We start from the raw sequence: 65,539 nt of genomic DNA, 5'->3' as shown, positions 1-65,539 counted from the left end.
AGCAAGTCCCCTGGAGGAAGGGGGCAAGAGGCCAGGTGAGGAGTTTTCCATCTGCCCCAAACCAACAACTTCCATTTGTACAAGCAAAAGGCAACTTCTGTCTCCTATTGCCAGCCTGATCTTGAAAAAAAGATGTGGAGAATCTGTGGTGCAAAGAGGAGCAACCTACCTTTTCACCTCAGGCCTTCCACATCCTGCTGCGCCTGTCTCTTGAGGGAAGAGGAAAGTTGGTGGGGAATGGGACTTCTGACTCTTCTTATAGTGCAAATGACTTTCCTTCTTGCTGTACCCTTTTCCTGCCTAATCTCCGCCCTTCAGGGGGAAGAGGGCCAGGGAAGCAGGGTTTCCCATGTGACCATCTGAATGTATGCCTCCCATCTCATACTGTACTTCCTCTAGCCCTGTCTCCAGCCTCCATTTGGAAGAGGTAGGGTGCCCTCCACTCAATGATGTATATTCTCACACCTGGTCATACCCTTCTCATCTCAGTGATTCTGAACTCCTCATTACCTATCCCATTCCCCTCAACACTCTTACCACCCAACTCTTCCACTGTGTCTTGTAGAATACCCATTCAATAGGCAATAAATTTTCCTTCATCCTAAATTATTTCCTCTCCCACTTCTTCCATATATAGGTATTACCAAAACTTGGTTACTTCTAGATGATACCCTCCCTGGTCACCCTTTCCAGTACTGGCTGCACCTTCTCTCATTCTCAGCTCACTGGTCAAGGTAGAGTTAAAATATTCTTTGATCCCCATTGTAACTTCTAGATTCCCCTCCTACCTCCATCACTCAGCAACCTCTCTTCCCTTGAGGTTTATGTTATTCATATCTACCACCCAACCAATTTCCTGGTAGGTTTCATCTACAGACTCCCAGGTCATTCTCCTTTCATTGTTAATCAGGTTGGTACATGGCTCACAATTATTCTTTCCTCTTCAACTCCTGCCCTCATCCTAAGGGACTTCAACATAAATATTGACTCTCCCTTTATCACCCTAACCACTCAGTTCCTCAACCTACTCACCTTCTACTCTACTGAACCTCAGCTACACACACACATGGTCATACTCTTGATCTTACCATCTGTCACAAATGTAACACTCCCAAGTTTAACAATTCTGAAATTGTCTTGTCCAACCACAATCTATTGGTTTTTCACCTCTCCATCTCCCTTTGCTTACAGAATTTTGCTCTTTGTCCATACCATTATCTCCAAACCTTTAACTCCTCAGTTCTCTTCTGGGCCACCACTCCTAAACTAGCCACTTCCTGCCCCCCACACATCTTGACCACTTTTTGAACCAATTAAACTCTATACTGTCTTCTACTCTTGAATTTCTAGACTTCTTATATTGCTGAATATGTCCTACTCAAGTCTCAGCCTTGGAATACTCACACAAAGGATTGTCTTACCTCCTCCACATGTGCTACCAAATGAAGGTGGAGAAAAATCATACTACAATTCTGACTCAGTCATGAAGTTACACAACCTCAACTGGGCCTTCTCTGCTGTGAGGCAATCCTATTGCGGCTCCTATCAAATCACTATCCCACCCTCCATGGCAGGTCTTCCCAATCTTTTCAGCTTTCCTCAAATCTCTCATGGCATCCTCTTCCACCACATTCTCAGCTGAGATCCCTCTTCCTCATCTGTGATCACTCAGATTCCTTCTGCCACTATCTCCTCCTTCACTCTTCTCTCATGATTAGGTGGCTTTATTCCTTATCAAGATTAATGACCCCTTTACTTGTACTAGCAATGTCATTCCATCCCATGTCTTCCAACAGACTGCCCTGTCATTCTTACTCTATCACTTGTTTTCAATCTCACCCTATTTACTGCCTACAAATAAGCCCATGTCTCCATCCTCAAAAAACTCTCACTTGACCTTTTCATCTTCACTATTGTCTAAATCTCTTCTGGATCTTGTAGCTAAATTTCTTGAAAAGGCCCTCTACTATAAATGCCTCTGTTTTCTCTCCTCTCACTCTCTTCTTGACCCTTTATATTTTGGTTTCCAAAATTATCATTCCACTGAAGCTGTTTTCTCCAAAGTTACTAATGATCTCTTAATTGCAAAATTCTTTGGCCTTTTCTCAATCCTTATCCTTCACTACTCTACAGCCTTTGACACTGGTGATCTCTCTCTTCTCCTGGATACTCTCTTCTCCCTAGGTTTTTCAGACCCCATTCTCTCCTGATTCCCCTCCTACTAATTTGACCACTCCTTCTTAGTATCCTTTCCTGGATCTTCTTCCAGATCACAACCTCTAACCATAGGGATCCCTCAGGGTTTTAACCTGGACCCTCTTTTCTTCTCCCTTTGGATTTAATTGCCATCCCTATGCTGATGATTCTAAAATTTACCTTTCTGCTCAAAAACTCTGCTGACCTCCAATCTTGCATCTCCATTTGTCTTTCAGACATCTTGAACTGGATGTCCTGTAGATATTTTAAATTTAATATGTCCAAAACAGAACTCTTTATTTTCTCTGCAAAACCATGCCCCTTCCTCCTACTTTCCCTATTTATTGTAGGAGGCAACATCATCCTCCCAGTTCCTCAGGCTCCCAACCTAGGAGACACGTTTGACCCTTCACTATCTCTCACTCTTCATATCCAATCTGTTGCCAAGGCCTGTCGACTTCACCTCTGTAATACCTCTTGAATATGCCCCCTTCTCTTCCCTGATGCTGCTACCACTCTGGTGTAGGTCCTCATCACACCGCCCCCACCCCTTCTCCCCACCCCCTCCTCTGCCGTGCCTTTGACTACTGCAGTAGCATGCTGGTGTGTCTACTATTTCTCCACTCAAATCCATCCTCCATTCATCCACTAAAGTGATTTTTCAAAAGAGTAGGTCCTATCATGTCACTGCCCAAGCCCCAACTCTCCCCATAATTCCCACTGGCTCCCTATTGCCTTCAGAAGCAAATAACAAATGTTCTGTTTAGCATTCAAAGCCTTTCATATCCTAGCCACCTTTACTTTTCCATCTTCTTATACCTTACTCCCCACCATATACTCTTTGATCTAGTCACACCGGTCTCCTAAATGTTCCACAAATAGGATAAGACATCTGTTGGCATTTTCTCTGGCCACCTTTCATGACAGGACATCCTCAACTCTACCTACTGACTTTTCTGGCTAGCTTTTGGTTTCAACTAAAATCCCATCTTTTACAGGAAGACTTTCCCAGCCCCTCTTAATTTTAGTGCCTTCAGTCTTAGTATTTATTTTATATACAGTTTATTTTTGTTTTCCATGTTGTCTCCCCTATTAGATTGTAAGCTCCATGAGGGCGAGGATTGTCTTTTGCCTCTTATTGTATCCCCAGTGCTTAGCACAGTGCTTGGCATACAGTAGGTGCATAATGTTGATGGACTTATAGCAGACTGCCTATATGTATATACTCTGGATGATACTGTTTTCCTCTTTTCAAACATTTTATTTACTTTCAAGGACTGTATCCATATAACTTCATTGCAACCTGAAAATTTGGCTGTCTGGGCAAGATTCTCAGGCACTGAAGGAGTGGTGAATGAACTCCCTGTGGGTATTCATGGCCACCTTTTAGCAGGTGAATGACCCTGACTTTCTTGTAAGTCTCCATTCCACAACTCCACCAACCAATGGCTTGGGAAGTAAAGAGCTTTGAAGAAATTGGAGGCTTGGAATTGTAAATTAGAAAATGGGTAGTGAGTGCTCTGAAAACATCCTGTCTGGATCTCCACTGGCTAAAAACGGTGATATATGGTGTGACATTTTTATATGGGAAGTTCTGTATGTTGCAGTCTATCTTAAGAGATTAATATCTTTATGTCATGTGTGGAATGTTTCTATTCATGAAATTCCTATGTATGGAAAGTCAGATTTACAGTGGGTAGAGGAAGGTTCATTTGAAGTAGGTAAGTTAGCATACTTAGTGGGATTTTGAGAAACACTGTATCCAAAGCAAATAGATTACTGGTATCTTTGAAGTGGCTATGTTACCTCTAACAAACTTAAGAAGGAATTGGATAGTCAGAAAGAAAATAGTGGAAGAAAATGGAAAAAGAAGTAAGATAGTTAAAAAGCTCTCTCACTCTCTCCAAACCTAATGTACAAATAGAACCTTTAATTGAGTATCATGCTTTTTTGCTATCACTTGCTTTGCCCGTTGATCTAATGGGAAGAGACCACCTGTGTAAATTATGACATTTATTCTGTATATTCTGTACTCCAGAGTGGGTGTTTTTGGAACTTCAGTAGGCTGATTTAAGTACTATGTGACTTCAGGTCAGGAAGAGGATGAGGGAAAGTGGCAGTTTCACCCCAGGCTGGAAAAGCACTCTGAAATGAAGGAAACTTAGTTTGTATTGTGGGCCTGGTCTAGTAATGATTCTGGATTGATAAAAGGAATTGAACCCCTTACAATCAGTTATTCCAAGGATAAGCCACAGCCATGCATTAATCAATACCCTCTGTCTAAAATTCCAATTGAAGGAATCCAGTCACTAACTGAAGACTCAGAGGAATAAGAACTTACTAAAAACTGGCAGTGCCCATGTAGTACCCAATTTTACTGGTAACAAAAGAAGGAAAATTAAATAAAGTTAATTTGTATATTGGTTTTATCTAAATTTAAGTATTCCTCTGAATCACCTACTATCTTTTGAAGGAAATTTAAAGTTGTTTATTCCACCAAAGGGTCCACCTTAATTCATTATGCCTTTCCAGCCTCCAGCCTGTATTTGGGTCCTCAATAATTGTGGCTTCTGTGCTTTTCACACTTGAGACTCAAGCATCCTCTTGGCTCACATGAGGGAAATGCTGATTTGTACCTTCTAAAGGGATAAGAGTATAGATGAATTTGTTTACAAACTAAATCATAAATCTCTCTGTTTGGAATGACTTTAATAGAAATATAAACAAAAAGAACAATAAGGAACTGAACAAATTGTTAAGATACTAGACCAGAAAGACTTCTGGCATCTTCTAAATGGGACTGGAAAAGAGAATACACATTTCACAGCAGCACAATTAACTTTACAAAAATTGACCATGTAAATTTAGGGCACAGAGATATTGTAAACAAACGTACAAACACAGTAATAGTTAATAAATTCTTTACAAACCATATTTTTTTTCTGATCATAACACAGTTTTGACTTTATTAGAAGCATATGACACAACCATTAAATAATTTCTCCCCTAACATAAGCACAGAGATAAACAAGATGATTTAATTGTTTAGAGAAGAACCAACTAAAGATCATTTGAGCTACAATACTTAACTTTCTGTACTGGGGCAATAGGGTGTGGCATTATCCCCAATAAGTTATTTGTTACTGGGAAAGGAACCTCTCTGTATCACAGGTTCTCTTTCATTTTCCAAACAATGCTACAAGATCCAATATATAAGCTCCTACTTAATATTTCTGCTTAGTTTTTGTAGCAAATATAAAAGGTGGATTCATTCAGCGATGAATGGGCATTTTATCTGTTGCCCTACAACTACGCTTTTGAGGGGGCACCTAAAATAATGGCAAATTGAGCAGACAATTTTGTGGAGATTAAAAGTCAGAAAATATATGGGTATGAATGTGGTCTCACCAAGTCTAGACAGAGCAATTGCCAAAGATGAACCCCAAAAGGTGAGCTAAGTAGGCAGAGAAACAGGGCAGCACACAGGCAGCAATACCAGTTGCCTATTAAGCTGGAAACTGATTCTCAACCAGGTTAATGAGCCTGCCCATAGTCAATCAATTAGTCAACACGTATTTATTAAGTGCCTACTATATTCTAGGCACTGTGCTAAGTGCTGGGGACACAAAAGAAGGCAAAAGACAGTCTCTGCTCTCAAGTAGCTCATGTTCTAAAGGGGAAGACAATATACAAACAACTATGCACAAACAAGACACATACAAGATAAATTGGAGATAATCCACAGAGGAAAGTCACTAGTAGCAAGGGGATTTGGGAGGGGCTTCATATAGAAGGTGAGATTTTAGGTGGGACTTGAAAGAAGTCAGGGAAGCTGGTCACTGGAAATGTGGAGGAAAAGAATTCTAGTCATGGTGGACATCCAGTGAAAATGCACAATCTGGAGAGATGGAGTTTCTCGTGCAAGGAATATCAAGGAGGCTAGTATCACTGAATCACAGAGCACATAGTGGGGGGAGTAAAGGGAGGGGCAAGGTTATGAAGAGCTTTGAATGCCAGAGTCTTTTCTATTTGATACTGAAGGTGACGGAATGTCACTGAACTTTATTGAAGACAGAAATATCTTTCCACACTATATTAAATTTGCCAGAGCCCCAAGGATGGATAGTTTCTTTCTGAAATGAAGGATACATGTAAGTATTTGGTGACTGATTTTCTTCAAGATGTCTTCCAATCTTTGTAACGTTCCTGGCTACCATTCCAGTCAGAACAGAACTCTGACAAGTTCTGAGGCCATCAACAGCTTACCACAAATAATATGAATGGACCTAAGGGTCAGTCATCATTTTGTGCAAGTGGTACAATGGAAGATTCCTTAACTCCAGCATCCCGGGTGACAGTAAAATGGAAACAGGCAGGAAAACTTTGGGATCTCACTAGAGAAACTTTTGCATTCTTACTAGGCTCTCAGTTTGTCTAATAAAAACTAAAACTCCAATAAATTAGACAGGTTAGCACATAGCAGTTCATCTCACTCACTCTTAAGCAAACTGACTTCTTCTCAAGTTCTTTTATTTTTCTCTAAATGTTGCCTACACACACATATATTTTAATGACTGCTTTGTTTCTTTTCCACAGAAACAACCTTTGCAAGCCCAGCTCTAGAGGCATCCTTGAACTCAGCACTCTTACTCAATGCCTTTAGCCTTCAGTTCCAGCTTGACTCGTTGCAGGTAGCTGGGATCAGGGTAACCAAAGTTTTCTGGCCCACCAAACTGGAGAGTTTTGTGGTGAATATCATTCCAAGTGATCACATTCTTGACTCCTGATGTCCGGGACTGTCCTACTGTGAAAATCAACCTTTGTTCAAAAGCTCTTCTGAGAAGAAGCAAAACCTGCCGTCCTTCTTCATTATTTGGTAAGTATGCCACCCGCCTTGTTCCTTCATAACGTTTTCCTGGGTTGGGATGCTCTTCTGTCTGTATGCCTCCCCGCATGTCATAATGAATCACAATAGTGCCATAGGAATTATAACCCGGAAGTGAAGATGTTCTGTAAGAGGTTGTCATTGTTCCATCTGGCTGATTCCCTTTCACGATGCCATAGGAAGTCTGGCACACAGGGCACACTGGCTTATGTTTCATGGCCTCTCTGATACAAGGGCCACAGAATCCATGCTTGCACTTTGGGAGGACTTCTTTGTTGTGAATGACTTCCATACAGATGACACACTCCTCGTCCTCCTCATCCTCCTCACCCTCCTCGCCCTCCTCTTCATCCTCCTCCTCTTTTCTTAAATCCCGATAGTCAGACAATCCCTTAAAGACAGGTAAAGCCATCTTGAAATCATCACCAATGTTGTCCAATGGGGATCTGGGGTCTGCATTCCAATTCCATCCAAAGGAAAAAGATGGCCCTTGTCTCTGCTGGGCAGGATCTTCCATACTAAAATATCTCTTAACATATCTCCTTGCTTCTACAATGTACTTGGGCAAACCAGTCAATGTCACTTCTTGTACATTCCACTCCAAGTTTACATGGGGGTGCCTTCTTTCAAAATCTTCAAAGAATGTCTTTTCTGGCCAACAATTTCTATCTTGGTCTAATGGTTTCAGGATAACTACCTCTTTGACAATCTGAGGTAAGAGCATCTGAAAGACCTCAATGAAATCTTCATAAGCAAATGCAGAGAGGTCTAAGCCTTTGTCCTTTGGTTTAAATGCAACGAGGGTTTTCTGAGTTTGGGGTATATTCACCAACTCCACTGCAATGTCATATTTTTTCTCTATTTCTCTGATTTCTTGGCGTAGAAGACGCAAATGAGCGGTATCAACCTCAATTTCATTCTTCATCATGTTTTGGGAATCCATTAATTCCAGAGGTTGTTTGCGAGAGAAGTTTGATTCAATGAAATGTTGAGCTCCTAAGATATCCTGTGGGTTACCCCAGAGGATTAAGACTTTTCCCTCAGCTTTAATATGTAGGTTTTGAAACATATTGGTCAGTGTTTTTTGGACATCAAGTGCCAGCTTATTATCTGTGAAATGAACATCGTGCCGAGTCACATTCTGTATTTCCTTCTGAAATGCTCTGATAAAAGCTTCTTGAGCTGCTTTCCTGTCCCCTGAATTACTTGTCTCGAAGTCTAAACACACGTTGCCCGTAGGATATGCCAAAGTACTTTGGATACGTACTTGATGCTCACTTTCTATTCTGTCCAGAGTTCCAGCAAAGAAATATTTGAAATATTCATACAAATGTGAAGGAACTGAGATAAGGTCTGACTCTTCTTCTATGTGTTTGGGATTTGAGTGAAGAATAGGATTGTCACAGTCATTTGCCATAATTTGCTCAATTTCTCTTGCTGAGGCTGAGTGGGAAAAATCCTCTTTCTGGTCATTTCCCAGGACGGTGTCACTTAAGAATCGATGAGCTTTTTCAATATCCTCTCGTAGTCACCAATCACTCTCTCAGGTCCATCATAGCCTCCGTCTATTTTGAGATTTGGGCAGAGGTTAATAATTTTCTCCCTTTGCTCTTCAGAAAGATTGAAGTTCAGCTGGGCCTGCACACGGACAAATATCTTTTGAATGAAGGAATTAGAGGAGCTAGCAGCACCTCCTTCATCTGTGTGATTCTCATCTGGAGATTCCTTTGGAAGTGACTGAGTCTGAGAGGAAAGCTGGCTTATCTCCAATGTGTTGTTCTCTTCTGGGTTTTCATTTGTTTCTATGTAGATATTCACATATGCTGTATCACTGACTGCCACAGAGTGATCTCTCCTTGCTATCACACCTTCTTGGGCTTGTCTTTTATAAAACTCTACCCAGAAAGTGCCTTCGGTGGGACCAATTTTGACCTTGCACTTGCCTCCCCCAGACCTCCACGGGTTCTGGAAATACTTTTGCAGCTTCCTTTCCATTCTTGGGTGGATCTCAGACACTCGGACTAGGACCCGGTATACAGGGCTGTGGGAAGTGATGCCAGTGGCCATCAGGGCAGGGTAGGGACTTGGGAGTTGAAAATCCATGGCTGTGATGTTTTTTCACTGAGCCCTGTAGAAGAAAACTGGGAAGCAAAGAGAGGAGATGAAAGGGTGCTGTCAGCTCCCTATCCCCACTTCTCTGCCCAGACCATAACTTAATAAAAGTAGTAATTAGTTCAGACAGCACAAACATAAGACAGAGAATGAAATGGCATTTTAAAAATTAAATCCTAAATAATGATAAATTCAAAGAATAATTTTTTTAAATGCAAGTAATTATTTGAAAGAATGATGATGATGATGATGATGATGATGATGATGATGATGATGAAACAATATACATAAATACCAGGGTGCAGATAGAGCGGTCTTAAGGAGGGGAAAAAAATGTATCCTTACAAACATGTATTAACAACATAGAAAAATAAGAGGAAAAATGAACTAAATATTCATTGAAAAAATTAGAATACCAACAAACAAACAAGCTTAATAAGCACAAAGTTATTAAAAATAGGAGAAACAGGTAAATTGAAGGAAGAAATACTCCAAAGACATTATATCCAAAACCAAAGGCTGGTTCTTTGAAAAAAAACTAACGAAACTAATAAGCCTTTACCTAATCTGATTAAAAAGAGGGAAGAAAATCATATCAATAAAACAGCAAATGAGTAAAGTGAAATATCAATAATACCAGAAAGAATAATCAGTACACTGTATATAACATTACTCAAAAACAACATCTGAAGTCCATGAGACATGCCTTGCAACTGCATTTATTAAAGAGAAAGGCACATGTATATGGAAAGTCCCTATATGAAGGAGCGTAGAAATGTAGGGAAAGCCTTTATATTTCAGTTACAGGGAAAAAGGGAAGTAATATGGGAGGAGAAAAGGACTAATCCCTTCCCAAAGGGAAGAAAAAGAGAGATCATTAATAAGTGAAATGTCAAAAGCAGCATTATTTTCCCTTAGAAACTGCTAGACTGTGAAGATATGATGGTTTACTTATTTACAATGGTCCCAGCTGCAGAAACAGTTTCTCAGTCTGGTGCAGACTGGATGGTGCCTGTCTCGACTCCCAAAGACACACCGGGAGTCCAGCTTGGAGTGCAAGCAATTAATTGTGTCAGCTAAGGGTAAACTTTATTCTTGATACATTCGGGGCCTCTTGCACACTCCAGATCCAGTGTTTTTGTGAAATACGGCAATTCAAAAAGGTGAGTTCAGGGGACCCCTTAACATTCCTCCTCCTGCCTCAATAGGTCAAAGGCAACCCTGGGTTTGCCAAAGACCACAGAGAGTGCATTTGGTAAAACATTCCAATGGATACTAAAAAGGGTCTCTGAAGGCAAGAGAAAAAAATACTTCACAAGGAAAATGGTCAATAGACATAAAGCTAACTAGAAACCTTGGATACTTTTATGTCTTGTGGCCAATACAGGATAGTTCCATTTAGAAAGTGAGAGTAGTACCATAAATGAAGCACAGTACAAGCCATAGTAAGAATGCTCAAAATTAAGGATTAATCCAGAGAGGAAAATCATACAACATGAAGAAAGCTGAGAAAACTTAGTAAACAGATGGAGAAAATAAAAGCCAAAGAGGTACAATAATGGATATCAATATTAAAAAAAAGTCACTCTGCAATTTAGTAACTATTCCTAATATCCATTCAATCAACACATTTTATCTTGAATCTCAGCCATCCCATGCAGTTGTCCTATCCCTGGCACATTTCTTCTTCAGGCAGTCTGGAAAATATCATGTCTTCAGGGGAACCACTTCAGTGGACTTCCTTTCTGGTTCCAACTTAATTCAAAAGACTCCTTAGACATTTTTGCTAAAATTTTTGACAAAACAGATCTCAATACAAGATTTCCATACTAGTGACAAAGTTTACTTCTCTAATAAGTAGTACATGTGGTAGAAACCAGCTGAAGTCTTGTGATTCTGATACAATCTATAATAGAAGAACATCAAATTAGAAGCCCATAATTCACCTGAAACTTCAAAGGATTTAGCTTATAAATATTCCATGTCATTTCTATCTTTATCTAAACTGTGTACCTGACATAAACGTTGTTAACAATAAGCTAAAGGGTTACTGTTAAATTAATAAAAGTAAAACATTCAATATTAAATATTTTAAATACCACAGAAGGCAGAACTCTTAAAACCTTCCAAATTACATATATATTCATTTGATCTTGTTTTCCAAACATTTTTACTCATTTTTTTTACTTTTCAATTTTTATTTTAACTGTTAATTTTTTTTAGAACCCCAAATTTAAATACAACTTAATTTAATTCCAAATCAATTCAATTAAATTATTCAGTCCCCCCCCCCCCAGGAGGATCAAAGCCAGATAAAGATCTAATCTTCAGGTAAAATATATATTAAAGAATACTTTTTATAAGAAGATAACTTATGATACACAAATGAATTTACATAAAAGTTACCAAGTTAACTTCAATTATACCAAAAAACTTAGGATGGCATGTGGAGATATACTTAAGTAATTAGTTTCAACACAATGCATATCAAGTAAGTTGTTGATAATAAAACACGTTTATACCACAGGCAACAACAAGTGTTATTTCCACATTTAATATGAATCTTAAATTAAATTGACTTTTCCACTGGTATGATGCAAATTTTTCCTTAAGTTACTCTCCTCTAAGAGAACTGATCACAATAAAATACATTTCTTCAAACCAAATTGAAGATGTTTTTAATTTTTTTTAATTATTAATAGAATAACAGCATGATCCCATAAATTGTTGCATCAACATCCAATTATTTTTACCACATTTGGAAACATTTAAAGACTTTATTATATACGGAAATATGTATCCAGTAACAGGCAGATGACTAAGCCAAATACTCATGAAGTTGTTCAGGATATAGAAAGGACTATAATTCTAGGCTTAATAGCTCAGATCTTACACACATGCGTTTTATTACAGTAGCAAATATGTGTTCCAGCCTTAGTTTATGAGATAATGATTTAACATTGTGTTTGTGTCTTTGTTTAACAAGCTTTTTTTTTTAACCTTTGTGTAATTATTATCATCACTGTCAGAAAGAGCAAGCTATTCCAGGGACTTAATCTTACACATGGCAATGTAAGTACTAGCAGGCAGATGATAAGCCCAAGTACTAAGTTACTTAGTTCTTTGGGATATGGGATTACTACACATTATAGTGAAAACAGTAAGATCTTATATACTTGCATTGTGCTATCTTCTACAGACCACTTGCTCTGATTATAGAAATTTGCTATAAAACAAAACAAAACAAAAAAACAGGGACATTATCCTAACAGCACTGCAAGTGGTCCTTAATGACTCAATACATATGTGACAGAATAAAGCATCCTTAGCTCTGTTTGACATTAGGTAAGAGTCAGAATTGATCAAATTTGTCCTCAGACACATAACACACATAACATTTACTAGCTATGTGACCCTGGGCAAGTCACTTAACCCCACTACTTAACAAAAAAAAAAGAATTAAAAAAAACAGTCAGAGTTGATAACCAATCATGCAGTAACAATTCCACCTTATAACCAGACTCAGGAATATTGAGGTGAGAAACATTCTTGCTCAAAACGAAGTTACACAATGGGGAAACTAAGCCAGAAGGATCCTACCTTAGACTATGCCAACCTTGTCCTCTCCACTTTTTTCCAGATACAGACCTCCACCTATAAAAAGTTCAAGATCACATCATTTCCTCTGAATAGCTTGTGGCATTTCTCTTAAATGCTGGATGACTGACTTAATGACCCATCAATTATACCTAAATTCAAAACTCAAAACAATATAAGTTACAGTCTCAAGAGCTTTTTTTCTCAAATGACAAGTCTCACTAATCACAGATTAGGGCTAGATACACTTATTTTTACTCTCATGAAGTTGTAATAGGCAAAAAAAATTACCGGGACTCACCATACATGAGAGATTTCATTTAACATCCTTCATTTTTTTTCTTTTTCTTTTCTTCTTCTTGAGCTTACATGCATGCTAGTGTAAGGATCAATCATTAGAAATCACTTCTATATTATACATAAAATTATATATTCTCAGTAAGCCAATTTCATTGGAACTCCATAACCAATAATAAGCTCTTTTCCCAAGGCTGATGACCTTGTCCACACAGATGGTTTGCAGGAGCACAGCAAGTTTACAATATAAAAGGAGTCTATAAGGTCTTTTCTTTGTGCCATTTCCCACACAATAATCAATTACCAATTTTCTCTATTAAAATACCTATGTACATCCTTGATAGGTTTTAACATTGTGACAATAATCCCAAATAACAATCTTAAAATTTTCTTAAGTGATAGCCAAGTAGTTTTAGCTATAACTTCCTCTTAACTATAGGCAAAGCTGGAAATTTCCAGTTTCCGAACTTGCAGGGACAAAATATTACAAAACAGGGTGCTTTCAAACAATTTTTCTACTTTCTTTTAGTTGTCCAGTTCATATTCTAATAACATCTTAGTTATGAAAAAATTGTTCTTCTAATGACATAATTGATACAACAGGTTACCAATTTCACAATACAAGAACATTTAGAAACATGGCAATGCCATCAACAATAAAATGTTTGAGACTCGAAACAAACCCATTAAAAAATCAGGTGACCTCAATTCAGTAGCATGCATTTCCTAGTTATCTTACATAGAAAATTATTTTATCACCATTGGCACTATATGCTGATCACATTTAAAACCTGTATAAAGTCATCATGTATGAAGCAATTCCATCTAACTAAAGCAATAATAACAATAATAGTTAACATTCATACATTGTTTGCCCTATGCTAGGCATTGTGTTAAATGCTTTACAATAATGTGATCCTCAAAACAATCCTGGGAAGTGGGTGCTGTTATTATCCCCTTACAGATCAGTAAACTGAGGTAAACAGATATGAGATAACTTTCTTAAGGTCACTCAATTAACAAAATTTCAAATTCATGCATTTTCCCCATTTGTCTTCATGTCAAATAGTATAATAAATTCCAATGCATCGTAAACATATTAGAAGAGACATGTTTCACTTAAAATAAGAACAGAATAAATTCAATTACACCTGGATCTATTTTCCAAATGGTAATGAATCTCAATTCATAATTTTCCAAGCATGTCACATTATGGGGTCCACTATTTCTAGCTAATCCACTGTTAAAGACTGTAAAAGCGGCAGTGTGATATTAGGTTTTAATCTACCCCAATTATCACAATTAAGAGCACATTTTAATTTAGTTCAAATCTGGGTTCTACAATCTCAAAAAGGACACACTGCTTATAAATTTACTCCTAGCTCTCTATAACTGTTTCTCTATATACTTCCAGATCAAATAGCAACTGTGTATTAGTATAGTTCCCAATAAGATAAGCATATGAAGTTTCACACAACTTTCCCACTTAAAGCCAAAACTTTTTCCAACCCTTTTCTGTCAACATATTTAGACCTTGTTAATATGCTTAAACCTTCTGAAGCTGGTACAAGGGCCCAGAGCAACTGTCCAGGGGCAGGATTTGTCCCCAGACTTTCTTTTCTACCTTCCATATTTTCCCTCCAGCCTTTATTTCTCTTTCCAAATCTTCCAAAGCAATTAGTCAGACTATCCAACTTTCCTTTACTAAAATCCTACATTTCAACCATATTCCAAACTATATTCACTCCACTGAATATTTCCTTCTATAATTTTAACACATATTGTTGTTAAACAAACTCAATGACTTATTAAAACATTACTTTCCCAGCTGTATAGCTGTAGAGGTGGGTGGAAAGAACTTGGCCACAGTTCATAAATGTGAAGGAAGAAACAGAATCTTGCTAAAAACCTAGATTAGCTAACATGATCCAGAGAGAGAGCTTTGCCAGCAAAGTTTTTCCTTCTAAGCTCTGTGAACACAATTACAGACTTTGAGAGACACATAAACACAGACACAGGAAATACAAACAGACAGGTACAAAATGTTACTTCTTGTCTGCCTTGCTATGTGTCTCCACAGGGGCCATGTTATTTATCATATGCAAAAATAAAGTCTTAAGAAATTATTACCTTTTTAAAATTGTACCTGTCTTCTTGCATATTCTGACCTGAAATATCCTTTATCAATCATATCCCAAATACTTTTAGCTTTGCTGAGTTTTTCCTCCTCTGCCTCTCTCTTGTCCCCTGATGTGCGCAGTCCAAAAGGGAGGGAGGGAGAGAGAAAGAATAACTTTCTCTTTTCTTTATCCTATGTTACAGAGGGCAATTGCCATTCTGAGGTCTCACTTAATAGCACTGAAAGTTCTCATCTTTGCTAGGCTATAAATTTACAAATTAAATTTAAAATGTGCATTTGTCTAGAATTCTAGATAATTTAAACTTTTTGCCAACCACCTGCAGGTTTTCAGGTATATCATTTGGCCTATGGCAGTCCCTTTCAGGGAAGGGATAAAGCCATCTTTGGACACTTTATTATCCATGGGGAAGAGACACAGACAAATACAACAACAAAAAGCCAAAAATTTATATTCTTAATTCATACCTATATATTCTATTTATTATTTTTCAGTCAATTAATAAAAAAACACCAGGAGCTAGGGAAGCTAGGTGGTACAGTAGATAGAGCACCAGCCCTGAAGTCAGGAGGACCTGAGTTCAAATCCAGCCTCAGATACTTGACACTTACTAGCTGTGTGACCCTGGGCAAGTCACTTAACCCCATTGCCTAGCCAAAAACAAAACAAAAACAAAAAAATAAAAAACAAAAAACACCAGGAGCCCTCTTTTACTGTACCTTGGCTGGGCCACCCAGAACTGGTCTCACCCCGAGCCCTCCTTAGTCACTTCTTAGGCCAGCAATACCTGGAAACAGAGACAGAGAGCTCTTTTCAGTCAAATCTTCCAGCTATCAACAACCAAAATCTAGAGTGCAGTAGCTCACTCCTGTCCTAGCTAAAATTACCATTATTATCAGCCAGTCAAATTATCAAGATTGGACTTTCAAATCTGCTTCAGTCAGAATACCTTTTAAAAAACAAAAGACCTTACCTTTCACCCCTTAATCATGGACAACCTGATTTCTCTTGTAATAGGGAACTCAACTGAAAGAGACAGGAGTCTAAGATATGAGTGGAGAAGTAAAACTCCCAAAACCAGAAATCTGATACAGGTAGGGCACAAAAGGGCCCAATATTGGAACCTAGCCCTGCATCTGAAGCCTCTGGTCAGTCTGAGCCACTTTCTCTCATCATATCCCATCACTGCACCATTTACTGTCAACCAAAAACAATATCACAAGTCCATGACACATGCATTGCAACTGGATTTATTACAACAGAAAAGGTACATGAATTGTGGAATCTAAGGCAATTCTGAAGAACCTATGATGGAAAATGCTATCTATCTCCAGAGAAAGAACTGATGGAATCTGAATGCAGATTGAAGCATATTTTTTTTACTATCTTTTTTTTGTGGGTTTTTCTTTTTGGTTTGTGTTTTCTTTCATAACATGACTAATACAGAAATATGTTTTACATGACTGCATATGTATAACCTTTATCAAATTACTTGCTTACTCAATGATGTGGCAGGTGAAAGGTAGGAGAAAATTTGGAATGCAAAATTGTAAAAATATAAAGGTTAAAATTGTTTTTACATGTAATTGAGAAAAAATAAAATATTAAAATTTTGAAAAAAACTATATTGCCCCTTAAATTATAACTAACAGTTTCTTAAAGGGGAAAAATGCCATAAGATAATTTAAATTCATTTAAAGGATCAGTCAATTCTTTCTGAAATACCAATAGTCTGTTTTGGTTTTTAATCTGCTAAGGCTATTTTTAAATCTTTCAGCTAATGATAATTCAAATCACCAGCTAATTTTTTTTCTGTTTTAAACCAGATATTGCAAAACCTATTTGTGTGTGTGTGTGTGTGTGTGTGTGTGTGTGTGTGTATGTGTGTGTCATTCTTGCCTCAGTTGGGACTTCTCCCTTATCCCATGCTTTGAGGTGCTTCTCCCCAAACGAGTTTCCTTTGGCATATTATTCTCTCTCTTTCTCTTTCCCTCTGCATGTCTCCCTCTCCCCCACTCTCTCTCTCTCTCTCTCTCCATATACATATATGTATATATGTATATGTATGTATGTATACATAGATATGTGTGTATATATATATGTATGTATATAATTTCTCCTTATTGGGTAAAGTGCTTGTTCTGGTTGAAGAAGTTAAAAAGATTTTTTTTTACTAGCCCAATTTGAAATCTAGGGGGGATATTAGTAGAGATGCTCTTCAAAAATGCCCTGGCTAAGGTTTTAATTATTTCAAGAAACCTACACAGCTTTGCCGAACAGCCTTGCCACAGGTGTGGTGTTCTGTTTATGAATCTAATGAGGGTTCTCTAGCAGGAATATGAATTATTCTTAAGCCCAAAAAGCCTTCTTGGAAGAGCTCAAAGATGATTTTAAAAATCAAATAAGAGAGGTAGAAGAAAAATTGAAAAAAAGAAATGAGAGGTATGCAAGAAAGAGTGAATCAACAGGTAGAGAAGGAAGGACAAAAATTCACTAAAGAAAACAATTCTTTAAAAAATACAATTGGCCAAATGGAAAAAAAAGATTCACTGAGGAAAACAACTCCTTCAAAAGTAAAATTGACCAAATGGAAGAGGTACAAAAGCTAATTGAAGAAAAAAATTTCTTAAAAATTAGAATTGGTTAAGTGGAAGCTAATGACTCTGTGAGACATCAAGAATCAGTCAAACAAAATAAACACAGACACAGTAACAACAACATTGTGCGATGATCTACTATGACAGACTTAGCTCTCATCAGTAATACAATGATCCAAGACAGTTACAAAAGACTCATGATGGAAAATCTATCCACATCCAGAGAAAGAAATATGGATTCTGAACGCAGATTGTACCATACCATTTTTTGCCTTTTTGTTATTTTGTTATTTTTTCCTTTCTAGTAGTTTTTCCTTTGGTTCTTACTCTTCTTTTACAACATGACTAATGCGTAAATATGTTTAATATTTAATATTAATTAATTGATTATATCACATTGCTTGCTGTCTTAGAAAGAGGTGAGGGAGGGAGGGAGAAAAATTTGTAACTCGAAATCTTATAAAAGTGAATGTTAAAAATTATCTTTACATGTAATTGGAAAAAAATATATTTATTAAGTGGGGAGAAAAAGAGAATCCAAAACAACAATAACAAAAAAATACAGTATTAATTCCAACAGAGTTCTTACCTCCTTACCTGGAGAAGATCTTGGGTTTTTAGGGGAAGAGTCAGTTCAGAGACACAAATCCTTAGCAGAAAACTCTCCCTTCCTGGAAAATTCTACCAAGGCCCAAAGAAGGGAGGAGTTCTGCTAAGGATTCTGGGAGACCTGGCCTTTACACCCAACCCCTGGATAAGCCCCTACAACCACAGTGAGTGAAATTGCAACAAGGGCTTGCTGAGACATAGTTTTCTCCAGAGCAAGATAACATTTTATTAACAGTAACACATAAACTCACATCTCAGCCAAAAAGCCAGGGACTAGATATGGAGGTTCCCAAACTTACTTGGCCTACTGGCCCCTTTAAAAAAGTTACTTAGCACTGGCCTAGAAACCTACTTTCTGCCTCCTTATTTTTATTCAGTGTCCTCCAATTGCACCAGAGGCTACTGCTGCCCCCCCCCCCCGGTCATTCCAGCACCCTCAAGGAGTGGTATTGCCCACTCTGGGAACCTCTGGATTAGAGTATGATTAATTCATTAGTTAGGCTAGGAACAACCAATAATTTGGATCAATGGCTTCTCTCAGTGACCAAAGACTCCAAGTGAGGGCCCACAGGACCTTTTAAACCTAGGTGTGTTTTCCTTCTGATTGGCCTGACAGTGCATCATTTGGACCTCCCCTGACAAAGGTAAGACAATCCAGACTGGTAACCACTTTAATAAGAAGTAGGTTAAGAGTTACCTCAGCTCCTACCTATTGCTTCGTCATTGGGAGACTGGAGTAATGCTGAGGTGACAGGATTAGTCTGCAGCTGGGGAAAATGGGTTATCAGGTATGGCTGATCATGCCCCTCTCTGGCAATTAGAAGATGATGATTACTTGATGGGCATCAGTTTGCCTACAGTAATTTTGGCTAGAAAAACATAACCATGCAAATCATGGTCCACCATCCCCAGATTACTGTCCCCCCCACCCCACCAAGGAGGTGCCCATCCCAAGCTAGTTTTTGTTTATCTGTGAATAAAAGCAAGGGTCCCAGGTTAGCAAAGAAGAGCTCCTAGGGACTAGGAGTTATTATTCAACCACACCTGAAGTTCAGAATGAGAAAGAATGTCTTTTGAGGTAGAAGGTTTAACAAAATGGGGATTAGGATGGATTACTTAGTAATACTGAGTTGTGTTTTGTTGTTGTTGTTTTTGAGAGTGTGAGCCAGTGAGAGTCACACTACACTCATAGTAACCTAGTCTTCATTTGTTTCAATTTCATTCTTTTCCTCTCTTTGTGCAGAACAGTATTTCCCAAACTTCTGTTTACCAGGCTATAGGAATAGGCCTTCCATGAAAAATGGTTAATGATGGCCATGTTTTCCCCTCCATCTTATAAAATATTAAAGATGAAATTATATATGAACCAAAAATGTTTATTTTCTGTAGCTGTCTTTTCTTTTTTTACCTCTTTTTATTTTTAAAACATTTTAAAAGTTTTAAATTCCAAATTCTATCACTCCTTCCCCTGGTAAGCAATCAGATATAGGTTATACGGCGCAATTATGTAAAACATTTCCATATTAGTTATTTTGCACAAGAAGACTTGAATAAAAGAAAAAATGAAAGAAAGAAAGAAAGTGAAAAATAGCATACTTCAGTCTGTATTCAGTTAATATCAGTTCTTTCTCTGGAGGCAGATAGTATGCTTCATCACTAGTCCTTTGGAATTGTCTTGGATCATTGTATTGCTGAGAACAGCCAAATCATTCACAGTTCTTCATCAAACAATATTGCTGTTACTGTGTACAACATTCTCCTGGTTCTGTTCATTTCATTATGTATTAGTGCATGTCAGTCTTTCCAGGTTTTTCTGAAATCATCTTGCTTGCAAAATAATATTCAGTTACAATCATATACTACAGTGTTTTTTTTAGCTATTCCCCAATTGATGGGCATCCCTTTGATTTCCAGTTCTCAGCCATCACAGAAAGAGCTAATATAAATATTTTTGTACAAATAGATCTTTTTCTCTTTTTTGGATGTCTTTGAGATATAGATCTAGCAGTGGTATTGCTGGATCAAAGGTATACAGTTTTATAGCCTTTGGGGCATAGTTCCAAATTGCTCTCCAGAATGACTGGATCAGTTCACAACTCCACCAACAGTGCATTAGTGTCCCAGTTTTCCCACATCCCTTCCAACATCTACCATTTTCCTTTTCTGTCATATTAGCCACCCTAATATATGTGAGGCGAGGCCTCAGAGCTGTTTTAATTTGCATTTCTCTGATCAATAGTGATTTAGAGCATTTTTTCACTTGACTATAGATAGCTCTGATTTCTTTGTCTGAAAACTGCCTGTTCATATCCTTTGATCATCAATTGTGGAATGACTTGTATTTTTATAAATTTGATGCAGCTTTCTATATATTTGAGAAATGAGGCTTTTATCAGGGATACTTGTTGCAAAAAATTTCCCTCCAGTTTTCTGCCTTCCTTATAATTTTTGTTGCATTGGTTTTGTTTGTGTGAAAACTTTTTTAATTTTATATAATCAAAATTACCTATTTTACATTTTGTAATGCTCTCTAAGTGTTCTTTGGTCCTAAATTATTCCCTTATCTATAAATCTGACAGATAAACTATTCCATGCTCTCTTAATTTACTTATGGTATCACCTTCATGGTAATATTGGATATTAAATAATATAGCATAATATTAATTTTCCTCATCCTTGAGTCTAAACCAAGCAGGACAAATACTACAAAATAGAGAACTGGAAATTGAGCCCTCTAAGAATGGAGGCTTTAAAAGAAGTTTTGTTTTTGTTTCTTTGTTTTGCTCCAATTCTGATTAACAACTGAGAAAGAAAGAGGCAACTTAGAGCACTTAAAATTTGTTGAGTAGCTAAGCTGATGAAATCTCCAGGGGTCTGAGATTTCTGATCCTTATTTTTTCCTGGAAGAAGCATGATATGACTGAAGTGAAAACTAATTACTAATTTGATAAGCTAAGCCCCCACCCCCTTTTTTGTATGTTTAATAATATTTCATTTCCCCCCCCATTACATGTAAAAACAATTTTTCACATTTAAACTGAGTTCCAAATTCTCTCCCTTTCTCTCTCATGAGTTTATCCTGGGGGCAGTAGGGATGTTTTTAAAGTCCAAACAAAACAACAACTGGTGGAAAAAGAAGAGCTAGAAATTCTGAGTCTGCTATAAAGCAAGGCTTTAGAACAAGTTTTTAAAAGCTAAAACCAAGGATTTTTTTTTAACAGGTAAGGCAGACAAACTTTATTATCTTTTTCAGCTACAGAAACAGTATAAAGCAAATTCTTTAAAACATGTTTTCACAAGGCATATGTTTCTGTGATTATTTTTTAAGAAACTGAGATTCAATAACATCACTCAAACTAGTACTTTGATCATTGTAGCCCAATCTTCAAGTGCAAGAAAAACAGCATCAAAGTAACAGTTATGAGATAAATTTTGATATACCAAAAGAGGTACACTTCTGCATTTAAACTGAACTTATCTTTTTCTAATATTCATCTTAAGTTTTTTAAACTGTTCTTGTTATATAGCTAAAATACAAACATGCAAATATCACCACCTTATGCACCATTAATATTTACCATATTATTACTCAGCCTTTCTTCAAAAATTCAATGTTATTAGTTTCACTCTATAGATTTAATCAGCCTTAAAAGACAAGTTGCATTTATAACCTTATTTTTTTGCGTAGACAGCAGATTGACTTCACATTCAGTAGCCTAGCTGCGTGTATATTAAGTTTAAGTCTTTACTTCTCAATATATTTTTCTACATTTCATAAGCCCTGAGTTATTACATAACCTGCTAACGAATGTACACTTCACATTTATAACTTACTCTTTATATTTTAAACATCATATAGGTGATTTACAAATGTCAGTTAATAATCAGAACAATAAATACAACTTACTAGTTATAAAACTAAAAACAAAATTAAATGTGCACATTTATTCTTTCTTTAAATATTTCCCTAAGTCATGTCTACAATGGTAAATAAAATCTACTCATAGTAAGAACTTGATTTAGCAAACTTCTGCATGGCTTCTGCTCATTTTATTTTTCTCTTTAAAATTAATTAAATGCCATTGTCTTATATGCTCTAAATTGCAGACCAAATGCTTTTATTTCCATGTCCACAACCCAAATTATAAATACTACAGTTTCCAAACCAGGAGGAAGGAACCAGCAACGTGGCAACTAAACAGGATGCTGTACATAGTGAGTGATCAACAAATATTTGTTGAACATAGAATGAACGATTTGAAAGACAATTATTATTGAATCAATATATCTGTTATTATTCTACAGTGAACTTTATTGGGCTAGAGAAATCAATCCACCAATACTGTTCAATTGTCAACTTGGAATTTTGAAATAAAAAGCAACAAATCCTTAAATAATTACTTTTAAAAAGTAAATACTAGTTACTATATAATAGTACTTGATAAAAAGAAAAGAAAAATATATAATACTTATAGTATCTTGCATGTATAACCAAATGAGGCACTGATAATTACTGAACTAAGAACTTGAGTTAATTTATACAGACTTAATGCAGGTAGAATTCTGTTTTTCGAACTCAAGAGAACTTTATTATCCCAAAATTAATTCCGCCATCTCCCTGTATACATAATGTTAATGGAAGGCTGGTGCAAATATAAATACAGTATTTAGACAGTTTAATGTCTTATTTTTCTGGGCTTAATTTTTCCAGCTATGCAAATGTTTATTTAAAGTGTGTTTTAAGCACTAAGATTAATTAGTTTCAATGTCCAGTTTTTACTATTCTGAAGCCAAGTGCACATTTTCACTTCTAATGCAATAAGATAATCAAATAATACTATGAGTTGTTTCATTCAAGAACATTTTGATAATTTCTTACATTAAAAGCATTGGTATAACATTCCATTTAGTTACAGGATAACAGCAATGACAAAAACATTGACAATACAGTTAATAGTTTTGATTCTCCAGTCTTATGGTACAGGTTCCATCAGATGTGGTACCCCAAAACACAAGCTAACTGTATGTAAACCAGATCCACTCTTCTTCATCACTGTACAAGTAACTAACAAAGTAATGTTTGATTTCATACGTATGAAATCTATATATTTATGTCTTCCCTAACTCTACCAACGGATTAAAAATTCTTCTGCTATAGCTGCAGTCGATTGGTTGCCATTATTCTGATTATAATCTACATCGCCCAATATAGCATCTATACACTCTTTCACAATATTGTGTACTTCATCAGTATTGAAGCCAATCTCTTCGAGTTGGGGCTGATATTCCTCCATGGTGACGGCTGCTCTCTAACAATGTGTTTTTTTTTTTAGTTGTTAAAAAAAAAACAAGTTTTTAGCTTTAAAAAATTAAGCTAAAAAAGTTGAAGAGATATTATTTTGTGTTTACAGTAGAAGTGGGGGGAAATCATAACTTAAGAATGATAGATTTGATAAGAAAACAAAATTCCAAAATCTGTGCCTAACAAAAAACAAAATTTAAAAAACAAAGATATACATGGAATAAAAATGGGGTCACAGGAAACACTCGTATTATGCACCAAATAAATTCAAAAATACAAAAGTATCAACCATGACGTTGGACAATACAAAAACAAACACGCAAAAAATAAAAAAGTATGAACAAGGAAACTATATTTTGCTGAAAGGAACCATAGGCAAGAAACCAAAATAAATAATACAGTTATATGTTTAATTGCCTTAGCATTCAAATTCATAAGGGAAAGATTAGCTGAGCTACAAGAAAACACAGACAGTGACACAATAGAGACAGGATAAATGAATGTCCCTCTCCTACTTTTCTAAAAACAAAAGAAAAATTAAGGAACTGAACAAATTGCTAGGGAAACCAGAGCAATAAGACTTATAACATCTTCTAAATGTGACTGCAAAAGAATTGAAACATTTTCCAGAACCATGTAGAATTTTTATAAAAAATGACCAAGTGTTAGGGAAAAGAGATATTGTAAACAAATGTAAAAATGAAGAAATAGTTAATATATCTTTTACAGACCATACATAACAAAAACAGTGACCGCTTTAGGAAGCAGAAACAAAAGCACAGAACCAAATGGAAACGAAATCATGAAATCCTAAACAATGAGTGTGTTGATAAAAGAAAAGCATAGAAATAAATAAATCTGTAAAAAATGATAATGATTAAAATAACATATGATAATTTCTAGTATGCATCTAAAGCAGTCCTGGTAGGGGGGAAAAAACATGTCCCTATAAATACAGATTAACAAAATAGAAAAAGAGAGGATTAATGAAATGAATATGCATTTAAAAAGTTATAAAGACAACAAACAAACCTAAAATAAGCAAAAATGAGGAGATATCAAAAACTAGAGGAGAAATAGACAAAGTAGAAACAAAAAAAACCTTTAGAAATGATAAATTAAACTGAAAACTGGTTCTTTGAAATGGCTAAGAAAATTAAACAAATTTAATAAAAATTAATAAATCTTCATCAATTAACTTTTAGGCATCAAATCAAACCAACAAATTAGGAAAGAAGAAGAGAATGCACAACAAAATCATATGAAATTTAAAGATCAAAACCTATTATGCACATTTATGTTAACAAAACAGAAGAAAAAAGAAACAGAGGAACACTTAAAAATATTTAGTACTCATCTATCAGAAGATCAAATAGAGATCTTAAAAAATCAAATCTCTGAAAAGTAAATAAAACTAGCTCTAAAGGAACTACCAAAGGTAGGGAGGGGGAACAATTCCTGGTCCTTAGTGATTCACAGGAGAATTCTAGCAAAACTTTCAAAGAACAATTAGTGCCCAAACCATACAAATTATTCTCACAAATTGGGGAAGAAAGCACCCTACATCAGAATCCTTTTGTGAGAAAAATATGCCCCAAATACCTAACCTGGAAAAGAATAAAACACAGGCCATCTACAGACAAATGTTGTTAATGAATATTGATTGAAAAAATTTTAGACAAAAACTTGTCAAACTATGGCAAGGTATCCAAGAAATTATTCAGTATGACTAAGTTGGATTTATATCAGCAAATCAAGTTTGATTCAACATTAGAAAAAATCAACATAATCATATTAAAAACAAAAACATTCAAAACCACGCAATTATCTCAAGAGATTTGGGAAAAGTCTGACAAAGTGCAATACTCATTGATATTAAAAACCATACAAAGTATAGGCTTAGAGAGCTTTTTTAATGTCTTAAACAGTATCTATCTAAACTAAAAGCAAATATTATATATAAAGAGATACCCTAGAACATTTTCTGTAATGGCACGAGTAAAACAAGGATGCTCACTTTCCTCCTATTATTTCATAGAGTGAAACAACTTCAGCAAGGTTTTAGAATATAAAATAAAATCACATAGATTAACTTCATTTATATATTTTGCACCCCCAAAAATAGAATAGTGGAAAGAGCTAGAAAGAAAACTTCCATTTAAAATAACAATTCAAAAAAAAAAACTGAAAAGCATAGGAATTATTGGAGATTGCCTTAAAATGATAAAAAGTGGAGGGGCAGCTAGATGGTGTAGTGGATAGAGCACTGGCCCTGAATTCAGGAGGACCTGAGTTCAAATCTGGCCTCAGACCAAACACTTGATACTAGCTGTGTGACCCTGGGCAAGTCACTTAACCCCAACTGCCTTAAAAAAATACAGCCCTGTCCATGTGGCATCGTTTACATTGTGTAGCATTTTAAAAAGAATCTGAGGTGTCATCCACTATGGCCAAGAGCACATATTAAAGATTATGGAGAAATTGGAAGAAGAGGAAAAATTTACCTTTCACATCTATAGATAAGGGAAGAAGTTGCGAGCAAACAAGGTATATAGATTATCAGAGAAAAAAATGAACAATCTCCCACCCCCCCCCCCCACTTCTCAGCTTTCTTCTGTATGTTAACTTCCTCCATTAGATTGTAAACTCCTTGAGGGGGCAGCTAGGTGGCTCAGTGGATACAGCACTGGCCCTGGAGTCAGGAGGACTTGAGTTCAGATCTGGCCTCAGACACACAATACTAGCTGTGTGACCCTGGGCAAGTCACTTAACCCCATTGCTTAACCAAAAAAAAAAAAAAGATCGTAAACCCCTTGAGATAGGGACTTTTTTTTTTTTGGTATGTGAATCCCTTGTGCTTAGCACAGTGGCTAGCACATAGCAGGAGTTTAATAAATGTTTATCGACTATTAATAAACAAAATGACAAATGTTACAGAGGCTGTAGGAAAACAGGCACACAGAAATCATTGGTACTAGAGATAAAAATTGGTCCAGACATACTGAGAAGCAAGTTATAATTGCACCCCCAAAGTTACTAAATTGTGGCCTAACTGTACCACAATGGGCTTAGACCACATAGGGAACAAAGGAGAAGGACCTATATATACAAAAATATTTATAGGAGTGCTTTTTGAAGTAGCCCCAAAGTGGAAACTAAGGGGGTTTCCACCTATGGTTGAAATAGCTAAATAAATTGTGGTCTATGAATGTAATGGCAGCATAATATTTTATTGTGCCATAAGAAATGGACAGTTTCAGAGGAAACTGGGAAAAACTCTTAAGATCTGATATAGATTGAAGTGAGCAGGACTAGACAACTTACACAATGACAACATTATAGAGAGAAAAAAGAAACTTTTAAAAGCTTTTAGAACCCCAATTAATGCAGTCCAGAGGACTGTTGGTGAATCATACTACACACCTCCTGCCAGAGAGGTGATGGACTGAAAATCCAGAATGACACCTGTCTATTTGGACATAGTCAAGATAGGAACCGGTTTTGCTAGAACATACATATTTACTGAGAGGGTTTTGTCATTGTTATTTTTGTAGGGGTGGGGGGTGCCACTGGGAGGAAGTGATAATAAGTGCTTTGTAAAAATAAATTTAAAAAAACCCTTTAAAATAAGAAAATTATTCTTCTCAGCCCAACTAAATTGGTTAAATGTCCTATATAGAAACCATCCTTTTGTGCATTTTTAAGTACTTAAAATGGGGAGGTGCCCATGCCTGGCTTGCCTCACAAAGCCGTATTAGCTCTGCATCCAGTTCAGTGAGCCTAAAAACGGTGGGTTTTGCCCTTGTGAAAGGCTTCAGAACTCCGATCAGTGCAATGACCAATTACGATCCTAAGACTGATGATGAAATATGGGACCCACCTCTTGTTAAGTGAGGAAATCTAGATGCAGAATAAGACATTTTCAGACACAGAGATTTGTTTTGCTTGACTATGCAGATTTGTTACAAAGGCTTATATTTTTTTTTCTTTTTTCTCTTTTAAAAGAGGTGGGGTGTGGAAGGCACAGAAGATAGAGGTGGAGGAAAAGGGGGGGGAAAAGACTGCCACTAAGGCATCTTAAAAATAAATAAATAAATAAATAAATAAATAAATAAGCAATCGAGAACAGAAGGAAGGCCAGAAAGAAACATTGGGACCTTTGAAAAATACAGATTGAATTTATTAAATACTTTTTAAAATCTAAGCTATAGATAACAAAAATCAACAGGTGCATGGGCAACCCTCTTTTTCTGTTGTATGATTTACATGGAAATGTTTATTTGATCGGGCATTTGGGGAATCCAGAATAATGAATGAATGAATGAATGAATGAATGAATGAATGAATGAATGAATGAAAACAAAAAGGTACACAATAAGAGGTATTTCGTAGACCAGCTTTTCTTTCTCCACCACCACCCACCAGTTCCACATTCTGGGCCGCGCTCCACAGAGGGGCTGGGGGGCTGGGGGACGGGGCGGGGCACGGTGGAGCGATGTTGGGGAGGGGGCCGCCGAAGATGGGAAGGGGTGCACAGGATGCGTTCCCCGGGGACATCCATCCCTCCCAACAGACAGAGGCCTGGGCACATCCGTAAGTAACGCCCAAAAGGCCCTGAACGAAGGTCTTAAGAGTGTGGGCAGCCGTCACATCCACGCCCCCCTCCCACCAGGGCTTCTGGGGAGGGAAGGGAGGGAGTAAAGGGGCTCCCCACGGGGCCTTACTTACCTCTCACACACAGGGGGACTCCCACGGGCGATCAGGCAGGCCTGGGGTCCGGGGGCAGCGGGGCAGACAGAGCTGTCTGCTCTCCGCAGCCCCTTTTCACAGAATGCGCAACACCCCAGCCCAGGTGAAAACCGCAGAAAGGAGGAGTCCTGTGACGTCACATTGGAAGGCGGGGATTGGTTCAGCCTATGGAACCCGGGTCTTGAAGGGCGGGTAAGGAGTGGGGGTGGGGGTGCCGCCTCTGCAGAACTAATCATTCAGGCAGTCAATCAGTGTCTGGTGAGCACCTACTGCTCCTTCCACACTGGACAAGAGCTGTAAATCAGAAAGGACATAACACAAACCAGAAAAAAAAGAGATCATCTCATCGAATAAACTGATAAAACGACACAACATACCGAAACTTTCAGGATTCAGATAAAGCGAGCCTTGTGTACAATTTGTCTTTCCAAATATATTCAGGAATAAAAGAAAAAACCTGGAAAAGAAATAAATAGGAAAAAAAAACAACATAAAGAAAAATTCTAGAAATAAAAAAAAGTGAATAATATTTAGGCAAAACAAACAGCTAATTGATTGCTTTTTAAAGGACAACCAAATTGCCAGGATTTTCTTTTTAGTGGAAAAAAAGGATGAAGATCAGTCAGCCAATTAACATTTAATAAGTGCCTGCTATTTGCCAGGTACTCTGCTAAGCAGTGGGGATAGAAAAAGAGGCAAAAGACGGTCCCTGCCCTAACGAGCTACCTACAGGTAGGAAATAATGAACACAGTGAAGGCATTAGAATTCAGAAGGGTTGGGAAAAGCTTCCTGTAAAATATGGGATGAAGGAAGCCAGGGAAGCCAAGAAGCAGAGGTGAGGGGGAGATCGTTCCAGGCAGGGAGGAGAGTCAGAGAAACTGCCCAAAGCCAGAGATGGAGTGTCCCGGTGGTGGAACAGCCAGGCCAGTGTCAGTGGATTGAAGAACCTGTGGAAGAGGGAGTAAGGTGTAAGAAGACTGGGAAGGTAGGTGGGGTGATTAAGGAAGGTCATTGAATGCTGAGGATTCTGTGCTTGATACTGAAGCACTGGGAAGCCAATGGAATTTGAGAGAGAGAGAGAGAGAGAGAGAGAGAGAGAGAGAGAGAGAGAGAGAGAGAGAGTGTGTGTGGTGTGTGTGTGTAGGGGGAGGGTGTGAGGCAGGGGTGGTATAATCAGACCTATATTTTAGGATAATCACTTTGGTGGCTGAATGGAGGATGGATTACAGTGGGGAGAGACCTGAGACAGACGAAATAAAGGAAGTTATTAGAAACTCTTTTGCCATTTTTTATGCCAACAAAACTGACAAATGGATGACTATTTACAAAAACATAAAGCACCCTGATTAACAGAACAAAATAAATCAAACGAACCATAAATGAACTTGCAAAGGCTGAGGGAGGGAGAGAAGGAACCCAAGGAGCAAATGGATTTACAAGGCAGTTCTAGCAAATTTAAAAAAAAAACTAACTTGGATTTTATACAAATTGTCTCTTAACATAAAGAATCTCCTGTGACAAAAATATGGTTTTAAATATCAAAAACTAGGGCAAGAAAAGTGAATGAAAGAATATGATAGACCATTCTCTCAGATGAATATCAATACAAAAATACTGAATACAATATTGACAAAGAAGCTACCAGAATATATTACAAAGATTTTACTGTAGCCTGATTGTGTTTATACTAAGAATGCCAGACTGGGTCAGTATTAAGAAAAATTACAAATACAAAAATCACATTACTAACAAAAACAAGAAAAATATATAATTATATAAATAGATATTGTACCATCTTGATTTTAGATAAATACTGTTTTTAATAGTATTTCATTTTTTCCAATTACATATAAAGACAATTTTTGCCATTCAGTTTTTTAGATAAAATTTTGAATTCCAAATTTTCTCTCTCCCTCCCTTTCCTCCCTCCTTTCTAGACATAAGCAATTTGATATAGTTTACATATGTGCAGTCATGTAAAACATATTTCCCTATTAGGCATGTTGTGAAAGAAAAAATAAAACAAAATGAAAAAAACACACACAAAAATGAAAATACTATGCTGCAATCTGCATTCACACTCCATAGTTCTTTCTCTAGTGTTGGATAGAATTTTATATCAAGAGTCTTTTGGAATTGTCTTGGATTATTGTATTGCTAAGAGCTAAGTTTGTCAAAGTTGGTCATGGCACAATGTTGCTGTTACTATGTACAATGTTCTCTTGGTTCTGCTCACTTCACTCAGCATCAATTCATGTAAGTCTTTCCAGGTGTTTTGAAACCCACTTGCTCATTATTTCTTATGGCACAATAGTATTCTATTACATTCTTATACTATAACTTGTTCAGCCATTCTCCAATTGATGGGCATCCCCTCAATTTCCAATTCTTTGCCACCACAAAAAGAGTTGCTTTAAATATTTTTTGTACATGCAGGTCCTTTCCCTTTTTTTATGAATCTCATTGAGATACAGACCTAGAATTGGTATTGCTGGACCAAAGGGTATCACAGTTTGATTGCTTTTTGGGCATAGTTCCAAATTGCTCTCCAGAATATTTGGATCAGTTCACCACTCAGCCAGCAGTGCATTAGTGCCCCAATTTTCTCACATCTTCTCCAACATTTGTTATTTTTCCTTTTTGTTGTATTAGCCAATCTGATAATTGTAAAGTAGTATTTCAGAGCTGTTTTAATTTGCATTTCTCTAAACAATAGTGACTTAGAGCATTTTTTCATATGGATATAGATAGCTTTGATTTCTTCATCTGAAAACTGCCTTTGACCTTTTTATCCTTTGACCATTTATCAGTTGGGGAATGAGTTGTATTCTTACAAATTTGATTTAGTTATCTATATATTTAAGAAATGAGGCCCTTATCAGAGACACTTGATGTAAAAATTGTTTCCCAGCTTTCTGCTATCCTTCAATCTTGGTTTCATTGGTTTTGTTTGTGCCAAAACTTTTAAATTTAATGTCATCAAAACTATCTATTTTATATCTTATAATGCTTACTATCTCTTGTTTGATCATAAATTCTTCCCTTCTCCATAAATCTGACAGGTAAATTATTCCTTGCTCTATTAATTTTTCTTAAGTTATCACCTTTTATGTCTAGATCACGAACCTGTTTTGACCTTAACTTGTTACACAATGTAAGTTGTTGATCTATGCCTAGTTTCTGCCATACTGTTTTTTAGTTTTCTTTTTGTTTTTGTTTTGTTTTTAGGCAATGGGGTTAAGTGACTTGCCCAGGGTCACACAGCTAGTAACTGTTATGTGTCTGAGGCCCGATTTGAACTCAAGTCCTCCTAACTCCAAGGCCAGTGCTCTATCCACTGTGCCACCTAGCTGCCCCTGCCATACTGTTTCTGAGATTTCCCAGTAGGTTTTGTCAAACAGTGAGTTCTTATCCCAGAAGGGGGAGTCTTTGGGTTTATCAAAAAGTAGATTACTGTAGGCATTGACTATTGTGTCTTGTGTACCTAACCTATTCCACTGATCCACCACTCTATTTCTCAGTGAGTACTAAATAGTTTTTTTCTTCTTTCTTCTTTTTTAAAAAAATTCATTTATTTACTTAATTTTGGTTTTCAACATTCACATCCATAAGATTTTGAGTTCCAAATTTTCTCCTCATCTTGTCCCTCCCCCAACCCCAAGACAATGTGCATTTGGAATACCCTTTCCCCTAATCTGCCCTCCCTTCTATCTCCCCCACCTTCTCTTATCCTCTTTCTCTTCTATTTTCCTATAGGGTAGGATAGATTTCTATACCCCATTGCCTGTATATCTTATTTCCCAGTTGCATGTGAAAACAATTTTTTAACATTTGTTTTTAAATCTTTGGGTTCCAAATTTTCTCCCTTCTTCCCTTCCAACCCACCCTCATTGAGAAGGCAAGCAACAACACAGGTTATACTTGTGTAGTCATGCAAAACACTTACATAGTAGTCATGTTGTGAAAAACTAACTATATTTCCCTTCATCCTATCCTGCCTCCCATTTATTCTATTCTCTCTTTTGACCCTGTCCCTCTTCAGAAGTGTTTGCTTCTGTTCATCCCCTCCACCAATCTGCCCTGCCCTCTATCATCTCCCTGCTCTCTTGTCCCCTTCCCCCTATTTTCCTGTAGGGTAAGATAGATTACCATACCCAATTGAGTGTGTATGTTATTCCCTCTTTAAGCCAAATCCAATGAGAATAATATTTATTCATTCCCTCTCACCTTCCCCCACTTCCCCTCCACCGAAGAAGACTTTTCTTGTCTGTTTTATGTGAGACAGTTTACCCTATTCTACCTCTCCTTTTCTCCTTCTTTTATAATCCTCTCTCACCTCTTAATGAATAAGATTTATTCATTCCCTCTCACCTTCCCCCACTTCCCCTCCACTGAAGAAGACTTTTCTTCTCTGTTTTATGTGAGATAGTTTACCCCATTCTACCTCTCCTTTTCTTCTCCTTGTATAATCCTCTCTCACCTCTTAATTTTATTCTCCAGATATCACCCCTTCATCTTTAACTCACCCTGTGCCATCTATCTATCTATCTATCTATCTATCTATCTATCTATCTATCTACCTATACATATAATTTTTCCCTCCCACTACCCTAATACTGACAAAGGTCTCATGAGTTACAAATATCATCTTTCCACAGGAATGTAAACAGTTCAACCTTAATAAGTCTCTTATGATTTCTCTTTCCTGTTTACCTCTTCCATGTTTCACTTGAGTCTTGTATTTGAAAGTCAAATTGTATATTCAGCTCGTCTTTTCATTAAGAATGCTCAAAAGTCCTCTATTTCACTGACTGACAATTTTTTACCCTGAAGGATTATACTCAGTTTTGCTAGGTAGGTGACTCTTGGCTGTAATCCTATCTCCCTTGCCTTCTGGAATATCATATTCCAAGCCCTCCAGTCCCTTGACGTGGAAGTTGCTAAATCCTGCATTATCCTGATTATGTTTCCACAGTACTTGAATTGTTTCTTTCTGGATGCTTGCAATATTTTCTCCTTGATCTGGGAACTCTGGAATTTGGCTACAATATTCCTAGGAGTTTTCCTTTGAGAATCTCTCTCAGGAGGTGATTGATGGAGTCTTTCCATTTCTACTTTACTCTCTAGTTCTAGAATATCAGGGCAGTTTTCCTTGATAATTTCTTGAAAGATGATATCTAGGCTCTTTTTTTCATCATGGCTTTCTGATAATCTGACAGTTTCTAAATTATCTCTCCTGGATCTATTTTCCAGGTCAGTTGTTTTTCCAATGAGATATTTCACATTGTCTTCTAGTTTTTCATTCTTTTGCAATGTCTTGATTTCTCATAAAATCTCTAGCTTCCAATTGCTCCATTCTAATTTTTAAGGAAATATTTCCTTCAGTGAGCTTTTGGACTTCCTTTTCTGTTTGGCCACTTCTGTTTTTTAAGGCATTCTTTTCCTCATTGGCTTTTTGGACCTCTTTTGCTATTTGGGTTAGGCTATTTAAAAAAAAAATTTTTTTTAGGCTATTTTTCAAGCTGTTATTTTCTTCAGTATTTTTTTAGGTCTCCTTTAGCAAGCTGTTGACTAGTTTTTCATGATTTTCTTGCATCACTTTCATTTTTCTTCCTAGTTTTCCTCTACTTCTCTTACTTGCTTCTCAAAATCCTTTTTGAGCTTTTCCATGGCCTGTGACCGACTCATATTTTTCTTGAAGGCTTTGGATGTAGGAGCTTTAACTTTGTTGTCTTCTTCTAGTTGTATGTTTTGATCTTGTTTGTTACCAAAGTAAGATGCTATGGTCTGACTTTTTCATGCAGTTTGCTCATAATCCCAGCCAATTACTTCAGTTTTAAACTCTCTTAAGGTAGGGGTCTGCTTCCAGTGTGGAGAATGTACTGTCCCAAACTTCAGGGGTTTTGTGCAGGTGTTTTCAGAGATACTTCTAGGGACCTGTAAGTTTTCAGTTCTTCCAAGGTGGTATAATCAAGGGTGAGGTGTTTACTCCTTTCCTGGCCTGTGCTCTGGTCTATGAGTGACCACAAGCACTCTTTTCTGCCTTGGAACTGTGAGGGAGATTCTCTCTGCACCACCACTATAAGCTCCACCAAGCCAGCACGCCTTCTCACCCCAGGATCGCCACCCAGAACTGCAACCCAGATCCAAGCACAGGCAAAGCAAGAGATCCCTGCAATCCACCTCTGATCAGCCACTGAATTCCCCCTTAGTCTGTGGTCTGGAAGCCCTGGAAGTAGCCACCACCCTGGGGCTTCTCCAGGACTGGGGCTAGGACTGAGCTTCTGTCTCACCGTGTTCACAGACTTTTCCTTTGGCATTTTTTAGGTTGAGAAGTCTAGAAACCACCACAGCTGCCTGTGATTCAGTCCTCTGAAGGCTGCTTCAGGTTCACTGAGGCCTGGTCTTTGAACTGCTTTTCTCTCCCAGGCCAGTGCAATAGACCTTTCTTTTTCTTTTTCTTTTTCTTTTTTTGATGGTCAATGTCCATTCCCTTTATTTGTGGCTCTGTATTGTAATAATTACAGTTTACGTTGACTTCCATGGATTGTACAAGCAATAAAAGGCAGCCAGCTATGCTTTACATCATTGTTTCACACAAAGCAAATACAGAAATATCATATTACCTAATTTTCTATTTTAAAAAATTTCTGTAGGCACAAAGCAGAATGCTGGAAAATCACTGAGGAAAGAATATGCATAAATAAAGAAGTATTTCTTACATCAAAAAAGTCTAAGAATAACAAAGTCTGCAGAAGCTTGGTTAATCAAATACTGCAGTACTGATTTAATCAACATAAAATTGAAAGAGCTTTAGTTCTGTAATAAAAATTCAAATTTGGGATAGGGCAAACTTTAAACAGCAGTCAGTAAAGAAGGGAAGGGAAAGGTAGTGGGACAGGTGAACAGGAACATTGGAAGTGTGGGGACATGTAAATTGACCACTGTCAAACCAGTGTAAGTTTCTTGGTTTCTCATGGAAAACATTTTATCCACCTATTTTTTCCTTCCAAACTTAAGTCCATCAAAGTCCAACACATTGTTTCTCAATTTTTTTTTTGCTTGGTTTTCTTGGTGACAGTACAACAGAATAGTAAGTTTACTACTTTTCCTGCCCACTGTGGAAAAATTAGATGATTTCAAATACTTTCTTCAGCTCCACAAAAAGTTGCCAGTCACTCTTCTGCATTTCATCTCTGAACCAATCCTTCAATGCATCAGTGGACTGTCGACTGATCTTGCTAACAAGATGAAGTCCCAGTTCTCAAAGATGAGCTGATTCACGAATTAAAACAGACACCAAATGCTATCAAATTAGAAGAAAAAGGTGTCTATGTGCAGGCTTCCACATTGGGCTCTTTAGAGGCATTACTTGAATTTTTTAAAACTTCAGAAGTACCATATGCGGGAATTAAGATAGGCCCTGTTCATAAAAAAGATGTTATGAAGGCTTCAGTGATGTTGGAACATGATCCTCAATATGTAGCAATTTTGGCTTTTGATGTGAGGATTGAACGTGATGCTCAGGAAATGGCTGATAGTTTAGGAGTCCAGATTTTTAGTGCAGAAATTATGTACCATTTGTTTGATGCTTTTACAAAATATAGGCTATACTATAAGAAACAGAAACAAGAAGAATTCAAACATATTGCAGTATTTCCCTGTAAAATGAAAATACTCCCCCAATTTATTTTCAATTCATGAGATCCAATAGTGATGGGTGTAATTGTTGAAGCAGGTCAAGTGAAACAAGGCACACCCATGTGTGTACCTAGTAAAAATTTTGTTGAGATTGGAATAGTTACAACTATTGAAGTAAACCATAAGCAAGTGGATATTGCAAAAAAGGGCCAAGAAGTCTGTGTCAAAATAGAACCTATTCCTGGAGAATCTCCCAAAATGTATGGAAGACATTTTGAAGCTGCAATAGACCTTTCTAATCTACCACCCAGGTTGTCTTGGGCTGGAAATTTGTTTCACTCTGTCTTTTTGTGGGTTCTACTGCTCTAGAATTTGTTTAGAGCCATTTTTACAGGGATTTGGAGGGGTTTGGGGGAGAGCTCAATGAAGCCCCTACTTTTACTCTGCCATCTTGGCTCTGCCCCTCAGTACCAAATAATTTGGATGATTACTGCTTTGTAATATAATTTTAAATCTGTTATGGCTAGGCCACATTCCTTTTCATTTTTTCATTAATTCCCTTGACATTCTTGACCTTTTGTTCTTCCAGATGAATTTTGTTATTATTTTTTCTAGCTCTACAAAATAATTTTTGGTACTCTGATTGGTATGGCCCCGAATTAAATAAATTAATTTAGGTAGAACTGTGATTTTATTATATTGGTTCAGCCTATGCATGAGCAAATAATGTCTCTAGTTATTTAGATCTGACTTTATTTGTGTGAAAAGTGTTTTACAATTGTGTTCATATAATTCCTGGGTTTGTCTTGGCAGGTAGACTCCCAAGTATTTTGTATTGTCTATAGTTATTTTAAATGGAATTTCTCTTTCTATCTCTTGCTGCTGGACTTTTTTGGTAATATATAGAAACATGATGATTTATATGGCTTTATTTTGTATCCTGCAATTTTGATAAAGTTGTTAATTATACTAAGTAGTTTTTTAGTTGATTCTCTAAGATTCTCTGAATATACCATGATACCATCTGCAAAGAGTGTTTCCTCATTGCCTGTACTAATTCCTTCAATTTATTTTTCTTCTCTTATTGCTAAAGCTAGCATTTCTAAAACAATATTGAATGATAGAGGTGATAGTTGGCATCCTTCTTCACCCTTGATCTTAAGGGGAAGGCTTCTAGCTTATCCCCACTATAGATAATGCTTGCTGATGGTTTTAGATAGATACTATCTATTATCATTTTAGATAGATACTATTATCTATTATCATTTTAAGGACAGCTCCCTTTATTTCTATGCTCTCTTTTTTAAAAATAAAAATGAGTTCTGTATTTTGTGAAAAGCTTTTTCTGCATCTATTAAGATACTGTTAGTTTTGTTTTTGATATGGTTAATTATGCTGATAGTTTTCTTAATACTGAACCAGCTCTGCATTCCTGATATAAATCCCACCTGGTCATAGTGCATGATTCTAGTGATATATTGCTGTAATCTCTTTACTAGTATTTTATTTAAAATTTTTGCATCAATATTCATGAGGGAAATTGGTCTATAGTTTTCTTTCTCTGTTTTAGCTCTTCGTGGTTTAGATAGAAATACTATATTTCTGTTATAAAAGGAATTTAGTAGGACTTCATCACCTATTTTTCCAAATACTTCATATTATGTTGGAATGAATAGTTCTTTAAATGTTTGGTAGAATTCATTTGTATATTAATCTGGGCCTGAGGATTTTTTCTAAAGAGTTCATTGATAACTTCATCAATTTATTTTTCTAAAACTGTGTTACTTAAATATTCTGTTTCCCCTTCTGTTAATCTGGGCAGTTTGTAGTTTTGTAAACATTCATCCATTTCACTTAGATTGTCAGATTTCTTGGAACACAATTGGGCAAAATAACTACCAATTATTGCTTTAATTTTCTCTTCATTGGTAGTAAATTTTCTTTTTTCATTTTTGATACTGGTAATTTGATCTTTTTTTTTTTAAACCAAATTAACCAAAGGTATAATTTTCAGTTCTTCCAAGGTGCTATGATCTAGGGTGAGGTGTGTTTACTGCTCTCCTGGCCTGTGCTCTGGTCTGTGAGTGACCGTAAGCACTCTTGTCTCCCATGGAATTGTAAGGAGAATCCACCTCCACTTTGGCCACAAGCTCTGCTATGCTGGTGTTCCTCCTTTCCCTGGCACTGCCACCCAGGACTGTGACCTAGATCCAAATATGGGCAAAGCAATGAGTCCTGCCTCAGTGCTAGCAAAAAGACCCCTGCAATCTCCCTCTGACCAGTTGTTTGACTCTTTTCCATCTGTAGGCAGAGAGCTTCAGAAGCAGCCACTGATGCTTCTCCTGCTGATTCAGTCACTCCCAAGGTCTGCTCCTGGTTTGCTGTGGCCTGGGCTGTGATGACATGGCCTGCACTACACTGTGCTCCACTCTCACCCAGGTGTGGCAGACCTTTCCTGCTACCCTAAGTTGTCTTTAGTGTCTGTGGGCTGAGAGTTCTGGAAACTGCCACTGCTGCCAGTGATTCAGTCATTCTGAGGTTGCTCTAGGTTTTCTGAGTCCTGGTCTACTCTGGTGTAGCCTGCACTGAACTGCACTCCTTTCTCACCTTGGTGCAACAGACATTTCCTGCCAACCTTACAAGTTGGAAATTTGTTTCACTCCATCTGTTTGTGGGTTCTTCTGCTCTAAAATTTGTTTAGAGTTTTTAAAGGTATTTGAAAGGGTTAGGAGGAGAGCTCAGGACTCTGCCATCTTAGCTCTGCATCCCCCTTTTTATGCTTCTCTTGAGTCTTGCATTAGAAAATCAGATTTTCTCTTCAGTTCTGGTCTTTTCATTAGGAATGTTTGAAAGTCCCCAATTTCATTGAATATCCATTTTTCCCCCTGAAAGATTATGCTCTGTTTTTTTCTGGGTAGTAGATTTTTGGTTGTAATCCAAGCTCCTTTGCCTTCTGAAGTGTCATATTCCAGGCTTTCCTATTCTTTAATGTAGAAGCTGCTAAATCCTGTGTAATCCTGACTGTGACTCCTTGATGTTTGAATTGTTTCTTTCTGGCTGGTTGCAATATTTTCTCCTTGACCTGAGAATTCTGGAATTTGGCTATAATATTCCTGGAAGTTTTCATTTTGGGATCTCTTTCAGGAGGTGATCAGTGAATTCTTTCAGTTACTATTTTGCCCTCTAGTTCTACTATACTGGAGCAATTTCCCCTGATAATTTCTTGAAAGATGCTCTCCAGGCTCTTTTTTATCAAGGCTTCCAGGTAGCCCAATAATTCTTAAATTACTTCCCCTGGACCTATGTTCCAGTTCAGTTTTTTTTTCTAATGAGGTAGAGTGGTGTTTTTTTAATTTTTTTTAGGCAATTGGGGTTAAGTGACTTGCCCAAGGTCACACAGCTAGTAAGTGTCAAGTGTTTTGTCTGAGGCTGGATTTGAACTCAGGTCCTCCTGACTTCAGGGCCATGCTCTATACACTGCGCCACCTAGCTGCCCCTAATAAGGTAGTTTTTAAGGCATGATTTTCTTCAATTAGCTTTTGTACTTCCTTTTCCATCTGGCCTATACTATTTTTAAAGGAGCTATGATCTTCAGTGAATTTTTGTACATCTTTTCCCATCTTTTGTGCTTCCTTTACTAAGCTCTTCCCTCTTTTTTTTAAATGATTCTCTTGCATGACTTTCATTTTTTTTTTCCCATTTTTTCTTCTACCTCTCTATTTGATTTTTGTAAGTACTTTTTAAGCTCTTCCAGGAGGACTTTTTGGGCCTGAGACCAATTCATATTTCACTTTGAGGTACTGCATTTAGATGTTTTGACATTGTTGTCCTCATCTCAGTTTGTGTTTTGACCTTCCCTGTCATCATAGTAGCTTTATACGGTCAAGGCTTTTTTTGTTTGTTTGTTTCTTTGTTTGTTTTGCTCATTTTCCATCCTACTTCCTGAATTTTAAAGTTGAACTCTGCTCCTTGGTACAGGAGGCACTGTCCCAGTCATCTTACACCAGAAGAAAGGGGACAGGTCACTGGCTAGCTGTACCAAGGCTTCTGGAGCTGGCAACTTGTCTGTTGCATGCATGGGATCAAGGGACAGTAAAATACTGTTGACTCTGTTAATGAAAGGGATTCAGCCTTTATTCCTATAATTTATTTTTTATACAAAAAGATGGTATATTTTCTCAAAAACTTTATCTATCATGAGGAAACACAAAAGGCCTTTCCAATAAGACTTAGGGTAAAACAAGGATATTTATTCATAACACTATTATTTAATACAGTAATAGAAATGACATATGTAGTGATTAGACAAGAGAAAAAAAGAAGGAATGACCATATTTGAAGAAGAAACAATATTATCACTTTTTGCAGTTGATGTGATATTTTAGGGAACCCCAGAGTCAACTAAAATAGTAAAAGAAATAAATAAAAATTTCAGTAAAGTAGCAGGATAAAAAAAACACAAAATAGTTAACTTTTCTGTATATTAACAACAAATTACAGAAGAGATGGAACAAGCCATTTAAAGCAACCACAGAATTTATTAAAAATGTGTGAGTCTCCCTACAAAACCATACTCAGGAATTCTATGAATACAATCTCAAAACCTGCTCTACAAAAGTAAAGGATGACTCAAATAATTTTAGACAAATCAATTGTTCAGGGTTGGGATATGCTTCAGATAAACTAGAGATTGGACCTGTGATTTCATTGTTATAGGGAAATCCTCAAGGAGGAAGCTCCTTCTGGGTCTAGTTCTTCTTCGCAACTTAAACTCTTAGTGAGTTGCCTAGGGCACTGAAAATTTCAGTGACTTGCTCAGGATCGTACAGCCAATGTGTGTTGGAGGAAAGACTTGAACCTGGCTAGGTCTTCAGAGCTGTAAAGCTAGCTCTTTATTCACTAAGCCATACGGCTTCTCATTAGCCAAGCACATCTAATAAAAAAAAATGACATCAATACATTAAATAAATTGCAGATTGCCATACTAATCAAAGTATCAAAGGTCTACTAAAGTTCATTTGGAGGTACACATGATCAAAAATCTCTAGAGAAAGCATGAACAAATTGAAAGAAAGTGGGGTAGCCCTATCAGATCTCAAATCATATTACAAGGCAATAATTATCAAAAGAATTTGGTATTAGTTTTAAAAAGTTGATCAGTGTAACAGATTAAGTATACAACATCCAAAAGTCACTGAATATAATAGCACTGGATTTGAGAAACCCAAGAATACCAAGTACTGGGATGAGGGCTAGATATGTAAAAACATATCATGGTGTTAGAAAAATTGGAAAACAACACAGGAGAAATTAAGCTTAAGACGAATAGCTCACGTGACATAAAACACTAAGGTTTCAATGGTTGTGCCCCAGATTGAAAGATCAGATCGTTAAGAAAACAAAGGAACAAAATAGATGCCTTTCCAGCTATTGCTATAGAAAGTTTTTTTTTTACCAAACAGGTGATAAGTTTAGATATGATAGGCAGCTTTAATTACATGAAATTGAAAAACTTTTGTACAAACAAGATCAAAGAGGTCAGATATAAAAGTAAAATACTGAGGTATCTAGGTGGTACAGTGGATAGAGCACTGGCCCTGGAGTCAGGAGGACCTGAGTTCAAATCCGAACTTAGACACATAACACTTACTAGCTGTGTGACCCTGGGCAAGTCACTTAACCCCAATTGCCTCACCAAAAATAAAATAAAATAAAATAAAAGTAAAATAGTAAACTGGGAGGTAGAAGGAGTATCCAACATATGTAGGTAAATATGATATAAATATATGTGAACAAGAGCCCTTCCCAATAGATAAATGGCCAGAAGAAATAAACAGGCAGTTCTTAAAAGGAAAAAAAAGCAAATTATCAATAACCATATGAAAACCTGCTCCAAATCACTAATAATGAAAGAAATGCAAAGTAAAACTTCTCTGAGTTTTCCCCTCATAACCAGAAGATTGACAAAGAGGTCAAAAAAAGAAAAATAACAATTATTTAAGTGGCTATTGGAAAGATAGGAATCTTTGCTGGAAATGAGAATTGATCCAACTTTTCTGGAAAGCAATTCAAAACTATACCCTAAAAGTCACTGAATTGTACATACTCTTTGGCTCAGCAATACAACTACTTACTAGGTGACTATTCCAAAGAGAGCAAAGACAGGAGAAAAAGACCCAGCTGTACTTTTTGTAGTAGCGAAGTCCTGGAAACAAAGTGGGTACGCATCATTTGGAGAATGCCTAATGGAATGTTATGGTACTGTAAGAAATGAATAACTGATTCATATATAGAAATGAGCCGATACAGAGAAAAGTAAGGAGGACCAGAAGAACAAATTATATAGTACAACATTTGAAAGAAAAAATAACTTGGGCTTAAAAAAAAAGCAATCAGTACAATGACTAACCAGATTTCCAGAGACCACTGTGCCCTTTAAGTAGCCAGGCCACCTAATGATCAGACTAACACCATCTATCTTTCATAGACACCACACCCCAAGGTGACTGGTCATCAGGACCCTCTGAAGAAAGAACACTGAGTATGTTGAGGCCCTGTGATTCTGGAGTTGTGAGTTGCCTTCTTCAATGTGTTCCCTAAACGAATGCCTGACTGATTACCAATTTACTTTAAATTTGTGCTCCCATTTCCTCTTCCCAAATTCTGTGTGTATTTGTGGGAGATTTTCCCTATGGTATTAGGTGAAATACTTTGAAACTACTCTTCTTACTACGCCATTCAAAGAAATATCTTTGTTGTAGAATTGTGTCTACTGACTGATTGTTAAAGGCAAACACAGTGATTGGGACTTGAGAGTTAGTATTAGGAGGATAGCTACTCTTGAACATTGTAGCAGTCACCCTGGGGACCCAAACAGCCAGTGCCACTGTGGGTTAGGTTAATGAGGTCCAACAAGTGTCCTGGTGTTACTAATTCTGCACTGTAATTAGAAGACAAGTGAGCCATAAGCTAGAGGTGCCTCTGCAGGCTCAAAATTAACAGCTGCCTTCTCCCTTGCTCCATTGCCTTTCCTATTCTAACTATAACCTCAGACACAAAACCTGTCCTTTATCTTTTTTTTTTTACCTCCTATGAAGATATCAGGACAGCAAATCCTTCTTAGATTCACCATTTGAAGGATGACAGAAAACCCTACAGGCAGCAAGGATACCTACAAACATGGGCTAAACAGTGAAAGGTCAAGAGTCAAGAAAGAGTAAAGCTTGATTAAGGCTATATGAACAGACCCTGCTTCCTCCAACCCTCTATGACTTAGGAGATGGTCTTCATGGGGAACTGTGCTCAGTTCCGCATAGAGAGGCAATATGGCATAGTGGATAGAAAGCTAGCCTTAAAGCTAGGAAGACCTGGTTTCAAATCTCACTTCTGACAATCACTGGCTGTGTGACCCTGGGCAAGTCACTTAAGTTGTCAGCACTCTAGGAAAAATGGATCTGCATTGGCATAAGGAGTTTCTCACCCGTAGAGGCTCCTCACCATAGTCCTGGTGGCTACTGAATTAAAGGAGACGAGGAAGGCTGATGATAGTGTTGCCATGATGCTGTTCACATTTTCTGGTGATGGTTAATAGGAAAAAAAAACAAACTATAAAAGAAGAAATCATACCTCCTAGGACCATGACAAATTCCTTTTATATAATCTTCACTGTGTCCTCACTTTTCATGATAAAACCATTTTTCTTCCTTGATTCCTTCCCTATTCCATTCCTCTAAGTGTATGTCCTGACTTTTGGCCATCTTCCTTTCACTTTTGTCCCTAAACTGTCTCCATTTCTCATATAGCACATCTCTCCTCTACCTCTCAACTGTGGACTTCACCTCATATTCGATGAAGTAGATCAAGACCATTTACCATCAGCTCCCTCTTCTCCTACCTTCATTTGAAACTCTTGTCTCCCAAGTCCCCAAGGATGAATTAAATCAAATTAGTAAGAATAAGAGCCATTCTCCAATTGATAAATGGTCAAAGGGTATCAATAGACAGTTTTCAGGGGAAGAAATCCAAGCTATCAATTACCACATGAATTAGAGAATTAGAGAAATGTGAATTAAAACAAATCTAAACCCCTATAAACATTTCACAACTATCAGATTGGATAAGATGACAAAAATGGAAAATGACAAATGCTGGAGGTGATGTGGGGAAATCAACTCATCAACTGAGGAATGGCTGAACAAGTTATGGTAAATGTATGTGATAGAATAATAAGGAAGTGTAACAAAAGATAAAGGGGAAGTTTTTGGAAAAATCTGAGAAGACCTGTATGAACTGATGCAAAGTGAAGTGTACAAAACCAGATTATTCTACACAACAGCAATATTATAAGGATAATAAACTTCAATTATTTTTAAAAGTTTCCTTTGCTGGATCTTCATCCAGGTCACACTCAATAAGCCTGGGTATCTCCCAAGGGTTTACACATTTGATCTCTTTCTCTTGTTGATCTATATACTCTCACTTGGTGAACTTTTCAGCTCCTGTGGTTTCAATAATAATCTCTATGCAGATGATTCTTAAACCTATGTATCCAACCCTGAATGTATCCTGACCTCCACTTTCAAATAACAGCACTAAATTCAACAGAGAACCAGTAATTCACAAAAGATTGATACCTAAGAAGAGAGATAGGTAGCAATCAAACCAAGTCCACATATGGCCACCAAGAAACACACAAAGCTCAGATTCTTAAAATCTAGCCACTGTTCAGATTCTTATAATCTAGCCAAAAGCTTACTAATGTTCAGACTCCTTAAGAGTCTGCCCAATATGACGGATGTTCTAATAAACCTTGTCTTTGGCTGAAAGAAGGCTTAGGTCAAATTCTTTTGGACAGGATCCATCTGTTGTGATTTTGGGGTCCCAGTACCCTTAAACCTCAACATTTTGGTGGCCCATATAGGGAAACTGGCTAACCCCAAGTTCTTCTCTAGCCAAGATTGAAAGGTATGTAAGCCTTCTCTCCCCCTCCCTTGCCCTTTCTTGCTCTGCAGTTGGGGTCACTCTTCAAGCACCAAGGCTTGGAGGTGCTTTTCAGGCAGACAGTCATGATGCTATCTCTCACACTGGACCTGATGCTCTCAGGCTCTTGGTCCATTGGTTTGGTTTGAGGCCATGGACCTGGGTACATGTTCCACAGCACAGAGGACAAGGACGGATGCCCTATCCAGAAGTGTATGCCCAATTCTGTCAATTCTCTTGGCGCCAGGGAATTGGGGAAAACTGCTGTTGCTTTTTGGTTTCCTGAGGCTTACTTACTCCCTTCCCTCTACACCCCTGGATGTAACCTTCATGGAGGCTGCAGGGAAAAGTTAGAACAGCTAAAAATATCTTGGCAGATCCTGGAGGTTTTGTGATTGATGGTTAAGGAGTTTTGAAACACCTGTACAACCTGGTCACTCTTTTCTCCCACTCCCTTCCCTTGAGTCAAGAGGGTATCTGTTAACCCCTCTCATAGGAGAAGAGAGTTTCACCCTTTATCCCTCACCTTTGATTTTACCCTTCCCTACCTGGGAAAGGAAGGAGAGGGGAGGGGCAGCAGCTACAGCATGGCCCCCCCTGGAAATGGCTTTGGGACCTAGGGCAACCTTTGCCTGGAAGCATTACCCAGGTTCAGCACATCCTGCTCAAGGTAATGAAGCTAGCCTCTGAACTTGAGTAAGCACACTCTTCTTAAATTTGTGGTTTTAACTGCTAATGATGAGATGTTGATTCTCTGTGTAAAGTAATTTGAAAATGAATTTAACAAAATTGAAGTCATCTGATTGATAATGGGTTTGTTTCAAGTTTCAAATGGGTGAACTTTTTGTATCAGTTATGTCAAGCAACTTTTCATAATTTGTTTACTGCTAAATTAATTTGGCTACTGCAGGTTATTGTTTTAATGTGTAAACTAGCCAAAAAACTTGTTTGGGTTATGGCACGCTGAGAATGTGCAAGTGATAGAAATCTCTAATGATTGGCTTTTTACACCAGGACAAATTTAAGTTTGAGATGTAAAGCCTGGAAAAGTTTTTCCTAAGCTGTGCTTAGTGTAACTTGCTGTTTGAGGTAAAAGAACTCATGATTTTATTTTGACTTGTCTAATGGATCATAATAATCCATTGATAAATCAATAATCCACCATCTGAGAAATCCCACAAGCTACTCAGAGAGAATGTGATATTGGTGGGAAGTCAGCATCGGGAAAAACTGAGAGGACAATTTTAACCTCAGTCTAAGATGGGATCCTCCTGGCTCAGTTTCCCCATTATGTTCCTTTGAAAAGTAATGTTACCCACCTGGCTATTCCTGAGTCTGACTATGAGGTGGATTTGATACTGCATGGTTGGAAAACTGAATTATCTGAATCCAAACAGAGCTAAGGATGTTTTATCCTCTCATATTTGTGCCCTAAATCTAGTCCCTGCTTTGTATCTGGTCCCTGCAATCTTTTCTGTCAAGTTTGTGTCTTCCAGACTATAGGCCATTCACCTACAGTTGGTAGCAAACAGCTAGTACCAGCCAATGTCCCCCCATAGTTCCCTGGATGCAGCCTGTGCTCAGTTCCACTCAACCTCCCCTTTGGGACCACCTCGAGGCAGGGACAGCTCTAAGCCCCTTGCCAGCAGAAAGCAGTTTCAGAAGTTGAGACCTTCTCCCCTTAACCCAAAAGAATCTGGGTCCCATTTGTTTGAGGGGAGAATGATGAGGATGGGATCTAGACCGGAAAAAGGAAAAACCCTGGACTTTCCCACATGGCCAAATCTCTGGCATTTGCCTGAGGCTATAATTCCACCAACTGGCCTTTCATTGTGGCTACACCCAAGCTCCCAATTCTCTGTTACCCTTAACTTAGCCTAGTCCTCCATCTTCTTATCTCCTTATGGCCCGGGGCCATTTCCCACCCTTAATCCTAGTTAGGCTCCATTCTCCCTTGCCCACTTGGTCCAGGTCCCAGGAGTTCTGTTCACTCCAGTTTACTGGCCACTCCCATCCAGATCCTCCTTAGACTCCTCCTCTAGTCACTCCAAACTAGCCCACTCCTAGATCCCTCTCACAGTCTTTCTGTATATAAGGTCTATCTTGTCACCATTAAGGTGCTTAGATTCTTAAAATCTAGCCACTGCTCAGATTCTTTTAATCTAGCCAATAGCTTACTAATATTCAGACTCCTTAAGAGTCTGCCCAATATGACAGATGTTCTAATAAACCTTGTCTTTGGCTTTAAAAAAAGAAACACACAAAATGGGGTAATAGAGTAACCTAATGCAAGGAGGCCAATTTGGCCTCATATGTCAGTGAGACTTGGTGGGATGGGGATTTTGTGTCAGGAGGTTAATTATACCTTCTTCAAGCAGAACAGACAGCCTTTTGTCATTCAACCAACAAAGTTTCAGATTAAATATTTTCTCTAGACCCTATTAACTCCCCCAACTTCTGGTAAAAAATAATTACACACTGGATGTGGAGCAATTATATTCAAATAAACAGAACAAAGAAGAGAGAATCTGAACAACGCAAAATTTGGCTGAATTAAAATTGAAAGAGTGCAGTAATGTTTAAAGCACTCACTCAGAATCCCTCCTTTACCAATCTCCTCTTTGCCAGCAGGGAGTCATGATTCATGTCTGATATTCCCTTGGGATTCCCTTCCTGCTTCAGAGATCTTGCCAACACATTCTTTGCCAGCACATTGTCCCCACTCTACTCTCCTACCCCTCTGCAGTAAACAATAGACACTGATTCTTGCTCAATTGTTCAGAAAGGGGAGACCTGAAAATATGCTATTTTCTCCTGAGAGTTGGCTCTAGGTTAGGGACCCTCAAGGTTGTATAGACTACCTGGGAGACCCTCCTACTCTGTAATAGATGCTGATTCAGCTCAGACCCTCAAGGAAAGGAGAGCCAAAGAAGGAAAAGGGTTGGGGGGAATACTTGTTGACTAAATCCAAAATGAAATGCCTTTCTATGGCATCACAGTGAATTCATAGAATTTACAGATCAGTAAGGATAGGGGAGAGGGCACTTTCTGTGTTTCTGAAATCACGCTTCGTAGGCAGATGCCTTTTCTGCCTACATGAAAGTTCAGCCCTATAAAGAAGTCTCACTGTTTCCTATGTCAGAATCCTTCCAATGGCAAAGCATTTCATTTAACAAGAAATGTGGAGTTCAGCAGTTCACTGTGCCTCCAGCCAGGCTACAGGAATGAACATATTGAGCCAGGAAATACACAGGAAACTTTCAGCGCCAGAGGAGGCTGTGGGCTCTCCCTTGTATTCTTACACCTGTGGGGATGTGCTGCCCTGAGCCACACCCACTCACCATCCCAGTCCCTGCTTCAGATCAATGATTTTCATCTCTGAGATGGCCTATCAGAGCTGGTGGTCAGACTATCAACTCTGTAAGGTACTTAAGAAATATTTCTTGGCCCTTGTGAGTAAGGGTTGTCTCATTTTTTGTATTTGTAGCCCCAGTGCCTATGATGTGGGGACAAAGAGTGCCCTAGGATTAAAAATAATAGTAAGGGTTACTTTCCCAGGCCCCTGAGGGGGTTTGAAGCCCATTCTGTAGCATGTCCTGTACCTTGAGATCCTGGAACATGAGAACTTCTCAAGTCCTTTTCCCCTTATCTTGAAATGTCTTGTAACAAAAGAATTGCTTTTGTCTCCCTTATTCTGTGTTCCCTATTCTGTCATTCATCTTCTTTGTCCCGTCCCTAATCTCCAACCCCCATAAAAACCCCTAAAAATACATCATCTTCCTAACAGGCTGTATAGTTTTCTGTCTATATAAGCCTGAGTGTTTTCCTTTATTGGAGCCCTTTGTTTAGCTCCCTGCTAACCTGAGTCCTGTAAAGTTTTCACGAAATAATCTCCCAAAGGCTACAGAGAAGGTCTAAGCGAATTCTTTCACACATGAATCAGCTCTCCCAACTTTAAACCTCAACACCTAGAACATACCAGACAATTAGTAAATGTTTATTGATTGGATTGGAAAACATTCTCTGCTGGTTAGCAATCTTTATCCTAAGAATGATCAGCCTTCTGGCCACCAGATGACAGTGCAGCCTCACTCAACAGAAAGCAGCCCAAGTTTTCTGGTGGGAGAGTGGGGGCTGGCTTTCCATCAGTGAAATAGCCACTTAAAAGAATGATCATGTTAAAACAGAGGCCTCAGGAAAATAATAAAATTAGTTATAGCTTTCATCTTCTCTCCCTGAAACCCTGTGGGGTAGATCTTACAAAGGTTTATTTGGGGCTGAGAGGGAGGGATGAGAGAACCATCAATCTAGAGGCAGAAGTCCCTGGGAAGGTGGGGCCCACCAGAGGGAATGGAATGGACTCTATTTACCCCAAGTGCTTTTCCCTTGGTGAGTGGAGAACCTCAGCCCTTGGGAAGGTAGAGACCTGTGGAAAGGGAAGAAGAGCTGTCTTGGCTATTTATGGACCCAATCAATAAAACAGGCATTTACTAAACACTCACTCTGTGCTAGGCACTATGCTCAAGCACAAATTCTTTGAACTTTGCATTTTCCATCACGTGAAATAAAGCCTGCCCTATATTGCTGTGCTGCTACATTGACTGCAAACTACAAGTCCCTTATCCTTTGTGTGTGTGTGTGTGTGTGTGTGTGTGTGTGTGTAGACCCAGACAGAAGCCAAGTTCTGCTATTCCTTGGGGAAACCATAGGTGTGGGGCAAAAGGCTCCCTGGGAGGCAGAATTATATAGTAGAAAGAAGAAATGATGCCTCTGATGCTAGGTACCTGTGCGACCTTGGATAAATCACTTACCCATTCGGAGCCTCATTTATCTCATTTGTAAAGGAGAGGGTTGGCCTCCATGGCCCTAAAGTTCTTCCCAGCTCTAGATCTAAGCCTTATGAAGTGCAGGCTGAAGGCTGCCCACTGAGAGATGAATTTCTTTCACTACATCCACTCATAAAACAATGGATCTATGAATTGTACCAATTTCTAACATTCCTTTAAGAGTCTGTATGGCCTCCCTTCCTCTTTGTACAGAGGGGGGTGACTAAAATCTCCAGGCGCTGCTGCTGACTCTGGACTTCTTTCTCCAACATCACCCAGCAACCTTCTCACCTGGAACATGCCTCCACTTTGCAATCCCTTCCTCTGATTGATTAGCTCCTGCCTGAGCTTCCATTTTAAGGAAGGATCCAAGCCAGCCATTTTCACTCCTTCATTGTTCTCAGGGCTCTGCTCCTGTCTCTCAGGACTTCCTTTTCTTTTTTTTGGGGGGGGAGACAATGGGGGTTAAGCGACTTGCCCAAGGTCACACAGCTAGTGAGTGTTATGTGTCTGAGGTTGGATTTGAACTCAGGTTCTCCTGAATCCAGGGCCGGTGCTCTATCCACTTTGCCACCTACCTGCCCCAGGACTTCCTTTTCTACCATGCCCCCCCACACCTTCTCCCCAACCCACCCCTCCCCGTGCCCTCCTTTATAGCTTCTTCTTAAGTGCTGAGTTTCCCTATTAGAATGTAAGCTCCTGGAGGGCAGGGACTGTTTTTCTTTTGCCTTCTATTTTATTCTCAGAGCTTAGCACTGTGCTTACCACACAGTAAGCATTTAAACTGGCTTTGTGACTTGTTTTCATCTGGAAAGTGGAAAATCATACTCGAATTCTCTACTTCCCAAGGGTCCTGTTAGGATTAAATGAGACAGGTGAAAAGTGCTTTGTAATCATTAAAGCACCTGTGATTTGCATAGCGTGCCCTTTAATAGTTCAGAGACTATCTTGGGAAAGCTAAGAGTTCAGTCATGGATTTAGGCTGGGGACAGACTTACTGGCATCTGGCTAGGAGATGAATGGATTTTTTATTAGAATTATGATTGGCATGTTTATTACTTCTTCCTCATGTCTTATAGCCACAGCTGGTTTACCTATCTTCTTAGGCATAAGCTTCTGAAGTTAGCGTCGGTATTCATCTATCTCTGCCTCTAGCCCTGGCTTTACCTGTTTCTCTTAGTATATGTAGATGTCTCCTGTTATTTTGTAGCACCAAGTAATTAATGTCTGTGCCTACCCAGACGCCCACCTCTGCTCTTGGCCTAGAGATCATAACACAAGCCTTGTAAAGAATTGGCTTGACGGTCAGCAGCTCAGGATTGAGAGTATCCATGGAGACAAACCAGTCACCATGGCAACTAGAGATTTGGCTCAGCAAAACAATCAGGGAGAAAATGCTTCAGGCCCAACAAGAACAAAGACCCCTGCAGACAAGAGAGGTCTTTCTGAAATGCAGCAGCTCAGCTGCAGGATAAAGTGACAGGCATTTGGTCTGCCCACCCCACCCCCTTTGTTCAAGTGCTTTGTTGGGGAGTGGGTGGTATGGAGGGGGGGAATTTTCATACAATGTTAATTAGAGCTGGAAGGAGCATTAGAATATAAAATGTCACAACAGCAAGGGGACCCTGGAAGTCATCCAGTCCAACTCTTTCATCTCACACATGAGGAAACTGAGGTTTCAGGAGATTTCACTTCCCAGGGTCATGGAGAGCCAGCATTTGAACTCAAGCCCTCTGATTCTCAAGCCATTGCTCTCTCTGCCTCTCCCTGCTGCCCCTCTGCTTGCCTCTCCTGCTAACTTACCAAATACCTTTTCATTGCTGAGCAGCAGCTTCTTTCCCCCTACCTGTTAGCCCTGGATGGAATTGAACCCCTGAACTACTTCCTCTCTACTTGCCCTCTCCCACCACCATGCCTTTACTCACACAGGCCCCCATGCTTGGCATCCTTTATCTGCATTGGCTAAAGTCCCTGCTTTCCCTCAAGCCCCAGGAGCAGCTGAAACATTGTCCAGGAAGACTTCCCTGAAGCCTAGAAAATGTCTTCTCCCTCCTCAAATTTCCCTGGACCCTCTGGATCTCTCATATGCTACTCCCACAGGCTAATGACAATTGCTTTTTTCTATAGGGCTTAGAACAATTTAATTTGCATAAACTTTGGAGTTTTACCTTGGATCATCCTGGTCCTCACTCCACTCCACTTCCACCCCCTCCCCTACTCACAACCCCAAGTAGACCAAGATCATTAAAGGCAGAAAATTAACAATTCAGTGTTTTATGATTAGATTATGAGCTTAGAAATCATCCACAAACTCAAGGACACAAAGAAGAAAAAAAAAGATGTGATATGTGATAAAATAAAATTCTGTTACATGTAGGTTTATTTATTAAAGAAGTTACAAATAAATCATCCATTTGTTTCCCACACTGTCTTCTGAACTTTTTTGTATTTTCTTTTTTTTTTTAATTTTATATCTCTCTCCTGTTTTTGCATCTCTGTCACTTCCCACTAACTCAACTCCCACTCCCTATTCCAAGACAATGCTATCTTCATCTTTATATTATTCCCAGCAGGAAGCACCAAGAACCCTGTCAGCACCCAGTAGGGACTCAGTGAATGCTTGCTGAATTGACTTGAAAAGTTCAGGTAGGAAGTGGAGACCATAGCCTCTGCAGCTAGAAGGTTGAATAAAAAAAGAAATGTTTATGGTTGTTTTGTTTTATTCTGAATTTCACATCCAGAAAAAAATAAATATTTCCATATACAAAATAGAACAGAAAGTGAAAACAGTTGTATAGATCTGCCTTATATAAAAATTCATTCAATGTACCATTCCAGAGGAAGTGTTGTGTTTGGTTTGGTTTGGTTTGGTTTTTAGGAAAATATAACTATTTATGGTCCTGTTGCAGTCTGAGAGGTTAAGACCCCTTCAAAGACAGGATGGGGTCATCTGGAATGAATTCACAGACTCAAGCATTCTTTGAGTCAAGTTGGCAAAGACTTATTGTTATGCTACATAGTAGCTAGATTATAAGAATCTGAGCCTAAACATTTCTAACGGGAATAAATTACTTAAATGTTTCACCTGGGCTTCTTTTCTTCTGGAAACCTTGGCAAGTCTCATTGATATCATGCAGGGATGTGCTGGAGCCAGCTCATACCAGCTGGAGAGAGCCAACAGTGAAATTTTCAGTGTGAGCATTTACACCACAGAAATTGGGAATCGGGGCTTGATTTATTGTTTTGTTGATTGTTTAGACTTAAGAAAGTGATGGGAAAATGTTAATAGATTAGATTTTGATTGCGCTGAATTGAAAAATTTTTTGTGCAAATAAAAAATGTAGCCAAGATCAGAAGGATAACAGAAAATTTGGAAAAAATCTCTATAGGTAATTTATCAGATAAAGGTCTCATTTAAAATATATAAAGAACTTTGTTAAATCTATAAGAATAAGAGTAATTCTCCAAATTAATAAGTGGTCAATGGATATGAAAAAACAGTTTTATAATGAAATTGAATAATTTATAGTCATGAAAAAATTCTCTAAATGATTATTGATTAGAGAAATGCAAATTAAAAAAATCTTGAGATATTATTTTACACATACCAGATTTGCTAAAATGATAGAAAGGGAAAGTGACAAATGTTGGAGGGGATGTGGAAAAGTTGTACAAAAATTCATCATTGCTGGAATTGTGAAATGATCCACCAATTTTGGAGAGCAATCTAGTATTATGCCAAAGAGTTATTAAACTACCTGTACTCTTTGACCCAGCAATACCACTACTTGGTCTATTTCCAAAGATGATTAGGGAAAAAGGAAAAGAACCTATATGCTCTAAAATGTTTATAGCAGCTTTCTCTGTGGTGGCAAAGAACTGGAAATTACAGGAATACCCATCAACTGGGGAACAGCTGAACAATTTGTGGTATATGATTGTGATGGAATACTACTGTGCTACATGAAATGATGAGCTCAATGATTTTAGGACGTGTAAAAGTTTGCATGAAATAATGAAGAGTGAAGTAAGCAGAATCAGGAGAAAATTGTACACAGTGACAGCAATATTGTTTTAAGAATGACTTTGAGGTTCCGCTTCTGGGAGCCAAGATGGTGGAGTGAAAAGGTAGTCGCTCTCACTCTCCCCTATCAACCTCTGAAAACCCAGAAAATATCAGCCCAGGAAAAAAAAAAAACCTGGAACACCTGAACTAGAAGAAAGACAAGGAGCAGCAGTGCAGTAGCCCAGCAAACTGGTCTCCCAGTGCCTCAGCAAAAACAAGGGGCCCCAGGCGGATAAGTACCCTTAGGCATTCATCTGAAAGGAGGTGAAGAAAACAACCTAAAGGCTTCCTAAAGCCCCGCCTTGCTGATTCCAACCCAACACCAGGTGAGCTGTAGGAGCCCTGAAGTCCAATTGTGAAGAAATCCTGAAGCCCAGGTGGTAGAGCAGGCAAACACCAACACCTGGACCTCGAGTGCCTCAGTGAGGGGGGAACCGGTGGAAACCAGCTCAGAAAACCACCAGGAGCCTCGGCATCCACTGCAAAGGAATCTCCCAGTGCATTAGCAGAAAGAGGGAGACAACACTGCAGGGGGCCCCAGGCAGATAAACATCCTGCAGCAGCCATCTAAAAGGAGCTGAAGAAAGCTAAAGGAAAGGAAAAGCAGGCAACCTAGAATTGCCTGAAAGTTCCAGCCTTGCTGATTCCAGCCCAACACAAGGTAAGCTGCCAGAAACCTACAGCCTCCAATTCCCAGCATAAGAGGCCCCAGAACGCAAAGCCAGTGACCAAGACCTAGGCTCCCAACACAAGAAGCTTGGGTCAGTACCCTCTGTTCCCCAGCAGGAGAGCTCAATCTCTTTAAAGGCCAGGGAATAAAGAAACACCATGAGTAAAAAGAAACGTACCATAGATTCATATTATGAGAAGAGTGAAGATCAAGACAGAAATTCTGAAGAGGACAACATTGTCAACAAACCCACATCTGCAACAACAAAAGGGAATATGAACTGGTCTGAAGCCCAAAAAGCCTTCTTAGAAGAGCTCAAGAAGGATTTTAATAGTCAAATGAGAGAGGTAAAAGAGTCCTTCAAAAATACAATTGGCCAGTTGGAAAAAAAATACACTGAAGAAAACAAGTCCCTAAAAAACACAATTGGCCAATTGAAGAAGGAAGGACAAAAACTAACAGAAGAGTACACTGAAGAAAACAAGTCCCTAAAAAACACAATTGGCCAGTTGAAGAAGGAAGTACAAAATCTAACAGAAGAGTATGCTGAAGGAAACAAGTCCCTAAAAAACACAATTGGCCAGTTGAAGAAGGAAGTACAAAAACTAACAGAAGAAAACAATCTGTTAAAAACTAGAATTGGACAAATGGAAACTAATGTCTCTATGAGAGAGCAAGAATCAGTCAAACAGAAACAAAAAAATGAAAAAAATCGATGAAAATGTAAAATACCTCATCAGTAAAACAACCGACCTGGAAAATCGACTCAGGAGAGACAATTTAAAAATTATTGGACTACCTGAAAATCATGATGAAAAAAAGAGCCTGGACAGTATCTTTCAGGAAATCATAAAGGAAAACTGCCCAGAAGTCCTAGAACCAGAAGGGAAAATAACCATAGAAAGAATCCACCGATCACCACCTGAAAGAGATCCCAAATTGACAACGCCAAGAAATATAATAGCAAAATTCCAAAATTACCAGATGAAAGAGAAGGTGCTGCAAGCAGCCAGAAAGAAAGAATTTAAATATCATGGAACCACAGTCAGGATTACACAGGACCTTGCAGCTTCTACATTAAAAGACCGCAGGGCATGGAACATGATATTCGTAAGGCAAAGGAGCTTGGAATGCAGCCAAGGATCAATTACCCAGCAAAAATGAGCATCATTTTTCAAGGGAGGAGGTGGATATTCAAGAAATAGGAGACTTCCAAACTTTCCTGATAAAAAGACCAGAGCTCAACAAAAAATTTGATCTTCAAGTACAGGACTCAAGAAGGACTTAAAAAGGTAAATGGGACAGAAGGATACAATATGTTGTTAATAAGGGGGGGGGCTGTTTAAACCCCTACAAGGGAATATGAGACTTGCAACCCTTGAGAACTGTATTGTTATTACACCTTGTTAAAGGAGTATACATAAAGAGGGTGGATATTAGTTGACTTTGATGTAATGATAAAAAAAAATCTAATCAAGTGGGTTAAATGGATCCAAATAAGTGGATCAATCTAATCTTAGAAAAGGTACTGAGAAAGGAGGAGGCAGACAAGGGTAAATTACATTACAGGAAAAGACACAAAATCCTATTACAGCAGAGGGAAAGGGGGGGGAGCATTGTTTGAACCTTACTCTCATCAGATTAGGCTCAAGAAGGGCATAATATAATCAGTTAGGTATAGAAATCTAACTTGCCCTATAGGCAGTAGGAGGGAAAAGGGGAAAGAAAAGGGGGGGGAAAGAAGGGAGGGAAGCAGCAGTAAGACTAAAGGGGAAGAAAAGGGAAAGGGATAATAAAAGGGGGAAGGGACTGAAGGAGGGTGGTCAAAAGCAAAACACTAGTGAAGGGGAGAAAGGAAAAAGGAGAAAGAAAAGCATAAATGGGGGAGAAAGGATGGAGAAAAAGACACAGATAGTAATCATAACTGTGAATGTGAATGGGATGAACTCTCCCATAAAACGGAAACGATTGCAGAATGGATTAAAAACCATAATCCTACAATATGTTGTTTACAGGAAACACATTTGAAAAAGAGTGACACATACAGGGTAAAGGTAAAAGGCTGGAGCAGAATATATTATGCTCAGCTGAAGTAAAAAAAGCAGGGGTAGCAATCCTGATCTCAGACAAAGCAAAAGCAAAAATAGATCTAATCAAAAGAGATAAGGAAGGAAACTACATCCTGCTAAAAGGCACCATAGACAATGAAGTAATATCATTACTAAATATATATGCACCAAATGGTATAGCATCCAAATTCTTACAGGAGAAGTTCAGGGAGTTACAGGAAGAAATAGACAGCAAAACTATACTAGTGGGGGACCTGAACCTCCCCCTCTCGGCACTAGATAAGTCTAACCACAAAATAAACAAGAAAGAAGTTAAGGAGGTGAATAGAACATTAGAAAAGTTAGGTATGATAGACCTCTGGAGAAAACTGAATGGGGATAGAAAGGAATATACTTTTTTCTCTCAGTACATGGCACATACACAAAAATTGACCATGTACTAGGGCATAAAAACCTCACAATCCAATGCAGAAAGGCAGAAATATTAAATGCATCCTTTTCAGATCATGATGCAATAAAAATTATATGTAATAAAGGGCCATGGAAAGATAGACTAAAAAATAATTGGAAACTAAATAATCTAATCCTAAAAAATGATTGGGTCAAACAACAAATCATAGAAACAATCAATAATTTCATTCAAGAGAATGACAATAATGAGACAACATACCAAAACCTATGGGATGCAGGAAAGCAGTTCTTAGGGGAAGTTTTATATCTCTAAATGCTTACATAAATAAAATAGAAAAAGAGGAGCTCAATGAATTGGGCATACAACTAAAAAAACTAGAAAAAGAACAAATTAAAAATCCTCAACTAAACACCAAATTAGAAATATTGAAAACCAAAGGAAAAATTAATAAAATTGAAATTAAGAAAACTATTGAACTAATAAATAAAACTAAGAGCTGGTTTTATGAAAAACCAATAAAATAGATAAGCCTTTGGTTAATTTAATTAAAAAAAAGAAAGAAGAAAACCAAATTACTAGTATCAAGAATGAAAAGGGGAAGCTACCACCAAGGAAGAGGAAATTAAAACAATAATTAGGAATTATTTTGCCCAAGCATATGCCAACAAATTTGACAATCTTAGTGAAATGGATACATATTTACAAAAATATAAATTGCCCAGATTAACAGAAGAGGAAGTAAAATACTTAAATAACCCCATCTCAGAAAAAGAAATTGAACAAGCCATTGATGAACTCCCTAGGAAAAAATCTCAGGGCCAGATGGATTTACATGCAATTCTATCAAACATTTAAAGAACAATTAATTCCAATACTATATAGACTATTTGGGAAAATAGGTGAAGAAGGAGTCTTACCAAATTCTTTTTATGATACAAATATGGTGTTGATACCTAAACCAGGAAGAGTCAAAATAGAGAAAGAAAATTATAGACCAATTTCTCTAATGAATATAGATGCAAAAATTTTAAACAAAATATTAGCAAGTAGATTACAGCAACTTATCACAAGAATAATACACTATGACCAGGTAGGATTTATACCAGGAATGCAGGGTTGGTTCAATATTAGGAAAACTATCAGCATCATTGAGCATATCAACAACAAAACCAACAGAAACCACATGATCATCTCAATAGATGCAGAAAAAGCTTTTGATAAAATACAACACCCATTCCTATTAAAAACACTAGAAAGCATAGGTATAAATGGAGTCTTCCTTAAAATAATAAATAGCATATATCTAAAACCTTCAGCAAGCATTATATGTAATGGGGACAGGCTAGAAGCTCTTCCAATAAGATCAGGGTGGAAACAAGGATGTCCATTATCACCACTGTTATTCAATATTGTACTGGAAACCTTAGCTTTAGCAATAAGAGAAGAAAAAGAAATTGAAGGCATTAGAATAGGCAAAGAAGAAACAAAGCTATCACTCTTTGCAGATGACATGATGATATACTTAGAGAATCCTAGAGAATCAAGTAAAAAACTACTTGAAATAATAAACAACTTTAGCAAAGTTGCAGGCTATAAAATAAACCCACATAAATCATCAGCATTTCTATATATTACCAACAAAGCCCAACAGCAAGAGATAGAAAGAAATCCCATTTAACTACTGAGAACATTTAAAACTGTAGACATTATAAAATATTTAGGAGTCTACCTCCCGAAACAAACCCAGGAACTCTATGAACACAATTACAAAACACTTTTCACACAAATAAAATCAGATCTAAATAATTGGAAAAACATCAGTTGCTCATGGGTAGGCCAGCTAATATAATAAAAATGACAATCCTACCTAAGCTAATTTACTTATTCAGTGCCATACCAATCAAACTACCAAAAAATTATTTTATAGAGTTAGAAAAAATAATAACAAGATTCATTTGGAAAAACAAAAGGTCCAGAATATCAAAGGAACTAATGAAAAGAAATGCAGGGGAAGGTGGCCTAGCAATTCCAGATCTTAAATTGTATTATAAAGCAGCAATCATCAAAACTGCTTGGTACTGGCTAAGAAATAGGGAGGTGGATCAGTGGAATAGGTTAAATATGCAAGACACAGTAGTCAATGACTATAGTAATCTATTATTTGATAAACCCAAAGACCCCAGCTTCTGGGATAAGAACCCACTCTTTGAAAAAAACTGCTGGGAAAACTGGAAAAGAGTATGGCAGAAACTAGGCATAGACCCAAATCTCACACCATATACCAAAATAAAGTCAAAATGGGTTCAGGACTTAGATATAAAGGCTGATACCATAAGTAAACTGGGAGAACAAGGAATAGTTTACCTATCAGATCTATGGAGAACAGAAGAATTCATGACCAAACAGGAGATAGAGAACATTATGAAAAGCAAAATGGATAATTTTGATTACATTAAATTGAAAAGTTTTTGCACAAACAAAGCCAATGCAACTAAGATTAGAAGGAAGGTAGAAAATTGGGAAAGAATTTTTACAACCAGTCTCTCTGATAAAGGCCTCATTTCTAAAATATATAGAGAATTAAGACAAATTTATAAGAACACAAGCCATTCCCCAATTGATAAATGGTCAAAGGATATGAACAGACAGTTCTCAGATGAAGAAATTAAAGCCATCTATAGTCATATGAAAAAATGCTCTAAATCGTTATTGATTAGAGAAATGCAAATCAAAACAACTCTGAGGTACCACATCACACCTATCAGATTGGCCAACATGACAAAACAGGAAAATGATAAATGTTGGAGAGATGTGGGAAAATTGGAACTAATACATTGTTGGTGGAGTTGTGAAATGATCCAACCATTTTGGAGAACAATTTGGAACTATGCCCAAAGGGCTACAAAAATGTGCATACCCTTTGATCCAGCAATAGCACTTCTAGGGCTATATCCCAAAGAGATCAAACAAATGGGAAAAGGACCCACATGTACAAAAATATTCATAGCAGCTCTTTTTGTGGTGGCAAAGAATTGGAAATTGAGAGGATGCCCATCAATTGGGGAATGGCTGAGCAAGTTGTGGTATATGAATGTAATGGAATACTATTGTGCTATAAGAAATGATGAACAGGCTGACTTCAGAAAAACCTGGGAAGACTTATATGGTCTGATGCTGAGTGAAGTGAGCAGAACCAAGAGGACTTTGTACACAATAACAGCCTCGTTATGCAATGACTAAGATTGTTAAACTGAACGTTTCTCAGCATTATGAGGATCTAAGACATCTCCAGAGGCCTCGGATGGAAAATGCTGTCCACATTCAAAGAAAGAACTATGGAAGTCGAATTGCTATCACTTATTTTTACTTTCTGTTGAGTTTTGTTGCATCTTTCCGATGATTCCTCATATTGGTTTTAATTTTTACTTACAATTTCACTAATGTGAAAATATGTTTAATGGGTATGTAAATGTAAAGCCTATATCAGATTGTGCGCCATCTTGGGGAGGGTGGGGGAGGAAAAGGGAGAAAAATTTTCAACTCAAAAGCATATGGAAAAAATTAAAAAATTAAAAAAAAAGAATGACTTTGACCAAACAAGTTATTTTAGCTATTACAAATACCCAAATTAATTGTAAAGGATAAATGAAGGAAAATGTTATCTGTATCCAGACAAAGAAGTGATAAATAGAAGTATGTATGGAATAATTTTACATACATACATATATATATATACACAAATACATACATATACATATATACATACATACATATATATATGTGTGTGTGTATATATATATATATACACAAATACATACATATACATATATACATACATACATATATATGTGTGTGTATATATATATACACAAATACATACATATACATATATACATACATACATATATATGTGTGTGTGTGTATATATATATATACACAAATACATACATATACATATATACATACATACATATATATGTGTGTGTGTGTGTATATATATATATATATATATATATATATATATATATATATATTTCTGTCTAATGTTAGCCATGTCTAGAGTGGAGGCATGGGCAAAGGGAAGAAAAAAAATAAAATTACGTGATAATATTGTTGTATATTTGAAAGAAATAGCAAGTTGTACATACTAGATTTGGAGTTTCACGTGCAATCATCTTTTTCGTTGTCCTATGTTATGGAAATTCTTGTTTTACTACATAAATTAAAAATAAAAATTTAAAAATAGGTTAGATTAAATTGAAAAGTGTGTCATGCATGCATATTTTGGGGGGAGCTAGCTATTAAACATTCACTAGTATACATTAATGAGATTCTTGGAATGTCAGAGGTGGAAAGCTCCTTGGAAAACAAACACTTCCATCAACCAGACAGGAAGAACTGGACAAGGGAAGGGACCTGTCAAAGGTCACACAGCTAGTGGGGTCAGAGGGTGCACTGGACCCCAGATCTCCTGGTTCTTCATCTAATGCTCTTTCTGGAACCCCCAAGCATCCTCTTCTTTAAAAGCTCTGAAACATCTTCTATCACCAGATGAAAATTCTTATTATGAGGAAAAAAGTCAATGGTACTGGAAGGGTATTTTGTTAGCTTGAGCTGTGCCAATATGCCCAGGATCTGTATTTTATCTGGGGAGGTATATTCACCTCCACCTCTTCAGATCAAAACCTTACACAGATTAGTCAGTGGTATTCAAGAGTTGCTCTGAAAATAAAAGCCATTCCCCTGATGACCCTGAAGGGGCATCATGATTGTGATGATCTTGGAGATTGGCTAGACTACCCCTGAGAATTCAGACACTCAGTTCATTACTGGGACTTCCCTGGAACTGTTTAGGGCTTGGTAGATACTTCCAGAAGGTATGCCGATCCAGAAGCCCAGATGATGGGGTGCTTGGGTGCTTGTACTGAGACCCCAATTCTGAGAACGTATTTCCATTTAGCCTCAAAAACACTATCCTTGGCCTATGCCTAGCAGTTATTCTTGAGTGGGCCCCAGGAAAACACACTTATCTCTCTCCCTGGTGCAGTTACAGGCTGTACTTGTAGAAGTTATTAGTTTGAACTGGCTCATAAAAATATTTGTACCCACTGCAGTATCTGTACCAACTCCCTACCTCATTATCTGCATTCTGGACTCCTCATGTGTATCCTAGACTTGATACATGTATACACTCCCTACATCTATCTTGTCGAACAAGACATTGATTGGTGGCAGACTGGGCAACCCTCAGTTGGCCCTGACTGATAGTTAACTTAGTGACATAGCAGACCTAAAAACCACACCTCCCTGTAACTCCCCCTTGGGCTTTTCCTGGTGAACTCTGAGTAGAATGTCCGCCCAGTAGATACAAAAAGGGCATGTTCCTTTAAGAACTGCCCACTCCTTAACCACTCCCTAATCCCATCCTGAATTACCCAGTTAGCATATTTGGCACATGTTTCACTATAGTTTATCCTATATAAACTTTAACTGTATCCCTCTAAGGTTGCAGGTGCCTTAAGAACTTTAGCCTACTGAATAGTGTAAAAATAAACCTTTGGTAACTTGACTTAAAGAATGCTTGAGTAATGAATTCATTCCAGACAACCCTGTTCTATACTTTGGTCCTTGGGGGGTCTCTGAACCCCTAAAACCTCAACACAGAGAACCTTCTGTTTCTTCAGCCTTCTTCCCACTAGGTAGCAGAAGAGAACTTTAAATGAAGTTTACAAGCATATCACCAAACATAGACCACCCTCCTATGGGATGTGGCAATGTTTGCACATGACAACTATTCCGAGATCCCTCTAACCAGTCAATCAACACTCCTGTACTGTGTACATGAAGGAAAGCTCACTAACCTCAGGGACACAGAGAACCCTAAAGCAGACCTCCCTAAAAGTCCCTTAATGTTTTCTACTCTGGAATGGACCTCTGCTTTTCTTTTTCTAATCTTTGTAACAAAGGAAGTCATAGCTATTCCTGCTCATACTCCAGTGCCTCAAGCACCTCTGTAAGACTCCAAATTTCTGAGCAGGAATGAGACTGCCTTAATAGAAACTATATGTCTGGTTCAACCACATTCATAACTACAATAATTTCCTTTGTCATAGCCTTTTCACATTTCTAAAGCACTGGTCTCAAAATAATTCTGTAAGTCGTTACTACGGATACCATTTTCCTATCTTCAAATGTGAGCAAACTGGGCCCCTGAGAATGTATTTATCCAAGGAAAAGTTCAAGATGAAGGAGACAGAAGAAGCAGTGAATTCATGGGACAACAAGGATTAAAACAAAGTGAAAAGAATTAAAAGCCAGAAGAAAATATAAGTTATATACTATCAAAAGCAACTGACCTGAGATTGGAAAGAGAAGGAAAGTGAATGGTGGCTAGAAAATGAGGTGCAGTCTTGATTCCAAGAAAGATATATTGCAAAGTCACCTATTAGAGGATGACTTTGAGGTTTCAGCCCTCGCTGGTTTGAAGGGTTATGCTGTCCCTGACAGTAATAGAGAAGTTCAGAAGAGGCATGTGGTTGAAAGGAAAGATGATGACTTCTCTTGTGAGCATGTAGAGTTTGAGATGCCTATAAGACATCCACTTCAAAATGGCAGGCATACATTCTCCCATCATTTTGTAAAGAAGTAGAGGGATAAGTCTCCACACGTAGCTTGCCTATGTGAGCAAAGTTGGAGCACTCCCCTATATGTGCTATGAGAAGAAGGCCCATTTCCAGAGAGTAGGGGTACCTCAAGGGTGGCTGGTCTTGTCCAACCTCTCTTTGCATTTGCCTGAAGGGCTTATTTCAGTATTTAAATTATTCTTAAGGGCATGAGAAGCAGCAGAAGGAGGGGGAGAAAGAGAGGGAAGAGAGGAAGAAGAAGAAGAAGAAGAAGAAGAAGAAGAAGAAGAAGAAGAAGAAGAAGAAGAAGAAGAAGAAGAGAAGGAGGAGGAGGAGAGGAGGAGGAGGAGGAGGAGGAGGAGGAGGAGGAGGAGGAGGAAGAGAGGAGGAGGAGAGGAGGAAGAGGAGGAGGAGGAGGAGGAGGAAGGGGAGAGGAGGAGGAGAAGAAGAAGAAGATGAAGATGAGAAGAAGAAGAAGAAGAAGAAGAAGAAGAAGAAGAAGAAGAAGAAGAAGAAGAAGAAGAAGAAGAAGAATTTATAAAGCACTTTAAGGTTTGCAAAATAAAAGCTCATTGGGCCATCATGGCAGCCACTGAAAAAGGCTTCAACCAATTTTCACCAGGACTGAGAACATAAGGTTGCCAAAGAGGGCATCATCAGCCTCATTGCTGGAGCATCTGGCCCAGAGGCAGAAGAGAAACCTTGATAAAAGCAGGCCTACAACTTCCTAGCCAGCTTACCTCTATTTCTCCTGATTGCTGGCATCAGTAGAAACAAGTTCAATCACTTTGGCCCCAGAAATGCTGCTGGCTATCAGAACCACCATGGAAATTTTGTGTCACCATCTTAAAGGAAAGTAGAGGTAGTGTCCCCAAAACTCCCACTCCCATCCCCACTTCACTTTTTTATTCTGAGCTGGTTTCCCTTCTTGGAGGCTTGGGTCTTACTGGGTAAGAATGGCTCACTTAGGGCAAATGGAACATCTATTTCTCCTTGATTACAAGCTGATTGGTCCCCTGAGATCTATTGGAATCCACAGAATCATAAAAATACACCCACTTTTGTCAGTAAAATCAATATGTTTTTGATGTCAATAAACTGATCAATGTACATTTATTAAGCGCTTACTGTGTGATAGGCACAGTGCTAAGTGTTGAAAATATAAAAAGAGGTAAAAGACAGTCAAGTGAGCTACTCAAGCAGCTCACAATCTAATGGAGGAGAGAAAGGGGATAGAGAAGCTAAGCCAGAGATAAATTCATATAGAAGCTAGTGATCCATCACCTGCTAACCAGGTGAATATGACTCTGTCCATGGTCCTGAAATCTTGCCTGCAATCCATTTCTCCCTCCCTTTTGTAAGGAAGTGGAGGGATAGGTTTCTACATGTAGCTTGCCTGTGTGAGCAAATTTGGAGCACTCCCCTATATGTGCTATCAGAAGAAGGCTCATTTCCTGAGAGTAGAAGCACAGCTAGGGTGGCTGGTCTGGTCCAAGCTCTCTTTGCATTTGCCTGAAGGGCTTATTTTAATTATTCTTAAGGGCTTGAGAAGCAGCAGCAGCAGCAGCAGCAGCAGCAGCAGCAGCAGAAGAAGAAGAAGAAGAAGAAGAAGAAGAAGAAGAAGAAGAAATGAATTTTCCAAGAGAATATCTGAATGTTAAGGAATGTTCTTTGGATCACAAGTGCTTTCAGGATTACAATTCACTTTTCACATGACACATTTAATCTTCAAATCCTCCTGGGAGGGTTCTCACCCTAATTCAGAGGTAG

The 65,539-nt window shown here is 37.9% G+C and overlaps 1 pseudogene across 1 annotated transcript; it reads right to left on the bottom strand.

The window, feature by feature from the left end:
* Nucleotides 1-4,888: 4,888 nt before the first annotated feature.
* On the bottom strand, nucleotides 4,889-28,609 carry LOC110202154 (E3 ubiquitin-protein ligase DTX3L pseudogene; annotated as a pseudogene). Its single transcript, XR_013483566.1, has 4 exons — nucleotides 28,462-28,609; nucleotides 15,945-16,012; nucleotides 12,794-12,847; nucleotides 4,889-9,222 (listed from the first exon to the last, which is right to left on the bottom strand). The product of XR_013483566.1 is annotated as an E3 ubiquitin-protein ligase DTX3L pseudogene (transcript).
* Between the last annotated feature and the right edge of the window lie 36,930 nt (nucleotides 28,610-65,539).

The sequence above is a fragment of the Phascolarctos cinereus genome, unplaced genomic scaffold (assembly GCF_003287225.1).
Source record: "Phascolarctos cinereus isolate Bilbo 61053 unplaced genomic scaffold, phaCin_HiC Scaffold_8;HRSCAF=390, whole genome shotgun sequence".
Lineage (NCBI taxonomy): Eukaryota > Metazoa > Chordata > Mammalia > Diprotodontia > Phascolarctidae > Phascolarctos > Phascolarctos cinereus.
Note: the sequence above shows the minus strand (reverse complement) of the source record. Positions and strands in the feature narration are given on the sequence as shown.